Source organism: Mesoplodon mirus, assembly GCF_964341445.2.
Source record: "Mesoplodon mirus genome assembly, chromosome: 1".
Classification (NCBI taxonomy): domain Eukaryota; kingdom Metazoa; phylum Chordata; class Mammalia; order Artiodactyla; family Ziphiidae; genus Mesoplodon; species Mesoplodon mirus.
The window spans coordinates 123,347,888-123,419,976 of record NC_138976.1 but is presented as its reverse complement, the minus strand read 5'-3'; positions in this window follow the sequence as shown (position 1 = coordinate 123,419,976).

Below are 72,089 nucleotides of genomic sequence, written 5' to 3'. Positions count from 1 at the left end.
AATTATGCTGTTTTGAAAACTATGGCAGGTCAGATTTTCTGCCTAAATATATAAGAAGATGTCTCTAAAAAATACACATTATTTCAAAGACTTATTGGCTGTGAAATAAGTTAAGGGTATTTCAAATGGCTTGTCTGCAAAGAAAGGTGAGATGTAGGGAATCACAGAAAGTCGAGGGGAAAATAGGTCAATATATACATTGCTGTATGGTGAACTGAGCCTTAGGCCAGCAACAATGGAGAGGACCTGACCCTTAGACACGTACAAGTAAGCTGGAATCTTCAAAAGTTCAAATCTTTATAAGTACAAAGATTTATTAAAATGAATAACCAAGTGTTTTAATTGACATCAGAAGATGAAAACAATAAACCCTGAGAACATAGAGAAAAGATAAATAAAGATATGAGCAGAACTTAATACAACAGAAAACGTATAAAATTCAGGTGATTTAGTAAGTCCAAAGAATCTTCTTTGAAAAGATTTAAAAGACACACTTTGATTAAGGAAAACCAAAACATAAGTAAAGAATATACAGAAAGAGTCAGGACAATGTTAGAGCAGAGAATATATGAAATGCCAGTAAATTTGAACATTTCTGTAAAGTGGACGATTTCCTAGCTCCTAAAGTTTACCAACAGTGACACAAGAGGAAATCATTTAAGGTCATCATGTCTGCCCTTGGCATTCTCGGAACGCCCTGGCCTCAGAATGCAGCCTCTGTAGTCCATGGTAACCTGCGGAGAGGGGGCGGGGCTGAGGGAGTTTGGAACACTGCCCTCACTTAGGGAGTGGGTGTGGCCATCTCTGCTGTGACTGAACAAAGGGCAGGGGAGCAGGGGGCCCAGGGCAGGGCCCTCAGAGACCGGCAGGCCCAGTGGAGTGTCACAGGTTTTTAGGCCGAGGCCAAAGGGCGCCTTCTTTGTCTGCACAGCTGCCCAAACTCTCACCTTTCCACTCAGGCCGCCCTCTTACTTGAAGTGTGTGTGGAACGTGTCCGCACAGTACACCGCGCTGCACAGCTAAGCATAGTTCTGGGCATCGTAGCTTCCTGCCAGGTGACCGAAGTTCGCAGGCAGATGGGTCCCTGGGACACACGTGGAGGGGCTCCTGCCCGGGTCACAGGCCGCCCACTGCCCCTGCCCCAGATCGGGGGCCGCAAAGCAGCCCTGTCTGAGTCCCCTGCCTCTAGAGGGAGGATTGGACCAACACTTGTAGAATACGGGGTCCTTGCGGGCCACTCATTGGAGGGACACAAATAAATCTTTGCCGACTTTCTGCTGAAACTTACGAGCGTTCACACCTAAGCCTCTTACAAGGTCAGCTGTTTAGCTAAACATGAGCTCATGATCTAAATTTACACAATAATGAAGAAAGCAGCTACAAGGGGAGACAATCAGCCAAAACCATCAATACCAGAATTAGATTCCCAAGGCCATCCATCAGATGAAGGAATAATCGGGTGCAAGGCAGAAAATATACATAAAACTGGAACTGAAACAAGGCACAAGGATGTTTTCAAAGACTGGTAGGATCTCTAAAACATTTTTCAAGGACATGTCATTGATAAAGCTAAATACTCCAAGGTTGTGTAATACAACAGATTAATCATTGAGAAGAGTGAAATTATGCTGTTTTGAAAACTATGGCAGGTCAGATTTTCTGCCTAAATATATAAGAAGATGTCTCTAAAAAATACACATTATTTCAAAGACTTATTGGCTGTGAAATAAGTTAAGGGTATTTCAAATGGCTTGTCTGCAAAGAAAGGTGAGATGTAGGGAATCACAGAAAGTCGAGGGGAAAATAGGTCAATATATACATTGCTGTATGGTGAACTGAGCCTTAGGCCAGCAACAATGGAGAGGACCTGACCCTTAGACACGTACAAGTAAGCTGGAACCTTCAAAAGTTCAAATCTTTATAAGTACAAAGATTTATTAAAATGAATAACCAAGTGTTTTAATTGACATCAGAAGATGAAAACAATAAACCCTGAGAACATAGAGAAAAGATAAATAAAGATATGAGCAGAACTTAATACAACAGAAAACGTATAAAATTCAGGTGATTTAGTAAGTCCAAAGAATCTTCTTTGAAAAGATTTAAAAGACACACTTTGATTAAGGAAAACCAAAACATAAGTAAAGAATATACAGAAAGAGTCAGGACAATGTTAGAGCAGAGAATATATGAAATGCCAGTAAATTTGAACATTTCTGTAAAGTGGACGATTTCCTAGCTCCTAAAGTTTACCAACACTGACACAAGAGGAAATCATTTAAGGTCATCATGTCTGCCCTTGGCATTCTCGGAATGCCCTGGCCTCAGAATGCAGCCTCTGTTGTCCATGGTAACCTGCGGAGAGGGGGCGGGGCTGAGGGAGGTTGGAACACTGCCCTCACTGAGGGAGTGTGTGTGGCCATCTCTGCTGTGACTGAACAAAGGGCAGGGGAGCAGGGGGCCCAGGGCAGGGCCCTCAGAGACCGGCAGGCCCAGTGGAGTGACACAAGCTTTTAGGCCCAGGCCAAAGGTCGCCTTCTTTGTCTGCACAGCTGCCCAAACTCTCACCTTTCCACTCAGGCCGCCCTCTTACTTGAAGTGTGTGTGGAACGTGTCCGTGCAGTATACCGCGCTGCACAGCTAAGCATAGGTCTGGGCATCGTAGCTTCCTGCCAGGTGACCGAAGTTCGCAGGCAGATGGGTCTCTGGGACACACGTGGAGAGGCTCCTGCCCGGGCCACAGGCCGCCCACTGCCCCTGCCCCAGATCGGGGGCCGCAAAGCAGCCCTGTCTGAGTCCCCTGCCTCTAGAGGGAGTATTGGACCAACACTTGTAGAAAACGGGGTCCTTGCGGGCCACTCATTGGAGGGACACAAATAAATCTTTGCCGACTTTCTGCTGAAACTTACGAGCGTTCACACCTAAGCCTCTTACAAGGTCAGCTGTTTAGCTAAACATGAGCTCATGATCTAAATTTACACAATATTGAAGAAAGCAGCTACAAGGGGAGACAATCAGCCAAAACCAACAATACCAGAATTAGATTCCCAAGGCCATCCATCAGATGTAGGAATAATCGGGTGCAAGGCAGAAAATATACATAAAACTGGAACTGAAACAAGGCACAAGGATGTTTTCAAAGACTGGTAGGATCTCTAAAACATTTTTCAAGGACATGTCATTGATAAAGCTAAATACTCCAAGGTTGTGTAATACAACAGATTAATCATTGAGAAGAGTGAAATTATGCTGTTTTGAAAACTATGGCAGGTCAGATTTTCTGCCTAATTATATAAGAAGATTTCTCTAAAAAATACACATTATTTCAAAGACTTCTTGGCTGTGAAATAAGTTAAGGGTATTTCAAATGGCTTGTCTGCAAAGAAAGGTGAGATGTAGGGAATCACAGAAAGTCGAGGGGAAAATAGGTCAATATATACATTGCTGTATGGTGAACTAAGCCTTAGGCCAGCAACAATGGAGAGGACCTGACCCTTAGACACGTACAAGTAAGCTGGAATCTTCAAAAGTTCAAATCTTTATAAGTACAAAGATTTATTAAAATGAATAACCAAGTGTTTTAATTGACATCAGAAGATGAAAACAATAAACCCTGAGAACATAGAGAAAAGATAAATAAAGATATGAGCAGAACTTAATACAACAGAAAACGTATAAAATTCAGGTGATTTAGTAAGTCCAAAGAATCTTCTTTGAAAAGATTTAAAAGACACACTTTGATTAAGGAAAACCAAAACATAAGTAAAGAATATACAGAAAGAGTCAGGACAATGTTAGAGCAGAGAATATATGAAATGCCAGTAAATTTGAACATTTCGGTAAAGTGGACCATTTCCTAGCTCCTAAAGTTTACCAACACTGACACAAGAGGAAATCATTTAAGGTCATCATGTCTGCCCTTGGCATTCTCGGAACGCCCTGGCCTCAGAATGCAGCCTCTGTAGTCCATGGTAACCTGCGGAGATGGGGCGGGGCTGAGGGAGGTTGGAACACTGCCCTCACTGAGGGAGTGGGTGTAGCCATCTCTGCTGTGACTGAACAAAGGGCAGGGGAGCAGGGGGCCCAGGGCAGGGCCCTCAGAGCCCGGCAGGCCCAGTGGAGTGTCACAAGCTTTTAGGCCCAGGCCAAAGGTCGCCTTCTTTGTCTGCACAGCTGCCCAAACTCTCACCTTTCCACTCAGGCCGCCCTCTTACTTGAAGTGTGTGTGGAACGTGTCCGTGCAGTATACCGCGCTGCACAGCTAAGCATAGGTCTGGGCATCGTAGCTTCCTGCCAGGTGACCGAAGTTCGCAGGCAGATGGGTCCCTGGGACACACGCGGAGGGGCTCCTGCCCGGGCCACAGGCCGCCCACTGCCCCTGCCCCAGATCGGGGGCCGCAAAGCAGCCCTGTCTGAGTCCCCTGCCTCTAGAGGGAGTATTGGACCAACACTTGTAGAAAACGGGGTCCTTGCGGGCCACTCATTGGAGGGACACAAATAAATCTTTGCCGACTTTCTGCTGAAACTTACGAGCGTTCACACCTAAGCCTCTTACAAGGTCACCTGTTTAGCTAAGCATGAGCTCATGATCTAAATTTACACAATAATGAAGAAAGCAGCTACAAGGGGAGACAATCAGCCAAAACCATCAATACCAGAATTAGATTCCCAAGGCCATCCATCAGATGAAGGAATAATCGGGTGCAAGGCAGAAAATATACATAAAACTGGAACTGAAACAAGGCACAAGGATGTTTTCAAAGACTGGTAGGATCTCTAAAACATTTTTCAAGGACATGTCATTGATAAAGCTAAATACTCCAAGGTTGTGTAATACAACAGATTAATCATTGAGAAGAGTGAAATTATGCTGTTTTGAAAACTATGGCAGGCCAGAATTTCTGCCTAATTATATAAGAAGATTTCTCTAAAAAATACACATTATTTCAAAGACTTATTGGCTGTGAAAAAAGTTAAGAGTATTTCAAATGGCTTGTCTGCAAAGAAAGGTGAGATGTAGGGAATCACAGAAAGTCGAAGGGAAAATAGGTCAATATATACATTGCTGTATGGTGAACTAAGCCTTAGGCCAGCAACAATGGAGAGGACCTGACCCTTAGACACGTACAAGTAAGCTGGAATCTTCAAAAGTTCAAATCTTTGTAAGTAAAAAGATTTATTAAAATGAATAACCAAGTGTTTTAATTGACATCAGAAGATGAAAACAATAAACCCTGAGAACATAGAGAAAAGATAAATAAAGATATGAGCAGAACTTAATACAACAGAAAACGTATAAAATTGAGGTGATTTAGTAACTCCAAAGAATTTTCTTTGAAAAGATTTAAAAGACACACTTTGATTAAGGAAAACCAAAACATAAGTAAAGAATATACAGAAAGAGTTAGGACAATGATAGAGCAGAGAATATATGAAATGCCAGTAAATTTGAACATTTCTGTAAAGTGGACCATTTCCTAGCTCCTAAAGTTTACCAACACTGACACAAGAGGAAATCATTTAAGGTCATCATGTCTGCCCTTGGCATTCTCGGAACGCCCTGGCCTCAGAATGCAGCCTCTGTAGTCCATGGTAACCTGCAGAGAGGGGGCGGGGCTGAGGGAGGTTGGAACACTGCCCTCACTGAGGGAGTGGGTGTGGCCATCTCTGCTGTGACTGAACAAAGGGCAGGGGAGCAGGGGGCCCAGGGCAGGGCCCTCAGAGCCCGGCAGGCCCAGTGGAGTGTCACAGGTTTTTAGGCCGAGGCCAAAGGGCGCCTTCTTTGTCTGCACAGCTGCCCAAACTCTCACCTTTCCACTCAGGCCGCCCTCTTACTTGAAGTGTGTGTGGAACGTGTCCGCACAGTACACCGCGCTGCACAGCTAAGCATAGTTCTGGGCATCGTAGCTTCCTGCCAGGTGTCCGAAGTTCGCAGGCAGATGGGTCCCTGGGACACACGTGGAGGGGCTCCTGCCCGGGTCACATGCCGCCCACTGCCCCTGCCCCAGATCGGGGGCCGCAAAGCAGCCCTGTCTGAGTCCCCTGCCTCTAGAGGGAGTATTGGACCACCACTTGTAGAATACGGGGTCCTTGCGGGCCACTCATTGGAGGGACACAAATAAATCTTTGCCGACTTTCTGCTGAAACTTACGAGCGTTCACACCTAAGCCTCTTACAAGGTCAGCTGTTTAGCTAAATATGAGCTCATGATCTAAATTTACACAATAATGAAGAAAGCAGCTACAAGGGGAGACAATCAGCCAAAACCATCAATACCAGAATTAGATTCCCAAGGCCATCCATCAGATGAAGGAATAATCGGGTGCAAGGCAGAAAATATACATAAAACTGGAACTGAAACAAGGCACAAGGATGTTTTCAAAGACTGGTAGGATCTCTAAAACATTTTTCAAGGACATGTCATTGATAAAGCTAAATACTCCAAGGTTGTGTAATACAACAGATTAATCATTGAGAAGAGTGAAATTATGCTGTTTTGAAAACTATGGCAGGTCAGATTTTCTGCCTAAATATATAAGAATATGTCTCTAAAAAATACACATTATTTCAAAGACTTATTGGCTGTGAAATAAGTTAAGGGTATTTCAAATGGCTTGTCTGCAAAGAAAGGTGAGATGTAGGGAATCACAGAAAGTCGAGGGGAAAATAGGTCAATATATACATTGCTGTATGGTGAACTAAGCCTTAGGCCAGCAACAATGGAGAGGACCTGACCCTTAGACACGTACAAGTAAGCTGGAATCTTCAAAAGTTCAAATCTTTATAAGTACAAAGATTTATTAAAATGAATAACCAAGTGTTTTAATTGACATCAGAAGATGAAAACAATAAACCCTGAGAACATAGAGAAAAGATAAATAAAGATATGAGCAGAACTTAATACAACAGAAAACGTATAAAATTCAGGTGATTTAGTAAGTCCAAAGAATCTTCTTTGAAAAGATTTAAAAGACACACTTTGATTAAGGAAAACCAAAACATAAGTAAAGAATATACAGAAAGAGTCAGGACAATGTTAGAGCAGAGAATATATGAAATGCCAGTAAATTTGAACATTTCTGTAAAGTGGACCATTTCCTAGCTCCTAAAGTTTACCAACACTGACACAAGAGGAAATCATTTAAGGTCATCATGTCTGCCCTTGGCATTCTTGGAACGCCCTGGCCTCAGAATGCAGCCTCTGTAGTCCATGGTAACCTGCGGAGAGGGGGCGGGGCTGAGGGAGGTTGGAACACTGCCCTCACTGAGGGAGTGGGTGTGGCCATCTCTGCTGTGAGTGAACAAAGGGCATGGGAGCAGGGGGCCCAGGGCAGGGTACTCAGAGCCCGGCAGGCCCAGTGGAGTGTCACAAGATTTTAGGCCCAGGCCAAAGGGAGCCTTCTTTGTCTGCACAGCTGCCCAAACTCTCACCTTTCCACTCAGGCCGCCCTCTTACTTGAAGTGTGTGTGGAACGTGTCCGCGCAGTACACCGCGCTGCACAGCTAAGCATAGTTCTGGGCATCGTAGCTTCCTGCCAGGTGACCGAAGTTCGCAGGCAGATGGGTCCCTGGGACACACGCGGAGGGGCTCCTTCCCGGGTCACAGGCCGCCCACTGCCCCTGCCCCAGATAGGGGGCCGCAAAGCAGCCCTGTCTGAGTCCCCTGCCTCTAGAGGGAGTATTGGACCAACACTTTTAGAAAACGGGGTCCTTGCGGGCCACTCATTGGAGGGACACAAATAAATCTTTGCCGACTTTCTGCTGAAACTTACGAGCGTTCACACCTAAGCCTCTTACAAGGTCAGCTGTTTAGCTAAACATGAGCTCATGATCTAAATTTACACCATAATGAAGGAAGCAGCTACAAGGGGAGACAATCAGCCAAAACCATCAATACCACAATTAGATTCCCAAGGCCATCCATCAGATGAAGGAATAATCGGGTGCAAGGCAGAAAATATACATAAAACTGGAACTGAAACAAGGCACAAGGATGTTTTCAAAGACTGGTAGGATCTCTAAAACATTTTTCAAGGACATGTCATTGATAAAGCTAAATACTCCAAGGTTGTGTAATACAACAGATTAATCATTGAGAAGAGTGAAATTATGCTGTTTTGAAAACTATGGCAGGTCAGATTTTCTGCCTAATTCTATAAGAAGATTTCTCTAAAAAATACACATTATTTCAAAGACTTATTGGCTGTGAAATAAGTTAAGGGTATTTCAAATGGCTTGTCTGCAAAGAAAGGTGAGATGTAAGGAATCACAGAAAGTCGAGGGGAAAATAGGTCAATATATACATTGCTGTATGGTGAACTAAGCCTTAGGCCAGCAACAATGGAGAGGACCTGACCCTTAGACACGTACAAGTAAGCTGGAATCTTCAAAAGTTCAAATCTTTATAAGTAAAAAGATTTATTAAAATGAATAACCAAGTGTTTTAATTGACATCAGAAGATGAAAACAATAAACCCTGAGAACATAGAGAAAAGATAAATAAAGATATGAGCAGAACTTAATACAACAGAAAACGTATAAAATTCAGGTGATTTAGTAAGTCCAAATAATCTTCTTTGAAAAGATTTAAAAGACACACTTTGATTAAGGAAAACCAAAACATAAGTAAAGAATATACAGAAAGAGTCAGGACAATGTTAGAGCAGACAATATATGAAATGCCAGTAAATTTGAACATTTCTGTCAAGTGGACCATTTCCTACTTCCTAAAATTTACCAACACTAACACAAGAGGAAATCATTTAAGGTCATCATGTCTGCCCTTGGCATTCTTGGAACGCCCTGGCCTCAGAATGCAGCCTCTGTAGTCCATGGTAACCTGCGGAGAGGGGGCGGGGCTGAGGGAGGTTGGAACACTGCCCTCACTGAGGGAGTGCGTGTGGCCATCTCTACTGTGACTGAACAAAGGGCAGGGGAGCAGGGGGCCCAGGGCAGGGCCCTCAGAGCCCGGCAGGCCCAGTGGAGTGTCACAAGCTTTTAGGCCCAGGCCAAAGGGCGCCTTCTTTGTCTGCACAGCTGCCCAAACTCTCACCTTTCCACTCAGGCCGCCCTCTTACTTGAAGTGTGTGTGGAACGTGTCCATGCAGTATACCGCGCTGCACAGCTAAGCATAGGTCTGGGCATCGTAGCTTCCTGCCAGGTGACCGAAGTTCGCAGGCAGATGGGTCCCTGGGACACACGCGGAGGGCCTCCTGCCCGGGTCACAGGCCGCCCACTGCCCCTGCCCCAGATCGGGGGCCGCAAAGCAGCCCTGTCTGAGTACCCTGCCTCTAGAGGGAGTATTGGACCAACACTTGTAGAAAACGGGGTCCTTGCGGGCCACTCATTGGAGGGACACAAATAAATCTTTGCCGACTCTCTGCTGAAACTTACGAGCATTCACACCTAAGCCCCTTACAAGGTCAGCTGTTTAGCTAAACATGAGCTCATGATCTAAATTTACACAATATTGAAGAAAGCAGGTACAAGGGGAGACAATCAGCCAAAACCATCAATACCAGAATTAGATTCCCAAGGCCATCCATCAGATGTAGGAATAATCGGGTGCAAGGCAGAAAATATACATAAAACTGGAACTGAAACAAGGCACAAGGATGTTTTCAAAGACTGGTAGGATCTCTAAAACATTTTTCAAGGACATGTCATTGATAAAGCTAAATACTCCAAGGTTGTGTAATACAACAGATTAATCATTGAGAAGAGTGAAATTATGCTGTTTTGAAAACTATGGCAGGTCAGATTTTCTGCCTAATTATATAAGAAGATTTCTCTAAAAAATACACATTATTTCAAAGACTTATTGGCTGTGAAATAAGTTAAGGGTATTTCAAATGGCTTGTCTGCAAAGAAAGGTGAGATGTAGGGAATCACAGAAAGTCGAGGGGAAAATAGGTCAATATATACATTGCTGTATGGTGAACTAAGCCTTAGGCCAGCAACAATGGAGAGGACCTGACCCTTAGACACGTACAAGTAAGCTGGAATCTTCAAAAGTTCAAATCTTTGTAAGTAAAAAGATTTATTAAAATGAATAACCAAGTGTTTTAATTGACATCAGAAGATGAAAACAATAAACCCTGAGAACATAGAGAAAAGAAAAATAAAGATATGAGCAGAACTTAATACAACAGAAAACGTATAAAATTCAGGTGATTTAGTAAGTCCAAATAATCTGCTTTGAAAAGATTTAAAAGACACACTTTGATTAAGGAAAACCAAAACATAAGTAAAGAATATACAGAAAGAGTCAGGACAATGTTAGAGCAGACAATATATGAAATGCCAGTAAATTTGAACATTTCTGTAAAGTGGACCATTTCCTAGCTCCTAAAGTTTACCAACACTGACACAAGAGGAAATCATTTAAGGTCATCATGTCTGCCCTTGGCATTCTCGGAATGCCCTGGCCTCAGAATGCAGCCTCTGTAGTCCATGTTAACCTGCGGAGAGGGGGCGGGGCTGAGGGAGGTTGGAACACTGCCCTCACTTAGGGAGTGGGTGTGGCCATCTCTGCTGTGACTGAACAAAGGGCAGGGGAGCAGGGGGCCCAGGGCAGGGCCCTCAGAGCCAGGCAGGCCCAGTGGAGTGTCACAGGTTTTTAGGCCCAGGCCAAAGGGCGCCTTCTTTGTCTGCACAGCTGCCCAAACTCTCACCTTTCCACTCAGGCCGCCCTCTTACTTGAAGTGTGTGTGGAACGTGTCTGCGCAGTACACCGCGCTGCACAGCTAAGCATAGTTCTGGGCATCGTAGCTTCCTGCCAGGTGACCGAAGTTCGCAGGCAGATGGGTCCCTGGGACACACGCGGAGGGGCTCCTGCCCGGGTCACATGCCGCCCACTGCCCCTGCCCCAGATCGGGGGCCGCAAAGCAGCCCTGTCTGAGTCCCCTGCCTCTAGAGGGAGTATTGGACCAACACTTGTAGACAACGTGGTCCTTGCGGGCCACTCATTGGAGGGTCACAAATAAATCTTTGCCGACTTTCTGCTGAAACTTACGAGCGTTCACACCTAAGCCTCTTACAAGGTCAGCTGCTTAGCTAAACATGAGCTCATGATCTAAATTTACACAATATTGAAAAAAGCAGCTACAAGGGGAGACAATCAGCCAAAACCATCAATACCAGAATTAGATTCCCAAGGCCATCCATCAGATGAAGGAATAATCGGGTGCAAGGCAGAAAATATACATAAAACTGGAACTGAAACAAGGCACAAGGATGTTTTCAAAAACTGGTAGGATCTCTAAAACATTTTTCAAGGACATGTCATTGATAAAGCTAAATACTCCAAGGTTGTGTAATACAACAGATTAATCATTGAGAAGAGTGAAATTATGCTGTTTTGAAAACTATGGCAGGTCAGATTTTCTGCCTAATTATATAAGAAGATGTCTCTAAAAAATACACATTATTTCAAAGACTTATTGGCTGTGAAATAAGTAAAGGGTATTTCAAATGGCTTGTCTGCAAAGAAAGGTGAGATGTAAGGAATCACAGAAAGTCGAGGGGAAAATAGGTCAATATATACATTGCTGTATGGTGAACTAAGCCTTAGGCCAGCAACAATGGAGAGGACCTGACCCTTAGACACGTACAAGTAAGCTGGAATCTTCAAAAGTTCAAATCTTTATAAGTACAAAGATTTATTAAAATGAATAACCAAGTGTTTTAATTGACATCAGAAGATGAAAACAATAAACCCTGAGAACATAGAGAAAAGATAAATAAAGATATGAGCAGAACTTAATACAACAGAAAACGTATAAAATTCAGGTGATTTAGTAAGTCCAAAGAATTTTCTTTGAAAAGATTTAAAAGACACACTTTGATTAAGGAAAACCAAAACATAAGTAAAGAATATACAGAAAGAGTCAGGACAATGTTAGAGCAGAGAATATATGAAATGCCAGTAAATTTGAACATTTCTGTAAAGTGGACGATTTCCTAGCTCCTAAAGTTTACCAACACTGACACAAGAGGAAATCATTTAAGGTCATCATGTCTGCCCTTGGCATTCTCGGAATGCCCTGGCCTCAGAATGCAGCCTCTGTTGTCCATGGTAACCTGCGGAGAGGGGGCGGGGCTGAGGGAGGTTGGAACACTGCCCTCACTGAGGGAGTGGGTGTAGCCATCTCTGTTGTGACTGAATAAAGGGCAGGGGAGCAGGGGGCCCAGGGCAGGGCCCTCAGAGACCGGCAGGCCCAGTGGAGTGTCACAAGCTTTTAGGCCCAGGCCAAAGGTCGCCTTCTTTGTCTGCACAGCTGCCCAAACTCTCACCTTTCCACTCAGGCCGCCCTCTTACTTGAAGTGTGTGTGGAACGTGTCCGTGCAGTATACCGCGCTGCACAGCTAAGCATAGGTCTGGGCATCGTAGCTTCCTGCCAGGTGACCGAAGTTCGCAGGCAGATGGGTCTCTGGGACACACGTGGAGAGGCTCCTGCCCGGGCCACAGGCCGCCCACTGCCCCTGCCCCAGATCGCGGGCCGCAAAGCAGCCCTGTCTGAGTCCCCTGCCTCTAGAGGGAGTATTGGACCAACACTTGTAGAAAACGGGGTCCTTGCGGGCCACTCATTGGAGGGACACAAATAAATCTTTGCCGACTTTCTGCTGAAACTTACGAGCGTTCACACCTAAGCCTCTTACAAGGTCAGCTGTTTAGCTAAACATGAGCTCATGATCTAAATTTACACAATATTGAAGAAAGCAGCTACAAGGGGAGACAATCAGCCAAAACCATCAATACCAGAATTAGATTCCCAAGGCCATCCATCAGATGTAGGAATAATCGGGTGCAAGGCAGAAAATATACATAATACTGGAACTGAAACAAGGCACAAGGATGTTTTCAAAGACTGGTAGGATCTCTAAAACATTTTTCAAGGACATGTCATTGATAAAGCTAAATACTCCAAGGTTGTGTAATACAACAGATTAATCATTGAGAAGAGTGAAATTATGCTGTTTTGAAAACTATGGCAGGTCAGATTTTCTGCCTAATTATATAAGAAGATTTCTCTAAAAAATACACATTATTTCAAAGACTTCTTGGCTGTGAAATAAGTTAAGGGTATTTCAAATGGCTTGTCTGCAAAGAAAGGTGAGATGTAGGGAATCACAGAAAGTCGAGGGGAAAATAGGTCAATATATACATTGCTGTATGGTGAACTAAGCCTTAGGCCAGCAACAATGGAGAGGACCTGACCCTTAGACACGTACAAGTAAGCTGGAATCTTCAAAAGTTCAAATCTTTGTAAGTAAAAAGATTTATTAAAATGAATAACCAAGTGTTTTAATTGACATCAGAAGATGAAAACAATAAACCCTGAGAACATAGAGAAAAGAAAAATAAAGATATGAGCAGAACTTAATACAACAGAAAACGTATAAAATTCAGGTGATTTAGTAAGTCCAAATAATCTGCTTTGAAAAGATTTAAAAGACACACTTTGATTAAGGAAAACCAAAACATAAGTAAAGAATATACAGAAAGAGTCAGGACAATGTTAGAGCAGACAATATATGAAATGCCAGTAAATTTGAACATTTCTGTAAAGTGGACCATTTCCTAGCTCCTAAAGTTTACCAACACTGACACAAGAGGAAATCATTTAAGGTCATCATGTCTGCCCTTGGCATTCTCGGAATGCCCTGGCCTCAGAATGCAGCCTCTGTAGTCCATGTTAACCTGCGGAGAGGGGGCGGGGCTGAGGGAGGTTGGAACACTGCCCTCACTTAGGGAGTGGGTGTGGCCATCTCTGCTGTGACTGAACAAAGGGCAGGGGAGCAGGGGGCCCAGGGCAGGGCCCTCAGAGCCAGGCAGGCCCAGTGGAGTGTCACAGGTTTTTAGGCCCAGGCCAAAGGGCGCCTTCTTTGTCTGCACAGCTGCCCAAACTCTCACCTTTCCACTCAGGCCGCCCTCTTACTTGAAGTGTGTGTGGAACGTGTCTGCGCAGTACACCGCGCTGCACAGCTAAGCATAGTTCTGGGCATCGTAGCTTCCTGCCAGGTGACCGAAGTTCGCAGGCAGATGGGTCCCTGGGACACACGCGGAGGGGCTCCTGCCCGGGTCACATGCCGCCCACTGCCCCTGCCCCAGATCGGGGGCCGCAAAGCAGCCCTGTCTGAGTCCCCTGCCTCTAGAGGGAGTATTGGACCAACACTTGTAGACAACGTGGTCCTTGCGGGCCACTCATTGGAGGGTCACAAATAAATCTTTGCCGACTTTCTGCTGAAACTTACGAGCGTTCACACCTAAGCCTCTTACAAGGTCAGCTGCTTAGCTAAACATGAGCTCATGATCTAAATTTACACAATATTGAAAAAAGCAGCTACAAGGGGAGACAATCAGCCAAAACCATCAATACCAGAATTAGATTCCCAAGGCCATCCATCAGATGAAGGAATAATCGGGTGCAAGGCAGAAAATATACATAAAACTGGAACTGAAACAAGGCACAAGGATGTTTTCAAAAACTGGTAGGATCTCTAAAACATTTTTCAAGGACATGTCATTGATAAAGCTAAATACTCCAAGGTTGTGTAATACAACAGATTAATCATTGAGAAGAGTGAAATTATGCTGTTTTGAAAACTATGGCAGGTCAGATTTTCTGCCTAATTATATAAGAAGATGTCTCTAAAAAATACACATTATTTCAAAGACTTATTGGCTGTGAAATAAGTAAAGGGTATTTCAAATGGCTTGTCTGCAAAGAAAGGTGAGATGTAAGGAATCACAGAAAGTCGAGGGGAAAATAGGTCAATATATACATTGCTGTATGGTGAACTAAGCCTTAGGCCAGCAACAATGGAGAGGACCTGACCCTTAGACACGTACAAGTAAGCTGGAATCTTCAAAAGTTCAAATCTTTATAAGTACAAAGATTTATTAAAATGAATAACCAAGTGTTTTAATTGACATCAGAAGATGAAAACAATAAACCCTGAGAACATAGAGAAAAGATAAATAAAGATATGAGCAGAACTTAATACAACAGAAAACGTATAAAATTCAGGTGATTTAGTAAGTCCAAAGAATTTTCTTTGAAAAGATTTAAAAGACACACTTTGATTAAGGAAAACCAAAACATAAGTAAAGAATATACAGAAAGAGTCAGGACAATGTTAGAGCAGAGAATATATGAAATGCCAGTAAATTTGAACATTTCTGTAAAGTGGACCATTTCCTAGCTCCTAAAGTTTACCAACACTGACACAAGAGGAAATCATTTAAGGTCATCATGTCTGCCCTTGGCATTCTCGGAATGCCCTGGCCTCAGAATGCAGCCTCTGTTGTCCATGGTAACCTGCGGAGAGGGGGCGGGGCTGAGGGAGGTTGGAACACTGCCCTCACTGAGGGAGTGGGTGTAGCCATCTCTGTTGTGACTGAATAAAGGGCAGGGGAGCAGGGGGCCCAGGGCAGGGCCCTCAGAGACCGGCAGGCCCAGTGGAGTGTCACAAGCTTTTAGGCCCAGGCCAAAGGTCGCCTTCTTTGTCTGCACAGCTGCCCAAACTCTCACCTTTCCACTCAGGCCGCCCTCTTACTTGAAGTGTGTGTGGAACGTGTCCGTGCAGTATACCGCGCTGCACAGCTAAGCATAGGTCTGGGCATCGTAGCTTCCTGCCAGGTGACCGAAGTTCGCAGGCAGATGGGTCTCTGGGACACACGTGGAGAGGCTCCTGCCCGGGCCACAGGCCGCCCACTGCCCCTGCCCCAGATCGCGGGCCGCAAAGCAGCCCTGTCTGAGTCCCCTGCCTCTAGAGGGAGTATTGGACCAACACTTGTAGAAAACGGGGTCCTTGCGGGCCACTCATTGGAGGGACACAAATAAATCTTTGCCGACTTTCTGCTGAAACTTACGAGCGTTCACACCTAAGCCTCTTACAAGGTCAGCTGTTTAGCTAAACATGAGCTCATGATCTAAATTTACACAATATTGAAGAAAGCAGCTACAAGGGGAGACAATCAGCCAAAACCATCAATACCAGAATTAGATTCCCAAGGCCATCCATCAGATGTAGGAATAATCGGGTGCAAGGCAGAAAATATACATAATACTGGAACTGAAACAAGGCACAAGGATGTTTTCAAAGACTGGTAGGATCTCTAAAACATTTTTCAAGGACATGTCATTGATAAAGCTAAATACTCCAAGGTTGTGTAATACAACAGATTAATCATTGAGAAGAGTGAAATTATGCTGTTTTGAAAACTATGGCAGGTCAGATTTTCTGCCTAATTATATAAGAAGATTTCTCTAAAAAATACACATTATTTCAAAGACTTCTTGGCTGTGAAATAAGTTAAGGGTATTTCAAATGGCTTGTCTGCAAAGAAAGGTGAGATGTAGGGAATCACAGAAAGTCGAGGGGAAAATAGGTCAATATATACATTGCTGTATGGTGAACTAAGCCTTAGGCCAGCAACAATGGAGAGGACCTGACCCTTAGACACGTACAAGTAAGCTGGAATCTTCAAAAGTTCAAATCTTTGTAAGTAAAAAGATTTATTAAAATGAATAACCAAGTGTTTTAATTGACATCAGAAGATGAAAACAATAAACCCTGAGAACATAGAGAAAAGAAAAATAAAGATATGAGCAGAACTTAATACAACAGAAAACGTATAAAATTCAGGTGATTTAGTAAGTCCAAATAATCTGCTTTGAAAAGATTTAAAAGACACACTTTGATTAAGGAAAACCAAAACATAAGTAAAGAATATACAGAAAGAGTCAGGACAATGTTAGAGCAGACAATATATGAAATGCCAGTAAATTTGAACATTTCTGTAAAGTGGACCATTTCCTAGCTCCTAAAGTTTACCAACACTGACACAAGAGGAAATCATTTAAGGTCATCATGTCTGCCCTTGGCATTCTCGGAATGCCCTGGCCTCAGAATGCAGCCTCTGTAGTCCATGTTAACCTGCGGAGAGGGGGCGGGGCTGAGGGAGGTTGGAACACTGCCCTCACTTAGGGAGTGGGTGTGGCCATCTCTGCTGTGACTGAACAAAGGGCAGGGGAGCAGGGGGCCCAGGGCAGGGCCCTCAGAGCCAGGCAGGCCCAGTGGAGTGTCACAGGTTTTTAGGCCCAGGCCAAAGGGCGCCTTCTTTGTCTGCACAGCTGCCCAAACTCTCACCTTTCCACTCAGGCCGCCCTCTTACTTGAAGTGTGTGTGGAACGTGTCTGCGCAGTACACCGCGCTGCACAGCTAAGCATAGTTCTGGGCATCGTAGCTTCCTGCCAGGTGACCGAAGTTCGCAGGCAGATGGGTCCCTGGGACACACGCGGAGGGGCTCCTGCCCGGGTCACATGCCGCCCACTGCCCCTGCCCCAGATCGGGGGCCGCAAAGCAGCCCTGTCTGAGTCCCCTGCCTCTAGAGGGAGTATTGGACCAACACTTGTAGACAACGTGGTCCTTGCGGGCCACTCATTGGAGGGTCACAAATAAATCTTTGCCGACTTTCTGCTGAAACTTACGAGCGTTCACACCTAAGCCTCTTACAAGGTCAGCTGCTTAGCTAAACATGAGCTCATGATCTAAATTTACACAATATTGAAAAAAGCAGCTACAAGGGGAGACAATCAGCCAAAACCATCAATACCAGAATTAGATTCCCAAGGCCATCCATCAGATGAAGGAATAATCGGGTGCAAGGCAGAAAATATACATAAAACTGGAACTGAAACAAGGCACAAGGATGTTTTCAAAAACTGGTAGGATCTCTAAAACATTTTTCAAGGACATGTCATTGATAAAGCTAAATACTCCAAGGTTGTGTAATACAACAGATTAATCATTGAGAAGAGTGAAATTATGCTGTTTTGAAAACTATGGCAGGTCAGATTTTCTGCCTAATTATATAAGAAGATGTCTCTAAAAAATACACATTATTTCAAAGACTTATTGGCTGTGAAATAAGTAAAGGGTATTTCAAATGGCTTGTCTGCAAAGAAAGGTGAGATGTAGGGAATCACAGAAAGTCGAGGGGAAAATAGGTCAATATATACATTGCTGTATGGTGAACTAAGCCTTAGGCCAGCAACAATGGAGAGGACCTGACCCTTAGACACGTACAAGTAAGCTGGAATCTTCAAAAGTTCAAATCTTTATAAGTACAAAGATTTATTAAAATGAATAACCAAGTGTTTTAATTGACATCAGAAGATGAAAACAATAAACCCTGAGAACATAGAGAAAAGATAAATAAAGATATGAGCAGAACTTAATACAACAGAAAACGTATAAAATTCAGGTGATTTAGTAAGTCCAAAGAATTTTCTTTGAAAAGATTTAAAAGACACACTTTGATTAAGGAAAACCAAAACATAAGTAAAGAATATACAGAAAGAGTCAGGACAATGTTAGAGCAGAGAATATATGAAATGCCAGTAAATTTGAACATTTCTGTAAAGTGGACGATTTCCTAGCTCCTAAAGTTTACCAACACTGACACAAGAGGAAATCATTTAAGGTCATCATGTCTGCCCTTGGCATTCTCGGAATGCCCTGGCCTCAGAATGCAGCCTCTGTTGTCCATGGTAACCTGCGGAGAGGGGGCGGGGCTGAGGGAGGTTGGAACACTGCCCTCACTGAGGGAGTGGGTGTAGCCATCTCTGTTGTGACTGAATAAAGGGCAGGGGAGCAGGGGGCCCAGGGCAGGGCCCTCAGAGACCGGCAGGCCCAGTGGAGTGTCACAAGCTTTTAGGCCCAGGCCAAAGGTCGCCTTCTTTGTCTGCACAGCTGCCCAAACTCTCACCTTTCCACTCAGGCCGCCCTCTTACTTGAAGTGTGTGTGGAACGTGTCCGTGCAGTATACCGCGCTGCACAGCTAAGCATAGGTCTGGGCATCGTAGCTTCCTGCCAGGTGACCGAAGTTCGCAGGCAGATGGGTCTCTGGGACACACGTGGAGAGGCTCCTGCCCGGGCCACAGGCCGCCCACTGCCCCTGCCCCAGATCGCGGGCCGCAAAGCAGCCCTGTCTGAGTCCCCTGCCTCTAGAGGGAGTATTGGACCAACACTTGTAGAAAACGGGGTCCTTGCGGGCCACTCATTGGAGGGACACAAATAAATCTTTGCCGACTTTCTGCTGAAACTTACGAGCGTTCACACCTAAGCCTCTTACAAGGTCAGCTGTTTAGCTAAACATGAGCTCATGATCTAAATTTACACAATATTGAAGAAAGCAGCTACAAGGGGAGACAATCAGCCAAAACCATCAATACCAGAATTAGATTCCCAAGGCCATCCATCAGATGTAGGAATAATCGGGTGCAAGGCAGAAAATATACATAATACTGGAACTGAAACAAGGCACAAGGATGTTTTCAAAGACTGGTAGGATCTCTAAAACATTTTTCAAGGACATGTCATTGATAAAGCTAAATACTCCAAGGTTGTGTAATACAACAGATTAATCATTGAGAAGAGTGAAATTATGCTGTTTTGAAAACTATGGCAGGTCAGATTTTCTGCCTAATTATATAAGAAGATTTCTCTAAAAAATACACATTATTTCAAAGACTTCTTGGCTGTGAAATAAGTTAAGGGTATTTCAAATGGCTTGTCTGCAAAGAAAGGTGAGATGTAGGGAATCACAGAAAGTCGAGGGGAAAATAGGTCAATATATACATTGCTGTATGGTGAACTAAGCCTTAGGCCAGCAACAATGGAGAGGACCTGACCCTTAGACACGTACAAGTAAGCTGGAATCTTCAAAAGTTCAAATCTTTGTAAGTAAAAAGATTTATTAAAATGAATAACCAAGTGTTTTAATTGACATCAGAAGATGAAAACAATAAACCCTGAGAACATAGAGAAAAGAAAAATAAAGATATGAGCAGAACTTAATACAACAGAAAACGTATAAAATTCAGGTGATTTAGTAAGTCCAAATAATCTGCTTTGAAAAGATTTAAAAGACACACTTTGATTAAGGAAAACCAAAACATAAGTAAAGAATATACAGAAAGAGTCAGGACAATGTTAGAGCAGACAATATATGAAATGCCAGTAAATTTGAACATTTCTGTAAAGTGGACCATTTCCTAGCTCCTAAAGTTTACCAACACTGACACAAGAGGAAATCATTTAAGGTCATCATGTCTGCCCTTGGCATTCTCGGAATGCCCTGGCCTCAGAATGCAGCCTCTGTAGTCCATGTTAACCTGCGGAGAGGGGGCGGGGCTGAGGGAGGTTGGAACACTGCCCTCACTTAGGGAGTGGGTGTGGCCATCTCTGCTGTGACTGAACAAAGGGCAGGGGAGCAGGGGGCCCAGGGCAGGGCCCTCAGAGCCAGGCAGGCCCAGTGGAGTGTCACAGGTTTTTAGGCCCAGGCCAAAGGGCGCCTTCTTTGTCTGCACAGCTGCCCAAACTCTCACCTTTCCACTCAGGCCGCCCTCTTACTTGAAGTGTGTGTGGAACGTGTCTGCGCAGTACACCGCGCTGCACAGCTAAGCATAGTTCTGGGCATCGTAGCTTCCTGCCAGGTGACCGAAGTTCGCAGGCAGATGGGTCCCTGGGACACACGCGGAGGGGCTCCTGCCCGGGTCACATGCCGCCCACTGCCCCTGCCCCAGATCGGGGGCCGCAAAGCAGCCCTGTCTGAGTCCCCTGCCTCTAGAGGGAGTATTGGACCAACACTTGTAGACAACGTGGTCCTTGCGGGCCACTCATTGGAGGGTCACAAATAAATCTTTGCCGACTTTCTGCTGAAACTTACGAGCGTTCACACCTAAGCCTCTTACAAGGTCAGCTGCTTAGCTAAACATGAGCTCATGATCTAAATTTACACAATATTGAAAAAAGCAGCTACAAGGGGAGACAATCAGCCAAAACCATCAATACCAGAATTAGATTCCCAAGGCCATCCATCAGATGAAGGAATAATCGGGTGCAAGGCAGAAAATATACATAAAACTGGAACTGAAACAAGGCACAAGGATGTTTTCAAAAACTGGTAGGATCTCTAAAACATTTTTCAAGGACATGTCATTGATAAAGCTAAATACTCCAAGGTTGTGTAATACAACAGATTAATCATTGAGAAGAGTGAAATTATGCTGTTTTGAAAACTATGGCAGGTCAGATTTTCTGCCTAATTATATAAGAAGATGTCTCTAAAAAATACACATTATTTCAAAGACTTATTGGCTGTGAAATAAGTAAAGGGTATTTCAAATGGCTTGTCTGCAAAGAAAGGTGAGATGTAGGGAATCACAGAAAGTCGAGGGGAAAATAGGTCAATATATACATTGCTGTATGGTGAACTAAGCCTTAGGCCAGCAACAATGGAGAGGACCTGACCCTTAGACACGTACAAGTAAGCTGGAATCTTCAAAAGTTCAAATCTTTATAAGTACAAAGATTTATTAAAATGAATAACCAAGTGTTTTAATTGACATCAGAAGATGAAAACAATAAACACTGAGAACATAGAGAAAAGATAAATAAAGATATGAGCAGAACTTAATACAACAGAAAACGTATAAAATTCAGGTGATTTAGTAAGTCCAAAGAATTTTCTTTGAAAAGATTTAAAAGACACACTTTGATTAAGGAAAACCAAAACATAAGTAAAGAATATACAGAAAGAGTCAGGACAATGTTAGAGCAGAGAATATATGAAATGCCAGTAAATTTGAACATTTCTGTAAAGTGGACGATTTCCTAGCTCCTAAAGTTTACCAACACTGACACAAGAGGAAATCATTTAAGGTCATCATGTCTGCCCTTGGCATTCTCGGAATGCCCTGGCCTCAGAATGCAGCCTCTGTTGTCCATGGTAACCTGCGGAGAGGGGGCGGGGCTGAGGGAGGTTGGAACACTGCCCTCACTGAGGGAGTGGGTGTAGCCATCTCTGTTGTGACTGAATAAAGGGCAGGGGAGCAGGGGGCCCAGGGCAGGGCCCTCAGAGACCGGCAGGCCCAGTGGAGTGTCACAAGCTTTTATGCCCAGGCCAAAGGTCGCCTTCTTTGTCTGCACAGCTGCCCAAACTCTCACCTTTCCACTCAGGCCGCCCTCTTACTTGAAGTGTGTGTGGAACGTGTCCGTGCAGTATACCGCGCTGCACAGCTAAGCATAGGTCTGGGCATCGTAGCTTCCTGCCAGGTGACCGAAGTTCGCAGGCAGATGGGTCTCTGGGACACACGTGGAGAGGCTCCTGCCCGGGCCACAGGCCGCCCACTGCCCCTGCCCCAGATCGCGGGCCGCAAAGCAGCCCTGTCTGAGTCCCCTGCCTCTAGAGGGAGTATTGGACCAACACTTGTAGAAAACGGGGTCCTTGCGGGCCACTCATTGGAGGGACACAAATAAATCTTTGCCGACTTTCTGCTGAAACTTACGAGCGTTCACACCTAAGCCTCTTACAAGGTCAGCTGTTTAGCTAAACATGAGCTCATGATCTAAATTTACACAATATTGAAGAAAGCAGCTACAAGGGGAGACAATCAGCCAAAACCATCAATACCAGAATTAGATTCCCAAGGCCATCCATCAGATGTAGGAATAATCGGGTGCAAGGCAGAAAATATACATAATACTGGAACTGAAACAAGGCACAAGGATGTTTTCAAAGACTGGTAGGATCTCTAAAACATTTTTCAAGGACATGTCATTGATAAAGCTAAATACTCCAAGGTTGTGTAATACAACAGATTAATCATTGAGAAGAGTGAAATTATGCTGTTTTGAAAACTATGGCAGGTCAGATTTTCTGCCTAATTATATAAGAAGATTTCTCTAAAAAATACACATTATTTCAAAGACTTCTTGGCTGTGAAATAAGTTAAGGGTATTTCAAATGGCTTGTCTGCAAAGAAAGGTGAGATGTAGGGAATCACAGAAAGTCGAGGGGAAAATAGGTCAATATATACATTGCTGTATGGTGAACTAAGCCTTAGGCCAGCAACAATGGAGAGGACCTGACCCTTAGACACGTACAAGTAAGCTGGAATCTTCAAAAGTTCAAATCTTTATAAGTACAAAGATTTATTAAAATGAATAACCAAGTGTTTTAATTGACATCAGAAGATGAAAACAATAAACCCTGAGAACATAGAGAAAAGATAAATAAAGATATGAGCAGAACTTAATACAACAGAAAACGTATAAAATTCAGGTGATTTAGTAAGTCCAAATAATCTGCTTTGAAAAGATTTAAAAGACACACTTTGATTAAGGAAAACCAAAACATAAGTAAAGAATATACAGAAAGAGTCAGGACAATGTTAGAGCAGACAATATATGAAATGCCAGTAAATTTGAACATTTCGGTAAAGTGGACCATTTCCTAGCTCCTAAAGTTTACCAACACTGACACAAGAGGAAATCATTTAAGGTCATCATGTCTGCCCTTGGCATTCTCGGAACGCCCTGGCCTCAGAATGCAGCCTCTGTAGTCCATGGTAACCTGCGGAGATGGGGCGGGGCTGAGGGAGGTTGGAACACTGCCCTCACTGAGGGAGTGGGTGTAGCCATCTCTGCTGTGACTGAACAAAGGGCAGGGGAGCACGGGGCCCAGGGCAGGGCCCTCAGAGACCGGCAGGCCCAGTGGAGTGTCACAAGCTTTTAGGCCCAGGCCAAAGGTCGCCTTCTTTGTCTGCACAGCTGCCCAAACTCTCACCTTTCCACTCAGGCCGCCCTCTTACTTGAAGTGTGTGTGGAACGTGTCCGTGCAGTATACTGCGCTGCACAGCTAAGCATAGGTCTGGGCATCGTAGCTTCCTGCCAGGTGACCGAAGTTCGCAGGCAGATGCGTCCCTGGGACACACGCGGAGGGGCTCCTGCCCGGGTCACAGGCCGCCCACTGCCCCTGCCCCAGATCGGGGGCCGCAAAGCAGCCCTGTCTGAGTCCCCTGCCTCTAGAGGGAGTATTGGACCAACACTTGTAGAAAACGGGGTCCTTGGGGGCCACTCATTGGAGGGACACAAATAAATCTTTGCCGACTTTCTGCTGAAACTTACGAGCGTTCACACCTAAGCCTCTTACAAGGTCACCTGTTTAGCTAAGCATGAGCTCATGATCTAAATTTACACAATAATGAAGAAAGCAGCTACAAGGGGAGACAATCAGCCAAAACCATCAATACCAGAATTAGATTCCCAAGGCCATCCATCAGATGAAGGAATAATCGGGTGCAAGGCAGAAAATATACATAAAACTGGAACTGAAACAAGGCACAAGGATGTTTTCAAAGACTGGTAGGATCTCTAAAACATTTTTCAAGGACATGTCATTGATAAAGCTAAATACTCCAAGGTTGTGTAATACAACAGATTAATCATTGAGAAGAGTGAAATTATGCTGTTTTGAAAACTATGGCAGGCCAGAATTTCTGCCTAATTATATAAGAAGATTTCTCTAAAAAATACACATTATTTCAAAGACTTATTGGCTGTGAAAAAAGTTAAGAGTATTTCAAATGGCTTGTCTGCAAAGAAAGGTGAGATGTAGGGAATCACAGAAAGTCGAAGGGAAAATAGGTCAATATATACATTGCTGTATGGTGAACTAAGCCTTAGGCCAGCAACAATGGAGAGGACCTGACCCTTAGACACGTACAAGTAAGCTGGAATCTTCAAAAGTTCAAATCTTTGTAAGTAAAAAGATTTATTAAAATGAATAACCAAGTGTTTTAATTGACATCAGAAGATGAAAACAATAAACCCTGAGAACATAGAGAAAAGATAAATAAAGATATGAGCAGAACTTAATACAACAGAAAACGTATAAAATTGAGGTGATTTAGTAACTCCAAAGAATTTTCTTTGAAAAGATTTAAAAGACACACTTTGATTAAGGAAAACCAAAACATAAGTAAAGAATATACAGAAAGATTTAGGACAATGATAGAGCAGAGAATATATGAAATGCCAGTAAATTTGAACATTTCTGTAAAGTGGACCATTTCCTAGCTCCTAAAGTTTACCAACACTGACACAAGAGGAAATCATTTAAGGTCATCATGTCTGCCCTTGGCATTCTCGGAACGCCCTGGCCTCAGAATGCAGCCTCTGTAGTCCATGGTAACCTGCAGAGAGGGGGCGGGGCTGAGGGAGGTTGGAACACTGCCCTCACTGAGGGAGTGGGTGTGGCTATCTCTGCTGTGACTGAACAAATGGCAGGGGAGCAGGGGGCCCAGGGCAGGGCCCTCAGAGCCCGGCAGGCCCAGTGGAGTGTCACAGGTTTTTAGGCCGAGGCCAAAGGGCGCCTTCTTTGTCTGCACAGCTGCCCAAACTCTCACCTTTCCACTCAGGCCGCCCTCTTACTTGAAGTGTGTGTGGAACGTGTCCGCACAGTACACCACGCTGCACAGCTAAGCATAGTTCTGGGCATCGTAGCTTCCTGCCAGGTGTCCGAAGTTCGCAGGCAGATGGGTCCCTGGGACACACGTGGAGGGGCTCCTGCCTGGGTCACAGGCCGCCCACTGCCCCTGCCCCAGATCGGGGGCCGCAAAGCAGCCCTGTCTGAGTCCCCTGCCTCTAGAGGGAGTATTGGACCAACACTTGTAGAATACGGGGTCCTTGCGGGCCACTCATTGGAGGGACACAAATAAATCTTTCCCGACTTTCTGCTGAAACTTACGAGCGTTCACACCTAAGCCTCTTACAAGGTCAGCTGTTTAGCTAAATATGAGCTCATGATCTAAATTTACACAATAATGAAGAAAGCAGCTACAAGGGGAGACAATCAGCCAAAACCATCAATACCAGAATTAGATTCCCAAGGCCATCCATCAGATGAAGGAATAATCGGGTGCAAGGCAGAAAATATACATAAAACTGGAACTGAAACAAGGCACAAGGATGTTTTCAAAGACTGGTAGGATCTCTAAAACATTTTTCAAGGACATGTCATTGATAAAGCTAAATACTCCAAGGTTGTGTAATACAACAGATTAATCATTGAGAAGAGTGAAATTATGCTGTTTTGAAAACTATGGCAGGTCAGATTTTCTGCCTAAATATATAAGAAGATGTCTCTAAAAAATACACATTATTTCAAAGACTTATTGGCTGTGAAATAAGTTAAGGGTATTTCAAATGGCTTGTCTGCAAAGAAAGGTGAGATGTAGGGAATCACAGAAAGTCGAGGGGAAAATAGGTCAATATATACATTGCTGTATGGTGAACTAAGCCTTAGGCCAGCAACAATGGAGAGGACCTGACCCTTAGACACGTACAAGTAAGCTGGAATCTTCAAAAGTTCAAATCTTTATAAGTACAAAGATTTATTAAAATGAATAACCAAGTGTTTTAATTGACATCAGAAGATGAAAACAATAAACCCTGAGAACATAGAGAAAAGATAAATAAAGATATGAGCAGAACTTAATACAACAGAAAACGTATAAAATTCAGGTGATTTAGTAAGTCCAAAGAATCTTCTTTGAAAAGATTTAAAAGACACACTTTGATTAAGGAAAACCAAAACATAAGTAAAGAATATACAGAAAGAGTCAGGACAATGTTAGAGCAGAGAATATATGAAATGCCAGTAAATTTGAACATTTCTGTAAAGTGGACCATTTCCTAGCTCCTAAAGTTTACCAACACTGACACAAGAGGAAATCATTTAAGGTCATCATGTCTGCCCTTGGCATTCTTGGAACGCCCTGGCCTCAGAATGCAGCCTCTGTAGTCCATGGTAACCTGCGGAGAGGGGGCGGGGCTGAGGGAGGTTGGAACACTGCCCTCACTGAGGGAGTGGGTGTGGCCATCTCTGCTGTGAGTGAACAAAGGGCATGGGAGCAGGGGGCCCAGGGCAGGGCCCTCAGAGCCCGGCAGGCCCAGTGGAGTGTCACAAGATTTTAGGCCCAGGCCAAAGGGAGCCTTCTTTGTCTGCACAGCTGCCCAAACTCTCACCTTTCCACTCAGGCCGCCCTCTTACTTGAAGTGTGTGTGGAACGTGTCTGCGCAGTACACCGCGCTGCACAGCTAAGCATAGTTCTGGGCATCGTAGCTTCCTGCCAGGTGACCGAAGTTCGCAGGCAGATGGGTCCCTGGGACACACGCGGAGGGGCTCCTGCCCGGGTCACATGCCGCCCACTGCCCCTGCCCCAGATCGGGGGCCGCAAAGCAGCCCTGTCTGAGTCCCCTGCCTCTAGAGGGAGTATTGGACCAACACTTGTAGACAACGTGGTCCTTGCGGGCCACTCATTGGAGGGTCACAAATAAATCTTTGCCGACTTTCTGCTGACACTTACGAGCGTTCACACCTAAGCCTCTTACAAGGTCAGCTGCTTAGCTAAACATGAGCTCATGATCTAAATTTACACAATATTGAAGAAAGCAGCTACAAGGGGAGACAATCAGCCAAAACCATCAATACCAGAATTAGATTCCCAAGGCCATCCATCAGATGAAGGAATAATCGGGTGCAAGGCAGAAAATATACATAAAACTGGAACTGAAACAAGGCACAAGGATGTTTTCAAAGACTGGTAGGATCTCTAAAACATTTTTCAAGGACATGTCATTGATAAAGCTAAATACTCCAAGGTTGTGTAATACAACAGATTAATCATTGAGAAGAGTGAAATTATGCTGTTTTGAAAACTATGGCAGGTCAGATTTTCTGCCTAATTATATAAGAAGATGTCTCTAAAAAATACACATTATTTCAAAGACTTATTGGCTGTGAAATAAGTAAAGGGTATTTCAAATGGCTTGTCTGCAAAGAAAGGTGAGATGTAGGGAATCACAGAAAGTCGAGGGGAAAATAGGTCAATATATACATTGCTGTATGGTGAACTAAGCCTTAGGCCAGCAACAATGGAGAGGACCTGACCCTTAGACACGTACAAGTAAGCTGGAATCTTCAAATGTTCAAATCTTTATAAGTACAAAGATTTATTAAAATGAATAACCAAGTGTTTTAATTGACATCAGAAGATGAAAACAATAAACCCTGAGAACATAGAGAAAAGATAAATAAAGATATGAGCAGAACTTAATACAACAGAAAACGTATAAAATTCAGGTGATTTAGTAAGTCCAAAGAATTTTCTTTGAAAAGATTTAAAAGACACACTTTGATTAAGGAAAACCAAAACATAAGTAAAGAATATACAGAAAGAGTCAGGACAATGTTAGAGCAGAGAATATATGAAATGCCAGTAAATTTGAACATTTCTGTAAAGTGGACCATTTCCTAGCTCCTAAAGTTTACCAACACTGACACAAGAGGAAATCATTTAAGGTCATCATGTCTGCCCTTGGCATTCTCGGAACGCCCTGGCCTCAGAATGCAGCCTCTGTAGTCCATGGTAACCTGCGGAGAGGGGGCGGGGCTGAGGGAGGTTGGAACACTGCCCTCACTGAGGGAGTGGGTGTGGCCATCTCTGCTGTGACTGAACAAAGGGCAGGGGAGCAGCGGGCCCAGGGCAGGGCCCTCAGAGCCCGGCAGGACCAGTGGATTGTCACAAGATTTTAGGCCCAGGCCAAAGGTCGCCTTCTTTGTCTGCACAGCTGCCCAAACTCTCACCTTTCCACTCAGGCCGCCCTCTTACTTGAAGTGTGTGTGGAACGTGTCCGTGCAGTATACCGCGCTGCACAGCTAAGCATAGGTCTGGGCATCGTAGCTTCCTGCCAGGTGACCGAAGTTCGCAGGCAGATGGGTCTCTGGGACACACGTGGAGAGGCTCCTGCCCGGGCCACAGGCCGCCCACTGCCCCTGCCCCAGATCGCGGGCCGCAAAGCAGCCCTGTCTGAGTCCCCTGCCTCTAGAGGGAGTATTGGACCAACACTTGTAGAAAACGGGGTCCTTGCGGGCCACTCATTGGAGGGACACAAATAAATCTTTGCCGACTTTCTGCTGAAACTTACGAGCGTTCACACCTAAGCCTCTTACAAGGTCAGCTGTTTAGCTAAACATGAGCTCATGATCTAAATTTACACAATATTGAAGAAAGCAGCTACAAGGGGAGACAATCAGCCAAAACCATCAATACCAGAATTAGATTCCCAAGGCCATCCATCAGATGTAGGAATAATCGGGTGCAAGGCAGAAAATATACATAATACTGGAACTGAAACAAGGCACAAGGATGTTTTCAAAGACTGGTAGGATCTCTAAAACATTTTTCAAGGACATGTCATTGATAAAGCTAAATACTCCAAGGTTGTGTAATACAACAGATTAATCATTGAGAAGAGTGAAATTATGCTGTTTTGAAAACTATGGCAGGTCAGATTTTCTGCCTAATTATATAAGAAGATTTCTCTAAAAAATACACATTATTTCAAAGACTTCTTGGCTGTGAAATAAGTTAAGGGTATTTCAAATGGCTTGTCTGCAAAGAAAGGTGAGATGTAGGGAATCACAGAAAGTCGAGGGGAAAATAGGTCAATATATACATTGCTGTATGGTGAACTAAGCCTTAGGCCAGCAACAATGGAGAGGACCTGACCCTTAGACACGTACAAGTAAGCTGGAATCTTCAAAAGTTCAAATCTTTGTAAGTAAAAAGATTTATTAAAATGAATAACCAAGTGTTTTAATTGACATCAGAAGATGAAAACAATAAACCCTGAGAACATAGAGAAAAGAAAAATAAAGATATGAGCAGAACTTAATACAACAGAAAACGTATAAAATTCAGGTGATTTAGTAAGTCCAAATAATCTGCTTTGAAAAGATTTAAAAGACACACTTTGATTAAGGAAAACCAAAACATAAGTAAAGAATATACAGAAAGAGTCAGGACAATGTTAGAGCAGACAATATATGAAATGCCAGTAAATTTGAACATTTCTGTAAAGTGGACCATTTCCTAGCTCCTAAAGTTTACCAACACTGACACAAGAGGAAATCATTTAAGGTCATCATGTCTGCCCTTGGCATTCTCGGAATGCCCTGGCCTCAGAATGCAGCCTCTGTAGTCCATGTTAACCTGCGGAGAGGGGGCGGGGCTGAGGGAGGTTGGAACACTGCCCTCACTTAGGGAGTGGGTGTGGCCATCTCTGCTGTGACTGAACAAAGGGCAGGGGAGCAGGGGGCCCAGGGCAGGGCCCTCAGAGCCAGGCAGGCCCAGTGGAGTGTCACAGGTTTTTAGGCCCAGGCCAAAGGGCGCCTTCTTTGTCTGCACAGCTGCCCAAACTCTCACCTTTCCACTCAGGCCGCCCTCTTACTTGAAGTGTGTGTGGAACGTGTCTGCGCAGTACACCGCGCTGCACAGCTAAGCATAGTTCTGGGCATCGTAGCTTCCTGCCAGGTGACCGAAGTTCGCAGGCAGATGGGTCCCTGGGACACACGCGGAGGGGCTCCTGCCCGGGTCACATGCCGCCCACTGCCCCTGCCCCAGATCGGGGGCCGCAAAGCAGCCCTGTCTGAGTCCCCTGCCTCTAGAGGGAGTATTGGACCAACACTTGTAGACAACGTGGTCCTTGCGGGCCACTCATTGGAGGGTCACAAATAAATCTTTGCCGACTTTCTGCTGAAACTTACGAGCGTTCACACCTAAGCCTCTTACAAGGTCAGCTGCTTAGCTAAACATGAGCTCATGATCTAAATTTACACAATATTGAAAAAAGCAGCTACAAGGGGAGACAATCAGCCAAAACCATCAATACCAGAATTAGATTCCCAAGGCCATCCATCAGATGAAGGAATAATCGGGTGCAAGGCAGAAAATATACATAAAACTGGAACTGAAACAAGGCACAAGGATGTTTTCAAAAACTGGTAGGATCTCTAAAACATTTTTCAAGGACATGTCATTGATAAAGCTAAATACTCCAAGGTTGTGTAATACAACAGATTAATCATTGAGAAGAGTGAAATTATGCTGTTTTGAAAACTATGGCAGGTCAGATTTTCTGCCTAATTATATAAGAAGATGTCTCTAAAAAATACACATTATTTCAAAGACTTATTGGCTGTGAAATAAGTAAAGGGTATTTCAAATGGCTTGTCTGCAAAGAAAGGTGAGATGTAGGGAATCACAGAAAGTCGAGGGGAAAATAGGTCAATATATACATTGCTGTATGGTGAACTAAGCCTTAGGCCAGCAACAATGGAGAGGACCTGACCCTTAGACACGTACAAGTAAGCTGGAATCTTCAAAAGTTCAAATCTTTATAAGTACAAAGATTTATTAAAATGAATAACCAAGTGTTTTAATTGACATCAGAAGATGAAAACAATAAACACTGAGAACATAGAGAAAAGATAAATAAAGATATGAGCAGAACTTAATACAACAGAAAACGTATAAAATTCAGGTGATTTAGTAAGTCCAAAGAATTTTCTTTGAAAAGATTTAAAAGACACACTTTGATTAAGGAAAACCAAAACATAAGTAAAGAATATACAGAAAGAGTCAGGACAATGTTAGAGCAGAGAATATATGAAATGCCAGTAAATTTGAACATTTCTGTAAAGTGGACGATTTCCTAGCTCCTAAAGTTTACCAACACTGACACAAGAGGAAATCATTTAAGGTCATCATGTCTGCCCTTGGCATTCTCGGAATGCCCTGGCCTCAGAATGCAGCCTCTGTTGTCCATGGTAACCTGCGGAGAGGGGGCGGGGCTGAGGGAGGTTGGAACACTGCCCTCACTGAGGGAGTGGGTGTAGCCATCTCTGTTGTGACTGAATAAAGGGCAGGGGAGCAGGGGGCCCAGGGCAGGGCCCTCAGAGACCGGCAGGCCCAGTGGAGTGTCACAAGCTTTTAGGCCCAGGCCAAAGGTCGCCTTCTTTGTCTGCACAGCTGCCCAAACTCTCACCTTTCCACTCAGGCCGCCCTCTTACTTGAAGTGTGTGTGGAACGTGTCCGTGCAGTATACCGCGCTGCACAGCTAAGCATAGGTCTGGGCATCGTAGCTTCCTGCCAGGTGACCGAAGTTCGCAGGCAGATGGGTCTCTGGGACACACGTGGAGAGGCTCCTGCCCGGGCCACAGGCCGCCCACTGCCCCTGCCCCAGATCGCGGGCCGCAAAGCAGCCCTGTCTGAGTCCCCTGCCTCTAGAGGGAGTATTGGACCAACACTTGTAGAAAACGGGGTCCTTGCGGGCCACTCATTGGAGGGACACAAATAAATCTTTGCCGACTTTCTGCTGAAACTTACGAGCGTTCACACCTAAGCCTCTTACAAGGTCAGCTGTTTAGCTAAACATGAGCTCATGATCTAAATTTACACAATATTGAAGAAAGCAGCTACAAGGGGAGACAATCAGCCAAAACCATCAATACCAGAATTAGATTCCCAAGGCCATCCATCAGATGTAGGAATAATCGGGTGCAAGGCAGAAAATATACATAATACTGGAACTGAAACAAGGCACAAGGATGTTTTCAAAGACTGGTAGGATCTCTAAAACATTTTTCAAGGACATGTCATTGATAAAGCTAAATACTCCAAGGTTGTGTAATACAACAGATTAATCATTGAGAAGAGTGAAATTATGCTGTTTTGAAAACTATGGCAGGTCAGATTTTCTGCCTAATTATATAAGAAGATTTCTCTAAAAAATACACATTATTTCAAAGACTTCTTGGCTGTGAAATAAGTTAAGGGTATTTCAAATGGCTTGTCTGCAAAGAAAGGTGAGATGTAGGGAATCACAGAAAGTCGAGGGGAAAATAGGTCAATATATACATTGCTGTATGGTGAACTAAGCCTTAGGCCAGCAACAATGGAGAGGACCTGACCCTTAGACACGTACAAGTAAGCTGGAATCTTCAAAAGTTCAAATCTTTATAAGTACAAAGATTTATTAAAATGAATAACCAAGTGTTTTAATTGACATCAGAAGATGAAAACAATAAACCCTGAGAACATAGAGAAAAGATAAATAAAGATATGAGCAGAACTTAATACAACAGAAAACGTATAAAATTCAGGTGATTTAGTAAGTCCAAAGAATCTTCTTTGAAAAGATTTAAAAGACACACTTTGATTAAGGAAAACCAAAACATAAGTAAAGAATATACAGAAAGAGTCAGGACAATGTTAGAGCAGAGAATATATGAAATGCCAGTAAATTTGAACATTTCGGTAAAGTGGACCATTTCCTAGCTCCTAAAGTTTACCAACACTGACACAAGAGGAAATCATTTAAGGTCATCATGTCTGCCCTTGGCATTCTCGGAACGCCCTGGCCTCAGAATGCAGCCTCTGTAGTCCATGGTAACCTGCGGAGATGGGGCGGGGCTGAGGGAGGTTGGAACACTGCCCTCACTGAGGGAGTGGGTGTAGCCATCTCTGCTGTGACTGAACAAAGGGCAGGGGAGCACGGGGCCCAGGGCAGGGCCCTCAGAGACCGGCAGGCCCAGTGGAGTGTCACAAGCTTTTAGGCCCAGGCCAAAGGTCGCCTTCTTTGTCTGCACAGCTGCCCAAACTCTCACCTTTCCACTCAGGCCGCCCTCTTACTTGAAGTGTGTGTGGAACGTGTCCGTGCAGTATACTGCGCTGCACAGCTAAGCATAGGTCTGGGCATCGTAGCTTCCTGCCAGGTGACCGAAGTTCGCAGGCAGATGCGTCCCTGGGACACACGCGGAGGGGCTCCTGCCCGGGTCACAGGCCGCCCACTGCCCCTGCCCCAGATCGGGGGCCGCAAAGCAGCCCTGTCTGAGTCCCCTGCCTCTAGAGGGAGTATTGGACCAACACTTGTAGAAAACGGGGTCCTTGGGGGCCACTCATTGGAGGGACACAAATAAATCTTTGCCGACTTTCTGCTGAAACTTACGAGCGTTCACACCTAAGCCTCTTACAAGGTCACCTGTTTAGCTAAGCATGAGCTCATGATCTAAATTTACACAATAATGAAGAAAGCAGCTACAAGGGGAGACAATCAGCCAAAACCATCAATACCAGAATTAGATTCCCAAGGCCATCCATCAGATGAAGGAATAATCGGGTGCAAGGCAGAAAATATACATAAAACTGGAACTGAAACAAGGCACAAGGATGTTTTCAAAGACTGGTAGGATCTCTAAAACATTTTTCAAGGACATGTCATTGATAAAGCTAAATACTCCAAGGTTGTGTAATACAACAGATTAATCATTGAGAAGAGTGAAATTATGCTGTTTTGAAAACTATGGCAGGCCAGAATTTCTGCCTAATTATATAAGAAGATTTCTCTAAAAAATACACATTATTTCAAAGACTTATTGGCTGTGAAAAAAGTTAAGAGTATTTCAAATGGCTTGTCTGCAAAGAAAGGTGAGATGTAGGGAATCACAGAAAGTCGAAGGGAAAATAGGTCAATATATACATTGCTGTATGGTGAACTAAGCCTTAGGCCAGCAACAATGGAGAGGACCTGACCCTTAGACACGTACAAGTAAGCTGGAATCTTCAAAAGTTCAAATCTTTGTAAGTAAAAAGATTTATTAAAATGAATAACCAAGTGTTTTAATTGACATCAGAAGATGAAAACAATAAACCCTGAGAACATAGAGAAAAGATAAATAAAGATATGAGCAGAACTTAATACAACAGAAAACGTATAAAATTGAGGTGATTTAGTAACTCCAAAGAATTTTCTTTGAAAAGATTTAAAAGACACACTTTGATTAAGGAAAACCAAAACATAAGTAAAGAATATACAGAAAGATTTAGGACAATGATAGAGCAGAGAATATATGAAATGCCAGTAAATTTGAACATTTCTGTAAAGTGGACCATTTCCTAGCTCCTAAAGTTTACCAACACTGACACAAGAGGAAATCATTTAAGGTCATCATGTCTGCCCTTGGCATTCTCGGAACGCCCTGGCCTCAGAATGCAGCCTCTGTAGTCCATGGTAACCTGCAGAGAGGGGGCGGGGCTGAGGGAGGTTGGAACACTGCCCTCACTGAGGGAGTGGGTGTGGCTATCTCTGCTGTGACTGAACAAATGGCAGGGGAGCAGGGGGCCCAGGGCAGGGCCCTCAGAGCCCGGCAGGCCCAGTGGAGTGTCACAGGTTTTTAGGCCGAGGCCAAAGGGCGCCTTCTTTGTCTGCACAGCTGCCCAAACTCTCACCTTTCCACTCAGGCCGCCCTCTTACTTGAAGTGTGTGTGGAACGTGTCCGCACAGTACACCACGCTGCACAGCTAAGCATAGTTCTGGGCATCGTAGCTTCCTGCCAGGTGTCCGAAGTTCGCAGGCAGATGCGTCCCTGGGACACACGTGGAGGGGCTCCTGCCTGGGTCACAGGCCGCCCACTGCCCCTGCCCCAGATCGGGGGCCGCAAAGCAGCCCTGTCTGAGTCCCCTGCCTCTAGAGGGAGTATTGGACCAACACTTGTAGAATACGGGGTCCTTGCGGGCCACTCATTGGAGGGACACAAATAAATCTTTCCCGACTTTCTGCTGAAACTTACGAGCGTTCACACCTAAGCCTCTTACAAGGTCAGCTGTTTAGCTAAATATGAGCTCATGATCTAAATTTACACAATAATGAAGAAAGCAGCTACAAGGGGAGACAATCAGCCAAAACCATCAATACCAGAATTAGATTCCCAAGGCCATCCATCAGATGAAGGAATAATCGGGTGCAAGGCAGAAAATATACATAAAACTGGAACTGAAACAAGGCACAAGGATGTTTTCAAAGACTGGTAGGATCTCTAAAACATTTTTCAAGGACATGTCATTGATAAAGCTAAATACTCCAAGGTTGTGTAATACAACAGATTAATCATTGAGAAGAGTGAAATTATGCTGTTTTGAAAACTATGGCAGGTCAGATTTTCTGCCTAAATATATAAGAAGATGTCTCTAAAAAATACACATTATTTCAAAGACTTATTGGCTGTGAAATAAGTTAAGGGTATTTCAAATGGCTTGTCTGCAAAGAAAGGTGAGATGTAGGGAATCACAGAAAGTCGAGGGGAAAATAGGTCAATATATACATTGCTGTATGGTGAACTAAGCCTTAGGCCAGCAACAATGGAGAGGACCTGACCCTTAGACACGTACAAGTAAGCTGGAATCTTCAAAAGTTCAAATCTTTATAAGTACAAAGATTTATTAAAATGAATAACCAAGTGTTTTAATTGACATCAGAAGATGAAAACAATAAACCCTGAGAACATAGAGAAAAGATAAATAAAGATATGAGCAGAACTTAATACAACAGAAAACGTATAAAATTCAGGTGATTTAGTAAGTCCAAAGAATCTTCTTTGAAAAGATTTAAAAGACACACTTTGATTAAGGAAAACCAAAACATAAGTAAAGAATATACAGAAAGAGTCAGGACAATGTTAGAGCAGAGAATATATGAAATGCCAGTAAATTTGAACATTTCTGTAAAGTGGACCATTTCCTAGCTCCTAAAGTTTACCAACACTGACACAAGAGGAAATCATTTAAGGTCATCATGTCTGCCCTTGGCATTCTTGGAACGCCCTGGCCTCAGAATGCAGCCTCTGTAGTCCATGGTAACCTGCGGAGAGGGGGCGGGGTTGAGGGAGGTTGGAACACTGCCCTCACTGAGGGAGTGGGTGTGGCCATCTCTGCTGTGAGTGAACAAAGGGCATGGGAGCAGGGGGCCCAGGGCAGGGCCCTCAGAGCCCGGCAGGCCCAGTGGAGTGTCACAAGATTTTAGGCCCAGGCCAAAGGGAGCCTTCTTTGTCTGCACAGCTGCCCAAACTCTCACCTTTCCACTCAGGCCGCCCTCTTACTTGAAGTGTGTGTGGAACGTGTCTGCGCAGTACACCGCGCTGCACAGCTAAGCATAGTTCTGGGCATCGTAGCTTCCTGCCAGGTGACCGAAGTTCGCAGGCAGATGGGTCCCTGGGACACACGCGGAGGGGCTCCTGCCCGGGTCACATGCCGCCCACTGCCCCTGCCCCAGATCGGGGGCCGCAAAGCAGCCCTGTCTGAGTCCCCTGCCTCTAGAGGGAGTATTGGACCAACACTTGTAGACAACGTGGTCCTTGCGGGCCACTCATTGGAGGGTCACAAATAAATCTTTGCCGACTTTCTGCTGACACTTACGAGCGTTCACACCTAAGCCTCTTACAAGGTCAGCTGCTTAGCTAAACATGAGCTCATGATCTAAATTTACACAATATTGAAGAAAGCAGCTACAAGGGGAGACAATCAGCCAAAACCATCAATACCAGAATTAGATTCCCAAGGCCATCCATCAGATGAAGGAATAATCGGGTGCAAGGCAGAAAATATACATAAAACTGGAACTGAAACAAGGCACAAGGATGTTTTCAAAGACTGGTAGGATCTCTAAAACATTTTTCAAGGACATGTCATTGATAAAGCTAAATACTCCAAGGTTGTGTAATACAACAGATTAATCATTGAGAAGAGTGAAATTATGCTGTTTTGAAAACTATGGCAGGTCAGATTTTCTGCCTAATTATATAAGAAGATGTCTCTAAAAAATACACATTATTTCAAAGACTTATTGGCTGTGAAATAAGTAAAGGGTATTTCAAATGGCTTGTCTGCAAAGAAAGGTGAGATGTAGGGAATCACAGAAAGTCGAGGGGAAAATAGGTCAATATATACATTGCTGTATGGTGAACTAAGCCTTAGGCCAGCAACAATGGAGAGGACCTGACCCTTAGACACGTACAAGTAAGCTGGAATCTTCAAATGTTCAAATCTTTATAAGTACAAAGATTTATTAAAATGAATAACCAAGTGTTTTAATTGACATCAGAAGATGAAAACAATAAACCCTGAGAACATAGAGAAAAGATAAATAAAGATATGAGCAGAACTTAATACAACAGAAAACGTATAAAATTCAGGTGATTTAGTAAGTCCAAAGAATTTTCTTTGAAAAGATTTAAAAGACACACTTTGATTAAGGAAAACCAAAACATAAGTAAAGAATATACAGAAAGAGTCAGGACAATGTTAGAGCAGAGAATATATGAAATGCCAGTAAATTTGAACATTTCTGTAAAGTGGACCATTTCCTAGCTCCTAAAGTTTACCAACACTGACACAAGAGGAAATCATTTAAGGTCATCATGTCTGCCCTTGGCATTCTCGGAACGCCCTGGCCTCAGAATGCAGCCTCTGTAGTCCATGGTAACCTGCGGAGAGGGGGCGGGGCTGAGGGAGGTTGGAACACTGCCCTCACTGAGGGAGTGGGTGTGGCCATCTCTGCTGTGACTGAACAAAGGGCAGGGGAGCAGCGGGCCCAGGGCAGGGCCCTCAGAGCCCGGCAGGACCAGTGGATTGTCACAAGATTTTAGGCCCAGGCCAAAGGGCGCCTTCTTTGTCTGCACAGCTGCCCTAACTCTCATCTTTCCACTCAGGCCGCCCTCTTACTTGAAGTGTGTTTGGAACCTGTCCGTGCAGTATACCGCGCAGCACAGCTAAGCATAGGTCTGGGCATCGTAGCTTCCTGCCAGGTGACCGAAGTTCGCAGGCTGATGGGTCCCTGGGACACACGCGGAGAGGCTCCTGCCCGGGCCACAGGCCGCCCACTGCCCCTGCCCCAGATCGGGGGCCGCAAAGCAGCCCTGTCTCTGTCCCCTGCCTCTAGAGGGAATATTGGACCAACACTTGTAGAAAACGGGGTACTTGCGGGCCACTCATTGGAGGGACACAAATAAATCTTTGCCGACTTTCTGCTGAAACTTACGAGCGTTCACACCTAAGCCTCTTACAAGGTCAGCTGTTTAGCTAAACATGAGCTCATGATCTAAATTTACACAATATTGAAGAAAGCAGCTACAAGAGGAGACAATCAGCCAAAACCATAAATACCAGAATTAGATTCCCAAGGCCATCCATCAGATGTAGGAATAATCGGGTGCAAGGCAGAAAATATACATAAAACTGGAACTGAAACAAGGCACAAGGATGTTTTCAAAGACTGGTAGGATCTCTAAAACATTTTTCAAGGGCATGTCATTGATAAAGCTAAATACTCCAAGGTTGTGTAATACAACAGATTAATCATTGAGAAGAGTGAAATTATGCTGTTTTCAAAACTATGGCAGGTCAGATTTTCTGCCTAATTATATAAGAAGATTTCTCTAAAAAATACACATTATTTCAAAGACTTATTGGCTGTGAAGTAAGTTAAGGGTATTTCAAATGGCTTGTCTGCAAAGAAAGGTGAGATGTAGGGAATCACAGAAAGTCGAGGGGAAAATAAGTCAATATATACATTGCTGTATGGTGAACTAAGCCTTAGGCCAGCAACAATGGAGAGGACCTGACCCTTAGACACGTACAAGTAAGCTGGAATCTTCAAAAGTTCAAATCTTTATAAGTAAAAAGATTTATTAAAATGAATAACCAAGTGTTTTAATTGACATCAGAAGATGAAAACAATAAACCCAGAGAACATAGAGAAAAGATAAATAAAGATATGAGCAGAACTTAATACAACAGAAAACGTATAAAATTCAGGTGATTTAGTAAGTCCAAAGAATTTTCTTTGAAAAGATTTAAAAGACACACTTTGATTAAGGAAAACCAAAACATAAGTAAAGAATATACAGAAAGAGTCAGGACAATGTTAGAGCAGAGAATATATGAAATGCCAGTAAATTTGAACATTTCTGTAAAGTGGACCATTTCCTAGCTCCTAAAGTTTACCAACACTGACACAAGAGGAAATCATTTAAGGTCATCATGTCTGCCCTTGGCATTCTCTGAACGCCCTGGCCTCAGGATGCAGCCTCTGTAGTCCATGGTAACCTGCGGAGAGGGGGCGGGGCTGAGGGAGGTTGGAACACTGCCCTCACTGAGGGAGTGGGTGTGGCCATCTCTGCTGTGACTGAACAAAGGGCAGGGGAGCAGCGGGCCCGGGGCAGGGCCCTCAGAGCCCGGCAGGACCAGTGGATTGTCACAAGCTTTTAGGCCCAGGCCAAAGGGCGCCTTCTTTGTCTGCACAGCTGCCCAAACTCTCATCTTTCCACTCAGGCCGCCCTCTAACTTGAAGTGTGTGTGGAACCTGTCTGTGCAGTATACCGCGCAGCACAGCTAAGCATAGGTCTGGGCATCGTAGCTTCCTGCCAGGGGAGCGAAGTTCGCAGGCAGATGGGTCCCTAGGACACACGCGGAGAGGCTCCTGCCCGGGCCACAGGCCGCCCACTGCCCCTGCCCCAGATCGGGGGCCGCAAAGCAGCCCTGTCTGAGTCCCCTGCCTCTAGAGGGAGTATTGGACCAACACTTGTAGACAACGTGGTCCTTGCGGGCCACTCATTGGAGGGTCACAAATAAATCTTTGCCGACTTTCTGCTGACACTTACGAGCGTTCACACCTAAGCCTCTTACAACGTCAGCTGCTTAGCTAAACATGAGCTCATGATCTAAATTTACACAATATTGAAGAAAGCAGCTACAAGGGGAGACAATCAGCCAAAACCATCAATACCAGAATTAGATTCCCAAGGCCATCCATCAGATGAAGGAATAATCGGGTGCAAGGCAGAAAATATACATAAAACTGGAACTGAAACAAGGCACAAGGATGTTTTCAAAGACTGGTAGGATCTCTAAAACATTTTTCAAGGACATGTCATTGATAAAGCTAAATACTCCAAGGTTGTGTAATACAACAGATTAATCATTGAGAAGAGTGAAATTATGCTGTTTTGAAAACTATGGCAGGTCAGATTTTCTGCCTAATTATATAAGAAGATGTCTCTAAAAAATACACATTATTTCAAAGACTTATTGGCTGTGAAATAAGTAAAGGGTATTTCAAATGGCTTGTCTGCAAAGAAAGGTGAGATGTAGGGAATCAAAGAAAGTCGAGGGGAAAATAGGTCAATATATACATTGCTGTATGGTGAACTAAGCCTTAGGCCAGCAACAATGGAGAGGACCTGACCCTTAGACACGTACAAGTAAGCTGGAATCTTCAAATGTTCAAATCTTTATAAGTACAAAGATTTATTAAAATGAATAACCAAGTGTTTTAATTGACATCAGAAGATGAAAACAGTAAACCCTGAGAACATAGAGAAAAGATAAAGATATGAGCAGAACTTAATACAACAGAAAACGTATAAAATTCAGGTGATTTAGTAAGTCCAAAGAATTTTCTTTGAAAAGATTTAAAAGACACACTTTGATTAAGGAAAACCAAAACATAAGTAAAGAATATACAGAAAGAGTCAGGACAATGTTAGAGCAGAGAATATATGAAATGCCAGTAAATTTGAACATTTCTGTAAAGTGGACCATTTCCTAGCTCCTAAAGTTTACCAACACTGACACAAGAGGAAATCATTTAAGGTCATCATGTCTGCCCTTGGCATTCTCGGAACGCCCTGGCCTCAGAATGCAGCCTCTGTAGTCCATGGTAACCTGCGGAGAGGGGGCGGGGCTGAGGGAGGTTGGAACACTGCCCTCACTGAGGGAGTGGGTGTGGCCATCTCTGCTGTGACTGAACAAAGGGCAGGGGAGCAGCGGGCCCAGGGCAGGGCCCTCAGAGCCCGGCAGGACCAGTGGATTGTCACAAGATTTTAGGCCCAGGCCAAAGGGCGCCTTCTTTGTCTGCACAGCTGCCCAAACTCTCATCTTTCCACTCAGGCCGCCCTCTTACTTGAAGTGTGTGTGGAACCTGTCCGTGCAGTATACCGCGCAGCACAGCTAAGCATAGGTCTGGGCATCGTAGCTTCCTGCCAGGTGACCGAAGTTTGCAGGCTGATGGGTCCCTGGGACACACGCGGAGAGGCTCCTGCCCGGGCCACAAGCCGCCCACTGCCCCTGCCCCAGATCGGGGGCCGCAAAGCAGCCCTGTCTGAGTCCCCTGCCTCTAGAGGGAATATTGGACCAACACTTGTAGAAAACGGGGTACTTGCGGGCCACTCATTGGAGGGACACAAATAAATCTTTGCCGACTTTCTGCTGAAACTTACGAGCGTTCACACCTAAGCCTCTTACAAGGTCAGCTGTTTAGCTAAACATGAGCTCATGATCTAAATTTACACAATATTGAAGAAAGCAGCTACAAGAGGAGACAATCAGCCAAAACCATAAATACCAGAATTAGATTCCCAAGGCCATCCATCAGATGTAGGAATAATCGGGTGCAAGGCAGAAAATATACATAAAACTGGAACTGAAACAAGGCACAAGGATGTTTTCAAAGACTGGTAGGATCTCTAAAACATTTTTCAAGGGCATGTCATTGATAAAGCTAAATACTCCAAGGTTGTGTAATACAACAGATTAATCATTGAGAAGAGTGAAATTATGCTGTTTTCAAAACTATGGCAGGTCAGATTTTCTGCCTAATTATATAAGAAGATTTCTCTAAAAAATACACATTATTTCAAAGACTTATTGGCTGTGAAGTAAGTTAAGGGTATTTCAAATGGCTTGTCTGCAAAGAAAGGTGAGATGTAGGGAATCACAGAAAGTCGAGGGGAAAATAAGTCAATATATACATTGCTGTATGGTGAACTAAGCCTTAGGCCAGCAACAATGGAGAGGACCTGACCCTTAGACACGTACAAGTAAGCTGGAATCTTCAAAAGTTCAAATCTTTATAAGTAAAAAGATTTATTAAAATGAATAACCAAGTGTTTTAATTGACATCAGAAGATGAAAACAATAAACCCAGAGAACATAGAGAAAAGATAAATAAAGATATGAGCAGAACTTAATACAACAGAAAACGTATAAAATTCAGGTGATTTAGTAAGTCCAAAGAATTTTCTTTGAAAAGATTTAAAAGACACACTTTGAATAAGGAAAACCAAAACATAAGTAAAGAATATACAGAAAGAGTCAGGACAATGTTAGAGCAGAGAATATATGAAATGCCAGTAAATTTGAACATTTCTGTAAAGTGGACCATTTCCTAGATCCTAAAGTTTACCAACACTGACACAAGAGGAAATCATTTAAGGTCATCATGTCTGCCCTTGGCATTCTCGGAACGCCCTGGCCTCAGGATGCAGCCTCTGTAGTCCATGGTAACCTGCGGAGAGGGTGCGGGGCTGAGGGAGGTTGGAACACTGCCCTCACTGAGGGAGTGGGTGTGGCCATCTCTGCTGTGACTGAACAAAGGGCAGGGGAGCAGCGGGCCCGGGGCAGGGCCCTCAGAGCCCGGCAGGACCAGTGGATTGTCACAAGCTTTTAGGCCCAGGCCAAAGGGCGCCTTCTTTGTCTGCACAGCTGCCCAAACTCTCATCTTTCCACTCAGGCCGCCCTCTAACTTGAAGTGTGTGTGGAACCTGTCTGTGCAGTATACCGCGCAGCACAGCTAAGCATAGGTCTGGGCATCGTAGCTTCCTGCCAGGGGAGCGAAGTTCGCAGGCAGATGGGTCCCTGGGACACACGCGGAGAGGCTCCTGCCCGGGCCACAGGCCGCCCACTGCCCCTGCCCCAGATCGGGGGCCGCAAAGCAGCCCTGTCTGAGTCCCCTGCCTCTAGAGGGAATATTGGACCAACACTTGTAGAAAACGGGGTACTTGCGGGCCACTCATTGGAGGGACACAAATAAATCTTTGCCGACTTTCTGCTGAAACTTACGAGCGTTCACACCTAAGCCTCTTACAAGGTCAGCTGTTTAGCTAAACATGAGCTCATGATCTAAATTTACACAATATTGAAGAAAGCAGCTACAAGGGGAGACTATCAGCCAAAACCATAAATACCAGAATTAGATTCCCAAGGCCATCCATCAGATGTAGGAATAATCGGGTGCAAGGCAGAAAATATACATAAAACTGGAACTGAAACAAGGCACAAGGATGTTTTCAAAGACTGGTAGGATCTCTAAAACATTTTTCAAGGGCATGTCATTGATAAAGCTAAATACTCCAAGGTTGTGTAATACAACAGATTAATCATTGAGAAGAGTGAAATTATGCTGTTTTGAAAACTATGGCAGGTCAGATTTTCTGCCTAATTATATAAGAAGATTTCTCTAAAAAATACACATTATTTCAAAGACTTATTGTCTGTGAAGTAAGTTAAGGGTATTTCAAATGGCTTGTCTGCAAAGAAAGGTGAGATGTAGGGAATCACAGAAAGTCGAGGGGAAAATAAGTCAATATATACATTGCTGTATGGTGAACTAAGCCTTAGGCCAGCAACAATGGAGAGGACCTGACCCTTAGACACGTACAAGTAAGCTGGAATCTTCAAAAGTTCAAATCTTTATAAGTAAAAAGATTTATTAAAATGAATAAACAAGTGTTTTAATTGACATCAGAAGATGAAAACAATAAACCCTGAGAACATAGAAAAAAGATAAATAAAGATATGAGCAGAACTTAATACAACAGAAAACGTATAAAATTCAGGTGATTTAGTAAGTCCAAAGAATCTTCTTTGAAAAGAATTAAAAGACACACTTTGATTAAGGAAAACCAAAACATAAGTAAAGAATATACAGAAAGAGTCAGGACAATGTTAGAGCAGAGAATATATGAAATGCCAGTAAATTTGAACATTTCTGTAAAGTGGACCATTTCCTAGCTCCTAAAGTTTACCAACACTGACACAAGAGGAAATCATTTAAGGTCATCATGTCTGCCCTTGGCATTCTCGGAACGCCCTGCCTCAGAACGCAGCCTCTGTAGTCCATGGTAACCTGCGGAGAGGGGGCGGGGCTGAGGGAGGTTGGAACACTGCCATCACTGAGGGAGTGGGTGTGGCCATCTCTGCTGTGACTGAACAAAGGGCAGGGGAGCAGGGGGCCCAGGGCAGGGCCCTCAGAGCCCGGCAGGCCCAGTGGAGTGTCACAAGTTTTTAGGCCCAGGCCAAAGGGCGCCTTCTTTGTCTGCACAGCTGCCCAAACTCTCACCTTTCCACTCAGTCCGCCCTCTTACTTGAAGTGTGTGTGGAACGTGTCCGCACAGTACACCGCGCTGCACAGCTAAGCATAGTTCTGGGCATCGTAGCTTCGTGCCAGGTGACCGAAGTTCGCAGGCAGATGGGTCCCTGGGACACACGCGGAGGGGCTCCTGCCCGGACAACAGGCCGCCCACTGCCCCTGCCCCAGATCGGGGGCCGCAAAGCAGCCCTGTCTGAGTCCCCTGCCTCTAGAGGGAGTATTGGACCAACACTTGTAGAAAACGGGGTCCTTGCGGGCCACTCATTGGAGGGACACAAATAAATCTTTGCCGACTTTCTGCTGAAACTTACGAGCGTTCACACCTAAGCCTCTTACAAGGTCAGCTGTTTAGCTAAACATGAGCTCATGATCTAAATTTACACAATAATGAAGAAAGCAGCTACATGGGGAGACAATCAGCCAAAACCATCAATACCACAATTAGATTCCCAAGGCCATCCATCAGATGAAGGAATAATCGGGTGCAAGGCAGAAAATATACATAAAACTGGAACTGAAACAAGGCACAAGGATGTTTTCAAAGACTGGTAGGATCTCTAAAACATTTTTCAAGGACATGTCATTGATAAAGCTAAATACTCCAAGGTGGTGTAATACAACAGATTAATCATTGAGAAGAGTGAAATTATGCTGTTTTGAAAACTATGGCAGGTCAGATTTTCTGCCTAATTATATAAGAAGATTTCTCTAAAAAATACACATTATTTCAAAGACTTATTGGCTGTGAAATAAGGTAAGGGTATTTCAAATGGCTTGTCTGCAAAGAAAGGTGAGATGTAGGGAATCACAGAAAGTCGAGGGGAAAATAGGTCAATATATACATTGCTGTATGGTGAACTGAGCCTTAGGCCAGCAACAATGGAGAGGACCTGACCCTTAGACACGTACAAGTAAGCTGGAATCTTCAAAAGTTCAAATCTTTATAAGTAAAAAGATTTATTAAAATGAATAACCAAGTGTTTTAATTGACATCAGAAGATGAAAACAATAAACCCTGAGAACATAGAAAAAAGATAAATAAAGATATGAGCAGAACTTAATACAACAGAAAACGTATAAAATTCAGGTGATTTAGTAAGTCCAAAGAATCTTCTTTGAAAAGATTTAAAAGACACATTTTGATTAAGGAAAACCAAAACATAAGTAAAGAATATACAGAAAGAGTCAGGACAATGTTAGAGCAGAGAATATATGAAATGCCAGTAAATTTGAACATTTCTGTAAAGTGGACCATTTCCTAGCTCCTAAAGTTTACCAACACTGACACAAGAGGAAATCATTTAAGGTCATCATGTCTGCCCTTGGCATTCTCGGAACGCCCTGGCCTCAGAATGCAGCCTCTGTAGTCCATGGCAACCTGCGGAGAGGGGGCGGGGCTGAGGGAGGTTGGAGCACTGCCCTCACTGAGGGAGTGGGTGTGGCCATCTCTGCTGTGACTGAACAAAGGTCAGGGGAGCAGGGGGCCCAGGGCTGGGCCCTCAGAGCCCGGCAGGCCCAGTGGATTGTCACAAGCTTTTAGGCCCAGGCCAAAGGGCGCCTTCTTTGTCTGCACAGTTGCCCAAATTCTCATCTTTCCACTCAGGCCGCCCTCTTACTTGAAGTGTGTGTGGATCGTGTCCGTGCAGTATACTGCGCAGCACAGCTAAGCATAGGTCTGGGCATCGTAGCTTTCTCCCAGGTGACCGAAGTTCGCAGGCAGATGGGTCCCTGGGACACACGCGGAGAGGCTACTGCCCGGGCCACAGGCCGCCCACTGCCCCTGCCCCAGATCGGGGGCCGCAAAGCAGCCCTGTCTGAGTCCCCTGCCTCTAGAGGGAGTATTGGACCAACACTTGTAGAAAACGGGGTCCTTGCGGGCCACTCATTGGAGGGACACAAATAAATCTTTGCCGACTTTCTGCTGAAACTTACGAGCGTTCACACCTAAGCCTCTTATAAGGTCAGCTGTTTAGCTAAACATGAGCTCATGATCTAAATTTACACAATATTGAAGAAAGCAGCTACAAGGGGAGACAATCAGCCAAAACCATCAATACCAGAATTAGATTCCCAAGGCCATCCATCAGATGTAGGAATAATCGGGTGCAAGGCAGAAAATATACATAAAACTGGAACTGAAACAATGCACAAGGATGTTTTTAAAGACTGGTAGGATCTCTAAAACATTTTTCAAGGACATGTCATTGATAAAGCTAAATACTCCAAGGTTGTGTAATACAACAGATTAATCATTGAGAAGAGTGAAATTATGCTGTTTTGAAAACTATGGCAGGTCAGATTTTCTGCCTATTTATATAAGAAGATTTCTCTAAAAAATACACATTATTTCAAAGACTTATTGGCTGTGAAGTAAGTTAAGGGTATTTCAAATGGCTTGTCTGCAAAGAAAGGTGAGATGTAGGGAATCACAGAAAGTCGAGGGGAAAATAAGTCAATATATACATTGCTGTATGTGAACTAAGCCTTAGGCCAGCAACAATGGAGCGGACCTGACCCTTAGACACGTACAAGTAAGCTGGAATCTTCAAAAGTTCAAATCTTTATAAGTAAAAAGATTTATTAAAATGAATAACCAAGTGTTTTAATTGACATCAGAAGATGAAAACAATAAACCCTGAGAACATAGAAAAAAGATAAAGATATGAGCAGAACTTAATACAAAAGAAAACGTATAAAATACAGGTGATTTAGTAAGTCCAAAGAATTTTCTTTGAAAAGATTTAAAAGACACACTTTGATTAAGGAAAACCAAAACATAAGTAAAGAATATACAGAAAGATTCAGGACAATGTTAGAGCAGAGAATATATGAAATGCCAGTAAATTTGAACATTTCTGTAAAGTGGACCATTTCCTAGCTCCTAAAGTTTACCAACACTGACACAAGAGGAAATCATTTAAGGTCATCATGTCTGCCCTTGGCATTCTCGGAACGCCCTGGCCTCAGAATGCAGCCTCTGTAGTCCATTGTAACCTGCGGAGAGGGGGCGTGGCTGAGGGAGGTTGGAACACTGCCCTCACTGAGGGAGTGGGTGTGGCCATCTCTGCTGTGACTGAACAAAGGGCAGGGGAGCAGGGGGCCCAGGGCAGGGCCCTCAGAGCCCGGCAGGACCTGTGGAGTGTCACAAGCTTTTAGGCCCAGGCCAAAGGGCGCCTTCTTTGTCTGCACAGCTGCCCAAACTCTCATCTTTCCACTCAGGCCGCCCTCTTACTTGAAGTGTGTGTGGAACCTGTCTGTGCAGTATACCGCGCAGCACAGCTAAGCATAGGTCTGGGAATCGTAGCTTCCTGCCAGGTGACCGAAGTTCGCAGGCTGATGGGTCCCTGGGACACACGTGGAGTGGCTCCTGCCCGGGTCACAGGCCGCCCACTGCCCCTGCCCCACATCGGGGGCCGCAAAGCAGCCTTGTCTGAGTCCCCTGCCTCTAGAGGGAGTATTGGACCAACACTTGTAGAAAACGGGGTCCTTGTGGGCCACTCATTGGAGGGACACAAATAAATCTTTGCCGACTTTCTGCTGAAACTTACGAGCGTTCACACCTAAGCCTCTTACAAGGTCAGCTGTTTAGCTAAACATGAGCTCATGATCTAAATTTACACAATAATGAAGAAAGCAGGTACAAGGGGATACAATTAGCCAAAACCATCAATACCAGAATTAGATTCCCAAGGCCATCCATCAGATGAAGGAATAATCGGGTGCAAGGCAGAAAATATACATAAAACTGGAACTGAAACAAGGCACAAGGATGTTTTCAAAGACTCGTAGGATCTCTAAAACATTTTTCAAGGACATGTCATTGATAAAGCTAAATACTCCAAGGTGGTGTAATACAACAGATTAATCATTGAGAAGAGTGAAATTATGCTGTTTTCAAAACTATGGCAGGTCAGATTTTCTGCCTAATTATATAAGAAGATGTCTCTAAAAAATACACATTATTTCAAAGACTTATTGGCTGTGAAATAAGTTAAGGGTATTTCAAATGGCTTGTCTGCAAAGAAAGGTGAGATGTAGGGAATCACAGAAAGTCGAGGGGAAAATAGGTCAATATATACATTGCTGTATGGTGAACTAAGCCTTAGGCCAGCAACAATGGAGAGGACCTGACCCTTAGACACGTACAAGTAAGCTGGAATCTTCAAAAGTTCAAATCTTTATAAGTAAAAAGATTTATTAAAATGAATAACCAAGTGTTTTAATTGACATCAGAAGATGAAAACAATAAACCCTGAGAACATAGAGAAAAGATAAAGATATGAGCAGAACTTAATACAACAGAAAACGTATAAAATTCAGGTGATTTAGTAAGTCCAAAGCATCTTCTTTGAAAAGAATTAAAAGACACACTTTGATTAAGGAAAACCAAAACATAAGTAAAGAATATACAGAAAGAGTCAGGACAATGTTAGAGCAGAGAATATATGAAATGCCAGTAAATTTGAACATTTCTGTAAAGTGGACCATTTCCTAGCTCCTAAAGTTTACCAACACTGACACAAGAGGAAATCATTTAAGGTCATCATGTCTGCCCTTGGCATTCTCGGAACGCCCTGGCCTCAGAATGCAGCCTCTGTAGTCCATGGTAACCTGCGGAGAGGGGGCGGGGCTGAGGGAGGTTGGAACACTGCCCTCACTGAGGGAGTGGGTGTGGCCATCTCTGCTGTGACTGAACAAAGGGCAGGGGAGCAGCGGGCCCAGGGCAGGGCCCTCAGAGCCCGGCAGGACCAGTGGATTGTCACAAGATTTTAGGCCCAGGCCAAAGGGCGCCTTCTTTGTCTGCACAGCTGCCCAAACTCTCATCTTTCCACTCAGGCCGCCCTCTTACTTGAAGTGTGTGTGGAACCTGTCCGTGCAGTATACCGCGCAGCACAGCTAAGCATAGGTCTGGGCATCGTAGCTTCCTGCCAGGTGACCGAAGTTCGCAGGCTGATGGGTCCCTGGGACACACGCGGAGAGGCTCCTGCCCGGGCCACAGGCCGCCCACTGCCCCTGCCCCAGATCGGGGGCCGCAAAGCAGCCCTGTCTGAGTCCCCTGCCTCTAGAGGGAATATTGGACCAACACTTGTAGAAAACGGGGTACTTGCGGGCCACTCATTGGAGGGACACAAATAAATCTTTGCCGACTTTCTGCTGAAACTTACGAGCGTTCACACCTAAGCCTCTTACAAGGTCAGCTGTTTAGCTAAACATGAGCTCATGATCTAAATTTACACAATATTGAAGAAAGCAGCTACAAGAGGAGACAATCAGCCAAAACCATAAATACCAGAATTAGATTCCCAAGGCCATCCATCAGATGTAGGAATAATCGGGTGCAAGGCAGAAAATATACATAAAACTGGAACTGAAACAAGGCACAAGGATGTTTTCAAAGACTGGTAGGATCTCTAAAACATTTTTCAAGGGCATGTCATTGATAAAGCTAAATACTCCAAGGTTGTGTAATACAACAGATTAATCATTGAGAAGAGTGAAATTATGCTGTTTTCAAAACTATGGCAGGTCAGATTTTCTGCCTAATTATATAAGAAGATTTCTCTAAAAAATACACATTATTTCAAAGACTTATTGGCTGTGAAGTAAGTTAAGGGTATTTCAAATGGCTTGTCTGCAAAGAAAGGTGAGATGTAGGGAATCACAGAAAGTCGAGGGGAAAATAAGTCAATATATACATTGCTGTATGGTGAACTAAGCCTTAGGCCAGCAACAATGGAGAGGACCTGACCCTTAGACACGTACAAGTAAGCTGGAATCTTCAAAAGTTCAAATCTTTATAAGTAAAAAGATTTATTAAAATGAATATCCAAGTGTTTTAATTGACATCAGAAGATGAAAACAATAAACCCAGAGAACATAGAGAAAAGTTAAATAAAGATATGAGCAGAACTTAATACAACAGAAAACGTATAAAATTCAGGTGATTTAGTAAGTCCAAAGAATTTTCTTTGAAAAGATTTAAAAGACACACTTTGATTAAGGAAAACCAAAACATAAGTAAAGAATATACAGAAAGAGTCAGGACAATGTTAGAGCAGACAATATATGAAATGCCAGTAAATTTGAACATTTCTGTCAAGTGGACCATTTCCTAGCTCCTAAAGTTTACCAACACTGACACAAGAGGAAATCATTTAAGGTCATCATGTCTGCCCTTGGCATTCTCGGAACGCCCTGGCCTCAGGATGCAGCCTCTGTAGTCCATGGTAACCTGCGGAGAGGGTGCGGGGCTGAGGGAGGTTGGAACACTGCCCTCACTGAGGGAGTGGGTGTGGCCATCTCTGCTGTGACTGAACAAAGGGCAGGGGAGCAGCGGGCCCGGGTCAGGGCCCTCAGAGCCCGGCAGGACCAGTGGATTGTCACAAGCTTTTAGGCCCAGGCCAAAGGGCGCCTTCTTTGTCTGCACAGCTGCCCAAACTCTCATCTTTCCACTCAGGCCGCCCTCTAACTTGAAGTGTGTGTGGAACCTGTCTGTGCAGTATACCGCACAGCACAGCTAAGCATAGGTCTGGGCATCGTAGCTTCCTGCCAGGGGAGCGAAGTTCGCAGGCAGATGGGTCCCTGGGACACACGCGGAGAGGCTCCTGCCCGGGCCACAGGCCGCCCACTGCCCCTGCCCCAGATCGGGGGCCGCAAAGCAGCCCTGTCTGAGTCCCCTGCCTCTAGAGGGAATATTGGACCAACACTTGTAGAAAACGGGGTACTTGCGGGCCACTCATTGGAGGGACACAAATAAATCTTTGCCGACTTTCTGCTGAAACTTACGAGCGTTCACACCTAAGCCTCTTACAAGGTCAGCTGTTTAGCTAAACATGAGCTCATGATCTAAATTTACACAATATTGAAGAAAGCAGCTACAAGGGGAGACTATCAGCCAAAACCATAAATACCAGAATTAGATTCCCAAGGCCATCCATCAGATGTAGGAATAATCGGGTGCAAGGCAGAAAATATACATAAAACTGGAACTGAAACAAGGCACAAGGATGTTTTCAAAGACTGGTAGGATCTCTAAAACATTTTTCAAGGGCATGTCATTGATAAAGCTAAATACTCCAAGGTTGTGTAATACAACAGATTAATCATTGAGAAGAGTGAAATTATGCTGTTTTGAAAACTATGGCAGGTCAGATTTTCTGCCTAATTATATAAGAAGATTTCTCTAAAAAATACACATTATTTCAAAGACTTATTGTCTGTGAAGTAAGTTAAGGGTATTTCAAATGGCTTGTCTGCAAAGAAAGGTGAGATGTAGGGAATCACAGAAAGTCGAGGGGAAAATAAGTCAATATATACATTGCTGTATGGTGAACTAAGCCTTAGGCCAGCAACAATGGAGAGGACCTGACCCTTAGACACGTACAAGTAAGCTGGAATCTTCAAAAGTTCAAATCTTTATAAGTAAAAAGATTTATTAAAATGAATAACCAAGTGTTTTAATTGACATCAGAAGATGAAAACAATAAACCCTGAGAACATAGAAAAAAGATAAATAAAGATATGAGCAGAACTTAATACAACAGAAAACGTATAAAATTCAGGTGATTTAGTAAGTCCAAAGAATCTTCTTTGAAAAGAATTAAAAGACACACTTTGATTAAGGAAAACCAAAACATAAGTAAAGAATATACAGAAAGAGTCAGGACAATGTTAGAGCAGAGAATATATGAAATGCCAGTAAATTTGAACATTTCTGTAAAGTGGACCATTTCCTAGCTCCTAAAGTTTACCAACACTGACACAAGAGGAAATCATTTAAGGTCATCATGTCTGCCCTTGGCATTCTCGGAACGCCCTGCCTCAGAACGCAGCCTCTGTAGTCCATGGTAACCTGCGGAGAGGGGGCGGGGCTGAGGGAGGTTGGAACACTGCCATCACTGAGGGAGTGGGTGTGGCCATCTCTGCTGTGACTGAACAAAGGGCAGGGGAGCAGGGGGCCCAGGGCAGGGCCCTCAGAGCCCGGCAGGCCCAGTGGAGTGTCACAAGTTTTTAGGCCCAGGCCAAAGGGCGCCTTCTTTGTCTGCACAGCTGCCCAAACTCTCACCTTTCCACTCAGTCCGCCCTCTTACTTAGAGTGTGTGGGGAACGTGTCCGCACAGTACACCGCGCTGCACAGCTAAGCATAGTTCTGGGCATCGTAGCTTCGTGCCAGGTGACCGAAGTTCGCAGGCAGATGGGTCCCTGGGACACACGCGGAGGGGCTCCTGCCCGGACAACAGGCCGCCCACTGCCCCTGCCCCAGATCGGGGGCCGCAAAGCAGCCCTGTCTGAGTCCCCTGCCTCTAGAGGGAGTATTGGACCAACACTTGTAGAAAACGGGGTCCTTGCGGGCCACTCATTGGAGGGACACAAATAAATCTTTGCCGACTTTCTGCTGAAACTTACGAGCGTTCACACCTAAGCCTCTTACAAGGTCAGCTGTTTAGCTAAACATGAGCTCATGATCTAAATTTACACAATAATGAAGAAAGCAGCTACATGGGGAGACAATCAGCCAAAACCATCAATACCACAATTAGATTCCCAAGGCCATCCATCAGATGAAGGAATAATCGGGTGCAAGGCAGAAAATATACATAAAACTGGAACTGAAACAAGGCACAAGGATGTTTTCAAAGACTGGTAGGATCTCTAAAACATTTTTCAAGGACATGTCATTGATAAAGCTAAATACTCCAAGGTGGTGTAATACAACAGATTAATCATTGAGAAGAGTGAAATTATGCTGTTTTGAAAACTATGGCAGGTCAGATTTTCTGCCTAATTATATAAGAAGATTTCTCTAAAAAATACACATTATTTCAAAGACTTATTGGCTGTGAAATAAGGTAAGGGTATTTCAAATGGCTTGTCTGCAAAGAAAGGTGAGATGTAGGGAATCACAGAAAGTCGAGGGGAAAATAGGTCAATATATACATTGCTGTATGGTGAACTGAGCCTTAGGCCAGCAACAATGGAGAGGACCTGACCCTTAGACACGTACAAGTAAGCTGGAATCTTCAAAAGTTCAAATCTTTATAAGTAAAAAGATTTATTAAAATGAATAACCAAGTGTTTTAATTGACATCAGAAGATGAAAACAATAAACCCTGAGAACATAGAAAAAAGATAAATAAAGATATGAGCAGAACTTAATACAACAGAAAACGTATAAAATTCAGGTGATTTAGTAAGTCCAAAGAATCTTCTTTGAAAAGATTTAAAAGACACATTTTGATTAAGGAAAACCAAAACATAAGTAAAGAATATACAGAAAGAGTCAGGACAATGTTAGAGCAGAGAATATATGAAATGCCAGTAAATTTGAACATTTCTGTAAAGTGGACCATTTCCTAGCTCCTAACGTTTACCAACACTGACACAAGAGGAAATCATTTAAGGTCATCATGTCTGCCCTTGGCATTCTCGGAACGCCCTGGCCTCAGAATGCAGCCTCTGTAGTCCATGGCAACCTGCGGAGAGGGGGCGGGGCTGAGGGAGGTTGGAGCACTGCCCTCACTGAGGGAGTGGGTGTGGCCATCTCTGCTGTGACTGAACAAAGGTCAGGGGAGCAGGGGGCCCAGGGCTGGGCCCTCAGAGCCCGGCAGGCCCAGTGGATTGTCACAAGCTTTTAGGCCCAGGCCAAAGGGCGCCTTCTTTGTCTGCACAGTTGCCCAAATTCTCATCTTTCCACTCAGGCCGCCCTCTTACTTGAAGTGTGTGTGGATCGTGTCCGTGCAGTATACTGCGCAGCACAGCTAAGCATAGGTCTGGGCATCGTAGCTTTCTCCCAGGTGACCGAAGTTCGCAGGCAGATGGGTCCCTGGGACACACGCGGAGAGGCTACTGCCCGGGCCACAGGCCGCCCACTGCCCCTGCCCCAGATCGGGGGCCGCAAAGCAGCCCTGTCTGAGTCCCCTGCCTCTGGAGGGAGTATTGGACCAACACTTGTAGAAAACGGGGTCCTTGCGGGCCACTCATTGGAGGGACACAAATAAATCTTTGCCGACTTTCTGCTGAAACTTACGAGCGTTCACACCTAAGCCTCTTATAAGGTCAGCTGTTTAGCTAAACATGAGCTCATGATCTAAATTTACACAATATTGAAGAAAGCAGCTACAAGGGGAGACAATCAGCCAAAACCATCAATACCAGAATTAGATTCCCAAGGCCATCCATCAGATGTAGGAATAATCGGGTGCAAGGCAGAAAATATACATAAAACTGGAACTGAAACAATGCACAAGGATGTTTTTAAAGACTGGTAGGATCTCTAAAACATTTTTCAAGGACATGTCATTGATAAAGCTAAATACTCCAAGGTTGTGTAATACAACAGATTAATCATTGAGAAGAGTGAAATTATGCTGTTTTGAAAACTATGGCAGGTCAGATTTTCTGCCTATTTATATAAGAAGATTTCTCTAAAAAATACACATTATTTCAAAGACTTATTGGCTGTGAAGTAAGTTAAGGGTATTTCAAATGGCTTGTCTGCAAAGAAAGGTGAGATGTAGGGAATCACAGAAAGTCGAGGGGAAAATAAGTCAATATATACATTGCTGTATGTGAACTAAGCCTTAGGCCAGCAACAATGGAGCGGACCTGACCCTTAGACACGTACAAGTAAGCTGGACTCTTCAAAAGTTCAAATCTTTATAAGTAAAAAGATTTATTAAAATGAATAACCAAGTGTTTTAATTGACATCAGAAGATGAAAACAATAAACCCTGAGAACATAGAAAAAAGATAAAGATATGAGCAGAACTTAATACAAAAGAAAACGTATAAAATACAGGTGATTTAGTAAGTCCAAAGAATTTTCTTTGAAAAGATTTAAAAGACACACTTTGATTAAGGAAAACCAAAACATAAGTAAAGAATATACAGAAAGATTCAGGACAATGTTAGAGCAGAGAATATATGAAATGCCAGTAAATTTGAACATTTCTGTAAAGTGGACCATTTCCTAGCTCCTAAAGTTTACCAACACTGACACAAGAGGAAATCATTTAAGGTCATCATGTCTGCCCTTGGCATTCTCGGAACGCCCTGGCCTCAGAATGCAGCCTCTGTAGTCCATTGTAACCTGCGGAGAGGGGGCGTGGCTGAGGGAGGTTGGAACACTGCCCTCACTGAGGGAGTGGGTGTGGCCATCTCTGCTGTGACTGAACAAAGGGCAGGGGAGCAGGGGGCCCAGGGCAGGGCCCTCAGAGCCCGGCAGGACCTGTGGAGTGTCACAAGCTTTTAGGCCCAGGCCAAAGGGCGCCTTCTTTGTCTGCACAGCTGCCCAAACTCTCATCTTTCCACTCAGGCCGCCCTCTTACTTGAAGTGTGTGTGGAACCTGTCTGTGCAGTATACCGCGCAGCACAGCTAAGCATAGGTCTGGGAATCGTAGCTTCCTGCCAGGTGACCGAAGTTCGCAGGCTGATGGGTCCCTGGGACACACGTGGAGTGGCTCCTGCCCGGGTCACAGGCCGCCCACTGCCCCTGCCCCACATCGGGGGCCGCAAAGCAGCCCTGTCTGAGTCCCCTGCCTCTAGAGGGAGTATTGGACCAACACTTGTAGAAAACGGGGTCCTTGTGGGCCACTCATTGGAGGGACACAAATAAATCTTTGCCGACTTTCTGCTGAAACTTACGAGCGTTCACACCTAAGCCTCTTACAAGGTCAGCTGTTTAGCTAAACATGAGCTCATGATCTAAATTTACACAATAATGAAGAAAGCAGGTACAAGGGGATACAATCAGCCAAAACCATCAATACCAGAATTAGATTCCCAAGGCCATCCATCAGATGAAGGAATAATCGGGTGCAAGGCAGAAAATATACATAAAACTGGAACTGAAACAAGGCACAAGGATGTTTTCAAAGACTCGTAGGATCTCTAAAACATTTTTCAAGGACATGTCATTGATAAAGCTAAATACTCCAAGGTGGTGTAATACAACAGATTAATCATTGAGAAGAGTGAAATTATGCTGTTTTGAAAACTATGGCAGGTCAGATTTTCTGCCTAATTATATAAGAAGATGTCTCTAAAAAATACACATTATTTCAAAGACTTATTGGCTGTGAAATAAGTTAAGGGTATTTCAAATGGCTTGTCTGCAAAGAAAGGTGAGATGTAGGGAATCACAGAAAGTCGAGGGGAAAATAGGTCAATATATACATTGCTGTATGGTGAACTAAGACTTAGGCCAGCAACAATGGAGAGGACCTGACCCTTAGACACGTACAAGTAAGCTGGAATCTTCAAAAGTTCAAATCTTTATAAGTAAAAAGATTTATTAAAATGAATAACCAAGTGTTTTAATTGACATCAGAAGATGAAAACAATAAACCCTGAGAACATAGAGAAAAGATAAAGATATGAGCAGAACTTAATACAACAGAAAACGTATAAAATTCAGGTGATTTAGTAAGTCCAAAGAATCTTCTTTGAAAAGAATTAAAAGACACACTTTGATTAAGGAAAACCAAAACATAAGTAAAGAATATACAGAAAGAGTCAGGACAATGTTAGAGCAGAGAATATATGAAATGCCAGTAAATTTGAACATTTCTGTAAAGTGGACCATTTCCTAGCTCCTAAAGTTTACCAACACTGACACAAGAGGAAATCATTTAAGGTCATCATGTCTGCCCTTGGCATTCTTGGAACGCCCTGGCCTCAGAATGCAGCCTCTGTAGTCCATGGTAACCTGCGGAGAGGGGGCGGGGCTGAGGGAGGTTGGAACACTGCCCTCACTGAGGGAGTGGGTGTGGCCATCTCTGCTGTGACTGAACAAAGGGCAGGGGAGCAGGGGGCCCAGGGCAGGGCCCTCAGAGCCCGGCAGGCCCAGTGGAGTGTCACAAATTTTTAGGCCCAGGCCAAAGGGCGCCTTCTTTGTCTGCACAGCTGCCCAAACTCTCACCTTTCCACTCAGGCCGACCTCTTACTTGAAGTGTGTGTGGAACGTGTCCGCGCAGTACACCGCACTGCACAGCTAATCATAGTTCTGGGCATCGTAGCTTCCTGCCAGGTGACCGAAGTTCGCAGGCAGATGGGTCCCTGGGACACACGTGGAGTGGCTCCTGCCCGGGTCACAGGCCGCCCACTGCCCCTGCCCCAGATCGGGGGCCGCAAAGCAGCCCTGTCTGATTCCCCTGCCTCTAGAGGGAGTATTGGACCAACACTTGTAGAAAACGGGGTCCTTGCGGGCCACTCATTGGAGGGACACAAATAAATCTTTGCCGACTTTCTGCTGAAACTTACGAGCGTTCACACCTAAGCCTCTTACAAGGTCAGCTGTTTAGCTAAACATGAGCTCATGACCTAAATTTACAGAATAATGAAGAAAGCAGCTACAAGGGGAGACAATCAGCCAAAACCATCAATACCAGAATTAGATTCCCAAGGCCATCCATCAGATGAAGGAATAATCGGGTGCAAGGCAGAAAATATACATAAAACTGGAACTGAAACAACGCACAAGGATGTTTTCAAAGACTGGTAGGATCTCTAAAACATTTTTCAAGGACATGTCATTGATAAAGCTAAATACTCCAAGGTTGTGTAATACAACAGATTAATCATTGAGAAGAGTGAAATTATGCTGTTTTGAAAACTATGGCAGGTCAGATTTTCTGCCTAATTATATAAGAAGATTTCTCTAAAAAATACACATTATTTCAAAGACTTCTTGGCTGTGAAATAAGTTAAGGGTATTTCAAATGGCTTGTCTGCAAAGAAAGGTGAGATGTAGGGAATCACAGAAAGTCGAGGGGAAAATAGGTCAATATATACATTGCTGTATGGTGAACTAAGCCTTAGGCCAGCAACAATGGAGAGGACCTGACCCTTAGACACGTAAAAGTAAGTTGGAATCTTCAAAAGTTCAAATCTTTATAAGTAAAAAGATTTATTAAAATGAATAACCAAGTGTTTTAATTGACTTCAGAAGATGAAAACAATAAACCCTGAGAACATAGAAAAAAGATAAATAAAGATATGAGCAGACCTTAATACAACAGAAATCGTATAAAATTCAGGTGCTTTAGTAAGTCCAAAGAATCTTCTTTGAAAAGATTTTAAAGACACACTTTGATTAAGGAAAACCAAAACATAAGTAAGAATATACAGAAAGAGTCAGGACAATGTTAGAGCAGACAATATATGAAATGCCAGTAAATTTGAACATTTCTGTCAAGTGGACCATTTCCTAGCTCCTAAAGTTTACCAACACTGACACAAGAGGAAATCATTTAAGGTCATCATGTCTGCCCTTGGCATTCTTGGAACGCCCTGGCCTCAGAATGCAGCCTCTGTAGTCCATGGTAACCTGCGGAGAGGGGGCGGGGCTGAGGGAGGTTGGAACACTGCCCTCACTGAGGGAGTGGGTGTGGCCATCTCTGCTGTGACTGAACAAAGGGCAGGGGAGCAGGGGGCCCAGGGCAGGGCCTCAGAGCCCGGCAGGCCCAGTGAAGTGTCACAAGCTTTTAGGCCCAGGCCAAAGGGCGCCTTCTTTGTCTGCACAGCTGCCCAAACTCTCACCTTTCCACTCAGGCCGCCCTCTTACTTGAAGTGTGTGTGGAACGTGTCCGTGCAGTATACGGCGCTGCACAGCTAAGCATAGGTCTGGGCATCGTAGCTTCCTGCCAGGTGACCGAATTTCGCAGGCAGATGGGTCCCTGGGACACACGTGGAGTGGCTCCTGCCCGGGCCACAGGCCGCCCACTGCCCCTGCCCCAGATCGGGGGCCGCAAAGCAGCCCTGTCTGAGTCCCCTGCCTCTAGAGGGAGTATTGGACCAACACTTGTAGAAAACGGGGTCCTTGCGGGCCACTCATTGGAGGGACACAAATACATCTTTGCCGACTTTCTGCTGAAACTTACGAGCGTTCACACCTAAGCCTCTTACAAGGTCAGCTGTTTAGCTAAACATGAGCTCATGATCTAAATTTACACAATAATGAAGAAAGCAGGTACAAGGGGAGACAATCAGCCAAAACCATCAATACCAGAATTAGATTCCCAAGGCCATCCATCAGATGAAGGAATAATCGGGTGCAAGGCAGAAAATATACATAAAACTGGAACTGAAACAAGGCACAAGGATGTTTTCAAAGACTGGTAGGATCTCTAAAACATTTTTCAAGGACATGTCATTGATAAAGCTAAATACTCCAAGGTTGTGTAATACAACAGATTAATCATTGAGAAGAGTGAAATTATGCTGTTTTGAAAACTATGGCAGGTCAGATTTTCTGCCTAATTATATAAGAAGATTTCTCTAAAAAATACACATTATTTCAAAGACTTATTGGCTGTGAAATAAGTTAAGGGTATTTCAAATGGCTTGTCTGCAAAGAAAGGTGAGATGTAGGGAATCACAGAAAGTCGAGGGGAAAATAGGTCAATATATACATTGCTGTATGGTGAACTAAGCCTTAGGCCAGGAACAATGGAGAGGACCTGACCCTTAGACACATACAAGTAAGCTGGAATCTTCAAAAGTTCAAATCTTTATAAGTAAAAAGATTTATTAAAATGAATAACCAAGTGTTTTAATTGACATCAGAAGATGAAAACAATAAACCCTGAGAACATAGAGAAAAGATAAATAAAGATATGAGCAGAACTTAATACAACAGAAAACGTATAAAATTCAGGTGATTTAGTAAGTCCAAAGAATTTTCTTTGAAAAGATTTAAAAGACACACTTTGATTAAGGAAAACCAAAATATAAGTAAAGAATATACAGAAAGAGTCAGGACAAAGTTAGAGCAGAGAATATATGAAATGCCAGTAAATTTGAACATTTCTGTAAAGTGGACCATTTCCTAGCTCCTAAAGTTTACCAAACCTGACACAAGAGGAAATCATTTAAGGTCATCATGTCTGCCCTTGGGATTCTCGGAACGCCCTGGCCTCAGAATGCAGCCTCTGTAGTCCATGGTAACCTGCGGAGAGGGGGCGGGGCTGAGGGAGGTTGGAACACTGCCCTCACTGAGGGAGTGGGTGTGGCCATCTCTGCTGTGACTGAACAAAGGGCAGGGGAGCACGGGGCCCAGTGCAGGGCCCTCAGAGCCCGGCAGGCCCAGTGGAGTGTCACAAGCTTTTAGGCCCAGGCCAAAGGGCGCCTTCTTTGTCTGCACAGCTGCCCAAACTCTCACCTTTCCACTCAGGCCGCCCACTTACTTGAAGTGTGTGTGTAACGTGTCCGCGCAGTACACCGCACTGCACAGCTAAGCATAGTTCTGGGCATCGTAGCTTCCTGCCAGGTGACCGAAGTTCGCAGGCAGATGGGTCCCTGGGACACACGTGGAGTGGCTCCTGCCCGGGTCACAGGCCGCCCACTGCCCCTGCCCCAGATCGGGGGCCGCAAAGCAGCCCTGTCTGTGTCCCCTGCCTTTAGAGGGAGTATTGGACCAACACTTGTAGAAAACGGGGTCCTTGCGGGCCACTCATTGGAGGGACACAAATAAATCTTTGCCGACTTTCTGCTGAAACTTACGAGCGTTCACACCTAAGGCTCTTACAAGGTCAGCTGTTTAGCTAAACATGAGCTCATGATCTAAATTTACACAATATTGAAGAAAGCAGCTACAAGAGGAGACAATCAGCCAAAACCATCAATACCAGAATTAGATTCCGAAGGCCATCCATCAGATGTAGGAATAATCGGGTGCAAGGCATAAAATATACATAAAACTGGAACTGAAACAAGGCACAAGGATGTTTTCAAAGACTGGTAGGATCTCTAAAACATTTTTCAAGGACATGTCATTGATAAAGCTAAATACTCCAAGGTTGTGTAATACAACAGATTAATCATTGAGAAGAGTGAAATTATGCTGTTTTGAAAACTATGGCAGGTCAGATTTTCTGCCTAATTATATAAGAAGATTTCTCTAAAAAATACACATTATTTCAAAGACTTATTGGCTGTGAAATAAGTTAAGGGTATTTCAAATGGCTTGTCTGCAAAGAAAGGTGAGATGTAGGGAATCACTGAAACTCGAGGGGAAAATAGGTCAATATATATATTGCTGTATGGTGAACTAAGCCTTAGGCCAGCAAAAATGGAGAGGACCTGACCCTTAGACATGTACAAGTAAGCTGGAATCTTCAAAAGTTCAAATATTTATAAGTAAAAAGATTTATTAAAATGAATAACCAAGTGTTTTAATTGACATCAGAAGATGAAAACAATAAACCCTGAGAACATAGAGAAAAGATAAATAAAGATATGAGCAGAACTTAATACAACAGAAAACGTATAAAATTCAGGTGATTTAGTAAGTCCAAAGAATTTTCTTTGAAAAGATTTAAAAGACACACTTTGATTAAGGAAAACCAAAATATAAGTAAAGAATATACAGAAAGAGTCAGGACAAAGTTAGAGCAGAGAATATATGAAATGCCAGTAAATTTGAACATTTCTGTAAAGTGGACCATTTCCTAGCTCCTAAAGTTTACCAAACCTGACACAAGAGGAAATCATTTAAGGTCATCATGTCTGCCCTTGGCATTCTCGGAACGCCCTGGCCTCAGAATGCAGCCTCTGTAGTCCATTGTAACCTGCGGAGAGGGGGCGTGGCTGAGGGAGGTTGGAACACTGCCCTCACTGAGGGAGTGGGTGTGGCCATCTCTGCTGTGACTGAACAAAGGGCAGGGGAGCAGGGGGCCCAGGGCAGGGCCCTCAGAGCCCGGCAGGACCTGTGGAGTGTCACAAGCTTTTAGGCCCAGGCCAAAGGGCGCCTTCTTTGTCTGCACAGCTGCCCAAACTCTCATCTTTCCACTCAGGCCGCCCTCTTACTTGAAGTGTGTGTGGAACCTGTCTGTGCAGTATACCGCGCAGCACAGCTAAGCATAGGTCTGGGAATCGTAGCTTCCTGCCAGGTGACCGAAGTTCGCAGGCTGATGGGTCCCTGGGACACACGTGGAGTGGCTCCTGCCCGGGTCACAGGCCGCCCACTGCCCCTGCCCCACATCGGGGGCCGCAAAGCAGCCCTGTCTGAGTCCCCTGCCTCTAGAGGGAGTATTGGACCAACACTTGTAGAAAACGGGGTCCTTGTGGGCCACTCATTGGAGGGACACAAATAAATCTTTGCCGACTTTCTGCTGAAACTTACGAGCGTTCACACCTAAGCCTCTTACAAGGTCAGCTGTTTAGCTAAACATGAGCTCATGATCTAAATTTACACAATAATGAAGAAAGCAGGTACAAGGGGATACAATCAGCCAAAACCATCAATACCAGAATTAGATTCCCAAGGCCATCCATCAGATGAAGGAATAATCGGGTGCAAGGCAGAAAATATACATAAAACTGGAACTGAAACAAGGCACAAGGATGTTTTCAAAGACTCGTAGGATCTCTAAAACATTTTTCAAGGACATGTCATTGATAAAGCTAAATACTCCAAGGTGGTGTAATACAACAGATTAATCATTGAGAAGAGTGAAATTATGCTGTTTTGAAAACTATGGCAGGTCAGATTTTCTGCCTAATTATATAAGAAGATGTCTCTAAAAAATACACATTATTTCAAAGACTTATTGGCTGTGAAATAAGTTAAGGGTATTTCAAATGGCTTGTCTGCAAAGAAAGGTGAGATGTAGGGAATCACAGAAAGTCGAGGGGAAAATAGGTCAATATATACATTGCTGTATGGTGAACTAAGCCTTAGGCCAGCAACAATGGAGAGGACCTGACCCTTAGACACGTACAAGTAAGCTGGAATCTTCAAAAGTTCAAATCTTTATAAGTAAAAAGATTTATTAAAATGAATAACCAAGTGTTTTAATTGACATCAGAAGATGAAAACAATAAACCCTGAGAACATAGAGAAAAGATAAAGATATGAGCAGAACTTAATACAACAGAAAACGTATAAAATTCAGGTGATTTAGTAAGTCCAAAGAATCTTCTTTGAAAAGAATTAAAAGACACACTTTGATTAAGGAAAACCAAAACATAAGTAAAGAATATACAGAAAGAGTCAGGACAATGTTAGAGCAGAGAATATATGAAATGCCAGTAAATTTGAACATTTCTGTAAAGTGGACCATTTCCTAGCTCCTAAAGTTTACCAACACTGACACAAGAGGAAATCATTTAAGGTCATCATGTCTGCCCTTGGCATTCTTGGAACGCCCTGGCCTCAGAATGCAGCCTCTGTAGTCCATGGTAACCTGCGGATAGGGGGCGGGGCTGAGGGAGGTTGGAACACTGCCCTCACTGAGGGAGTGGGTGTGGCCATCTCTGCTGTGACTGAACAAAGGGCAGGGGAGCAGGGGGCCCAGGGCAGGGCCCTCAGAGCCCGGCAGGCCCAGTGGAGTGTCACAAATTTTTAGGCCCAGGCCAAAGGGCGCCTTCTTTGTCTGCACAGCTGCCCAAACTCTCACCTTTCCACTCAGGCCGACCTCTTACTTGAAGTGTGTGTGGAACGTGTCCGCGCAGTACACCGCACTGCACAGCTAATCATAGTTCTGGGCATCGTAGCTTCCTGCCAGGTGACCGAAGTTCGCAGGCAGATGGGTCCCTGGGACACACGTGGAGTGGCTCCTGCCCGGGTCACAGGCCGCCCACTGCCCCTGCCCCAGATCGGGGGCCGCAAAGCAGCCCTGTCTGATTCCCCTGCCTCTAGAGGGAGTATTGGACCAACACTTGTAGAAAACGGGGTCCTTGCGGGCCACTCATTGGAGGGACACAAATAAATCTTTGCCGACTTTCTGCTGAAACTTACGAGCGTTCACACCTAAGCCTCTTACAAGGTCAGCTGTTTAGCTAAACATGAGCTCATGACCTAAATTTACAGAATAATGAAGAAAGCAGCTACAAGGGGAGACAATCAGCCAAAACCATCAATACCAGAATTAGATTCCCAAGGCCATCCATCAGATGAAGGAATAATCGGGTGCAAGGCAGAAAATATACATAAAACTGGAACTGAAACAACGCACAAGGATGTTTTCAAAGACTGGTAGGATCTCTAAAACATTTTTCAAGGACATGTCATTGATAAAGCTAAATACTCCAAGGTTGTGTAATACAACAGATTAATCATTGAGAAGAGTGAAATTATGCTGTTTTGAAAACTATGGCAGGTCAGATTTTCTGCCTAATTATATAAGAAGATTTCTCTAAAAAATACACATTATTTCAAAGACTTCTTGGCTGTGAAATAAGTTAAGGGTATTTCAAATGGCTTGTCTGCAAAGAAAGGTGAGATGTAGGGAATCACAGAAAGTCGAGGGGAAAATAGGTCAATATATACATTGCTGTATGGTGAACTAAGCCTTAGGCCAGCAACAATGGAGAGGACCTGACCCTTAGACACGTAAAAGTAAGTTGGAATCTTCAAAAGTTCAAATCTTTATAAGTAAAAAGATTTATTAAAATGAATAACCAAGTGTTTTAATTGACTTCAGAAGATGAAAACAATAAACCCTGAGAACATAGAAAAAAGATAAATAAAGATATGAGCAGACCTTAATACAACAGAAATCGTATAAAATTCAGGTGCTTTAGTAAGTCCAAAGAATCTTCTTTGAAAAGATTTTAAAGACACACTTTGATTAAGGAAAACCAAAACATAAGTAAGAATATACAGAAAGAGTCAGGACAATGTTAGAGCAGACAATATATGAAATGCCAGTAAATTTGAACATTTCTGTCAAGTGGACCATTTCCTAGCTCCTAAAGTTTACCAACACTGACACAAGAGGAAATCATTTAAGGTCATCATGTCTGCCCTTGGCATTCTTGGAACGCCCTGGCCTCAGAATGCAGCCTCTGTAGTCCATGGTAACCTGCGGAGAGGGGGCGGGGCTGAGGGAGGTTGGAACACTGCCCTCACTGAGGGAGTGGGTGTGGCCATCTCTGCTGTGACTGAACAAAGGGCAGGGGAGCAGGGGGCCCAGGGCAGGGCCCTCAGAGCCCGGCAGGCCCAGTGGAGTGTCACAAGCTTTTAGGCCCAGGCCAAAGGGCGCCTTCTTTGTCTGCACAGCTGCCCAAACTCTCACCTTTCCACTCAGGCCGCCCACTTACTTGAAGTGTGTGTGTAACGTGTCCGCGCAGTACACCGCACTGCACAGCTAAGCATAGTTCTGGGCATCGTAGCTTCCTGCCAGGTGACCGAAGTTCGCAGGCAGATGGGTCCCTGGGACACACGTGGAGTGGCTCCTGCCCGGGTCACAGGCCGCCCACTGCCCCTGCCCCAGATCGGGGGCCGCAAAGCAGCCCTGTCTGTGTCCCCTGCCTTTAGAGGGAGTATTGGACCAACACTTGTAGAAAACGGGGTCCTTGCGGGCCACTCATTGGAGGGACACAAATAAATCTTTGCCGACTTTCTGCTGAAACTTACGAGCGTTCACACCTAAGGCTCTTACAAGGTCAGCTGTTTAGCTAAACATGAGCTCATGATCTAAATTTACACAATATTGAAGAAAGCAGCTACAAGAGGAGACAATCAGCCAAAACCATCAATACCAGAATTAGATTCCGAAGGCCATCCATCAGATGTAGGAATAATCGGGTGCAAGGCAGAAAATATACATAAAACTGGAACTGAAACAAGGCACAAGGATGTTTTCAAAGACTGGTAGGATCTCTAAAACATTTTTCAAGGACATGTCATTGATAAAGCTAAATACTCCAAGGTTGTGTAATACAACAGATTAATCATTGAGAAGAGTGAAATTATGCTGTTTTGAAAACTATGGCAGGTCAGATTTTCTGCCTAATTATATAAGAAGATTTCTCTAAAAAATAAACATTATTTCAAAGACTTATTGGCTGTGAAATAAGTTAAGGGTATTTCAAATGGCTTGTCTGCAAAGAAAGGTGAGATGTAGGGAATCACTGAAACTCGAGGGGAAAATAGGTCAATATATATATTGCTGTATGGTGAACTAAGCCTTAGGCCAGCAAAAATGGAGAGGACCTGACCCTTAGACATGTACAAGTAAGCTGGAATCTTCAAAAGTTCAAATATTTATAAGTAAAAAGATTTATTAAAATGAATAACCAAGTGTTTTAATTGACATCAGAAGATGAAAACAATAAACCCTGAGAACATAGAGAAAAGATAAATAAAGATATGAGCAGAACTTAATACAACAGAAAACGTATAAAATTCAGGTGATTTAGTAAGTCCAAAGAATTTTCTTTGAAAAGATTTAAAAGACACACTTTGATTAAGGAAAACCAAAACATAAGTAAAGAATATACAGAAAGAGTCAGGACAATGTTAGAGCAGACAATATATGAAATGCCAGTAAATTTGAACATTTCTGTCAAGTGGACCATTTCCTAGCTCCTAAAGTTTACCAACACTGACACAAGAGGAAATCATTTAAGGTCATCATGTCTGCCCTTGGAATTCTCGGAATGCCCTGGCCTCAGAATGCAGCCTCTGTAGTCCATGTTAACCTGCGGAGAGGGGGCGGGGCTGAGGGAGGTTGGAACACTGCCCTCACTTAGGGAGTGGGTGTGGCCATCTCTGCTGTGACTGAACAAAGGGCAGGGGAGCAGTGGGCCCAGGGCAGGGCCCTCAGAGCCCGGCAGGCCCAGTGGAGTGTCACAGGTTTTTAGGCCCAGGCCAAAGGGCGCCTTCTTTGTCTTCACAGCTGCCCAAACTCTCACCTTTCCACTCAGGCTGCCCTCTTACTTGAAGTGTGTGTGGAACGTGTCCGTGCAGTATACCGCGCTGCACAGCTAAGCATAGGTCTGGGCATCGTAGCTTCCTGCCAGGTGACCGAAATTCGCAGGCAGATGGGTCCCTGGGACACACGCGGAGAGGCTCCTGCCCGGACCACAGGCCGTGCACTGCCCCTGCCCCAGATCGGGGGCCGCAAAGCAGCCCTGTCTGAGTCCCCTGCCTCTAGAGGGAGTATTGGACCAACACTTGTAGAAAACGGGGTCTTTGCGGGCCACTCATTGGAGGGACACAAATAACTCTTTGCCGACTTTCTGCTGAAACTTACGAGCGTTCACACCTAAGCCTCTTACAAGGTCAGCTGTTTAGCTAAACATGAGCTCATGATCTAAATTTACACAATATTGAAGAAAGCAGCTACAAGGGGAGACAATCAGCCAAAACCATCAATACCAGAATTAGATTCCCAAGGCCATCCATCAGATGTAGGAATAATCGGGTGTAAGGCAGAAAATATACATAAAACTGGAACTGAAACAAGGCACAAGGATGTTTTCAAAGACTGGTAGGATCTCTAAAACATTTTTCAAGGACATGTCATTGATAAAGCTAAATACTCCAAGGTTGTGTAATACAACAGATTAATCATTGAGAAGAGTGAAATTATGCTGTTTTGAAAACTATGGAAGGTCAGATTTTCTGCCTAATTATATAAGAAGAATTCTCTAAAAAATACACATTATTTCAAAGACTTATTGGCTGTGAAATAAGTTAAGGGTATTTCAAATGGCTTGTCTGCAAAGAAAGGTGAGATGTAGGGAATCACAGAAAGTCGAGGGGAAAATAGGTCAATATATACATTGCTGTATGGTGAACTAAGCCTTAGGCCAGCAACAATGGAGAGGACCTGACCCTTAGACACGAACAAGTAAGCTGGAATCTTCAAAAGTTCAAATCTTTATAAGTAAAAAGATTTATTAAAATGAATAACCAAGTGTTTTAATTGACATCAGAAGATGAAAACAATAAACCCTGAGAACATAGAGAAAAGTTAAAGATATGAGCAGAACTTAATACAACAGAAAACGTATAAAATTCAGGTGATTTAGTAAGTCCAAAGAATCTTCTTTGAAAAGAATTAAAAGACACACTTTGATTAAGGAAAACCAAAACATAAGTAAAGAATATACAGAAAGAGTCAGGACAATGTTAGAGCAGAGAATATATGAAATGCCAGTAAATTTGAACATTTCTGTAAAGTGGACCATTTCCTAGCTCCTAAAGTTTACCAACACTGACACAAGAGGAAATCATTTAAGGTCATCATGTCTGCCCTTGGCATTCTCGGAACGCCCTGGCCTCAGAATGCAGCCTCTGTAGTCCATGGTAACCTGCGGAGAGGGGGCGGGGCTGAGGGAGGTTGGAACACTGCCCTCACTGAGGGAGTGGGTGTGGCCATCTCTGCTGTGACTGAACAAAGGGCAGGGGAGCAGGGGGCCCAGAGCAGGGCCCTCAGAGCCCGGCAGGCCCAGTGGAGTGTCACAAATTTTTAGGCCCAGGCCAAAGGGCGCCTTCTTTGTCTGCACAGCTGCCCAAACTCTCACCTTTCCACTCAGGCCGACCTCTTACTTGAAGTGTGTGTGGAACGTGTCCACGCAGTACACCGCACTGCACAGCTAATCATAGTTCTGGACATCGTAGCTTCCTGCCAGGTGACCGAAGTTCGCAGGCAGATGGGTCCCTGGGACACACGTGGAGTGGCTCCTGCCCGGGTCACAGGCCGCCCACTGCCCCTGCCCCAGATCGGGGGCCGCAAAGCAGCCCTGTCTGATTCCCCTGCCTCTAGAGGGAGTATTGGACCAACACTTGTAGAAAACGGGGTCCTTGCGGGCCACTCATTGGAGGGACACAAATAAATCTTTGCCGACTTTCTGCTGAAACTTACGAGCGTTCACACCTAAGCCTCTTACAAGGTCAGCTGTTTAGCTAAACATGAGCTCATGACCTAAATTTACAGAATAATGAAGAAAGCAGCTACAAGGGGAGACAATCAGCCAAAACCATCAATACCAGAATTAGATTCCCAAGGCCATCCATCAGATGAAGGAATAATCGGGTGCAAGGCAGAAAATATACATAAAACTGGAACTGAAACAAGGCACAAGGATGTTTTCAAAGACTGGTAGGATCTCTAAAACATTTTTCAAGGACATGTCATTGATAAAGCTAAATACTCCAAGGTTGTGTAATACAACAGATTAATCATTGAGAAGAGTGAAATTATGCTGTTTTGAAAACTATGGCAGGTCAGATTTTCTGCCTAATTATATAAGAAGATTTCTCTAAAAAATACACATTATTTCAAAGACTTCTTGGCTGTGAAATAAGTTAAGGGTATTTCAAATGGCTTGTCTGCAAAGAAAGGTGAGATGTAGGGAATCACAGAAAGTCGAGGGGAAAATAGGTCAATATATACATTGCTGTATGGTGAACTAAGCCTTAGGCCAGCAACAATGGAGAGGACCTGACCCTTAGACACGTAAAAGTAAGTTGGAATCTTCAAAAGTTCAAATCTTTATAAGTAAAAAGATTTATTAAAATGAATAACCAAGTGTTTTAATTGACTTCAGAAGATGAAAACAATAAACCCTGAGAACATAGAAAAAAGATAAATAAAGATATGAGCAGACCTTAATACAACAGAAATCGTATAAAATTCAGGTGCTTTAGTAAGTCCAAAGAATCTTCTTTGAAAAGATTTTAAAGACACACTTTGATTAAGGAAAACCAAAACATAAGTAAGAATATACAGAAAGAGTCAGGACAATGTTAGAGCAGACAATATATGAAATGCCAGTAAATTTGAACATTTCTGTCAAGTGGACCATTTCCTAGCTCCTAAAGTTTACCAACACTGACACAAGAGGAAATCATTTAAGGTCATCATGTCTGCCCTTGGCATTCTTGGAACGCCCTGGCCTCAGAATGCAGCCTCTGTAGTCCATGGTAACCTGCGGAGAGGGGGCGGGGCTGAGGGAGGTTGGAACACTGCCCTCACTGAGGGAGTGGGTGTGGCCATCTCTGCTGTGACTGAACAAAGGGCAGGGGAGCAGGGGGCCCAGGGCAGGGCCCTCAGAGCCCGGCAGGCCCAGTGGAGTGTCACAAGCTTTTAGGCCCAGGCCAAAGGGCGCCTTCTTTGTCTGCACAGCTGCCCAAACTCTCACCTTTCCACTCAGGCCGCCCTCTTACTTGAAGTGTGTGTGGAACGTGTCCGTGCAGTATACGGCGCTGCACAGCTAAGCATAGGTCTGGGCATCGTAGCTTCCTGCCAGGTGACCGAATTTCGCAGGCAGATGGGTCCCTGGGACACACGTGGAGTGGCTCCTGCCCGGGCCACAGGCCGCCCACTGCCCCTGCCCCAGATCGGGGGCCGCAAAGCAGCCCTGTCTGAGTCCCCTGCCTCTAGAGGGAGTATTGGACCAACACTTGTAGAAAACGGGGTCCTTGGGGGCCACTCATTGGAGGGACACAAATACATCTTTGCCGACTTTCTGCTGAAACTTACGAGCGTTCACACCTAAGCCTCTTACAAGGTCAGCTGTTTAGCTAAACATGAGCTCATGATCTAAATTTACACAATAATGAAGAAAGCAGGTACAAGGGGAGACAATCAGCCAAAACCATCAATACCAGAATTAGATTCCCAAGGCCATCCATCAGATGAAGGAATAATCGGGTGCAAGGCAGAAAATATACATAAAACTGGAACTGAAACAAGGCACAAGGATGTTTTCAAAGACTGGTAGGATCTCTAAAACATTTTTCAAGGACATGTCATTGATAAAGCTAAATACTCCAAGGTTGTGTAATACAACAGATTAATCATTGAGAAGAGTGAAATTATGCTGTTTTGAAAACTATGGCAGGTCAGATTTTCTGCCTAATTATATAAGAAGATTTCTCTAAAAAATACACATTATTTCAAAGACTTCTTGGCTGTGAAATAAGTTAAGGGTATTTCAAATGGCTTGTCTGCAAAGAAAGGTGAGATGTAGGGAATCACAGAAAGTCGAGGGGAAAATAGGTCAATATATACATTGCTGTATGGTGAACTAAGCCTTGGGCCAGGAACAATGGAGAGGACCTGACCCTTAGACACATACAAGTAAGCTGGAATCTTCAAAAGTTCAAATCTTTATAAGTAAAAAGATTTATTAAAATGAATAACCAAGTGTTTTAATTGACATCAGAAGATGAAAACAATAAACCCTGAGAACATAGAGAAAAGATAAATAAAGATATGAGCAGAACTTAATACAACAGAAAACGTATAAAATTCAGGTGATTTAGTAAGTCCAAAGAATTTTCTTTGAAAAGATTTAAAAGACACACTTTGATTAAGGAAAACCAAAATATAAGTAAAGAATATACAGAAAGAGTCAGGACAAAGTTAGAGCAGAGAATATATGAAATGCCAGTAAATTTGAACATTTCTGTAAAGTGGACCATTTCCTAGCTCCTAAAGTTTACCAAACCTGACACAAGAGGAAATCATTTAAGGTCATCATGTCTGCCCTTGGGATTCTCGGAACGCCCTGGCCTCAGAATGCAGCCTCTGTAGTCCATGGTAACCTGCGGAGAGGGGGCGGGGCTGAGGGAGGTTGGAACACTGCCCTCACTGAGGGAGTGGGTGTGGCCA